The sequence below is a fragment of the Coffea arabica genome, chromosome 6e, assembly GCF_036785885.1.
Source record: "Coffea arabica cultivar ET-39 chromosome 6e, Coffea Arabica ET-39 HiFi, whole genome shotgun sequence".
In the NCBI taxonomy this organism is placed as follows: domain Eukaryota; kingdom Viridiplantae; phylum Streptophyta; class Magnoliopsida; order Gentianales; family Rubiaceae; genus Coffea; species Coffea arabica.
In genome coordinates, this window is record NC_092321.1 from 24,365,570 (window position 1) to 24,437,658 (window position 72,089).

Here is a 72,089-nt window from a genome sequence, read left to right on the forward strand (position 1 = left end):
ATTTGGCATCCTCAGATCCCACTCAAAATTTCATTCTTCATGTTAAGATTGTTGCTGGAGAGGCTACCTTTACCGGATAGGTTATGTAAACTTGGTTTACATTTACCATCAAAGTGTTTCTGCTGCGATTCCGCTTCTGAGGAGTCAATTGAACATTTATTTTCCAAAGGCCATATAGCTTCAACAGTTTGGAATTATTTTGGAGCTTCATGTGGATTGACTTTTCCTGGTTCTTCTTTACGCTCCCGTATAGTGGGTTGGTGGTTGCACTCATATGATTCAGAGATACAGCGATTCATTGGACGAATTCTTCCGAATATAGTATGTTGGCAAATTTGGAAAGCAAGAAATAAAGCATTATTTGAGGATGTCCACATGAGATCGCGCGCCATTTGTCTTGCCATTTCCTTGGAAATCCAGACCATTGTGGAAATTTATTTCAAACAGGTTTTCAAGGCTCATTCATTCTATCATTTGTACGATTGGCCATATTCATCTCACATTTATCTCACGTACAAACTTGTTTATTGGGAACCAAAGGAAACTGGTCGTTTTACACTAAATACAGATGGTTGTTCTAAGGGTAATCCAGGTTTGGGTGGAGGAGGTGGGGTTCTTCGGGATTCACATGGTATTCCTTTGATTGGTTTTTCGGCATATCTTGGAGAAACTACATGTCTAAGTGCAGAGGCCCGGGCTCTTCTTATTGGCATTCAAACATCCATACATAGGGGTTTTGAAAATCTCTATATTCAATCGGATTCTTTGGTATTAATTGGAATTCTTCAGAAACGTATACACTGCCCTTGGAAGATTCGACGAGAGATTAGGCAGATTTGGCAGTTCGTGGAAGATCCTGATCGTTTTTCACATTGTTATAGGGAAGCTAACACAGTCGCTGATGCATTGTCCAATGTGGGCGTCTCTCATCCAGAGCATCAACTCAAGTTATACGACTCATTCCATATGTTCCCAACTATGGCTCGTGGAGCAATTCGCCTCGACAGATTAGGGATGCCTTCAATTCGGAAAATTAAGCGTATGAAGGGCTGAGGATTAAGGAGAATTGGAGCTACTTTGCTTTTCAACAAAGCACCAAACATCTCTGGTTCATTTGCTGTCTTTATAGTTCAATCATGTACTTCAAAATGATGTTTCTCTGTGTGTAACAATTATTCTCATCAATAAAAGACTACAATTTAAAAAAAAAAAAAATGAACATCATCTGTAGGCCCAATTGAATCAAACAAAACTGACTACTAGTGAAATGAGAGCCTTCAGTCATAACCACGAATATCCCATCAATCTTCAACTGGTTCCTCTTATCTCACTGGAAAGGTCAAACAACAGAGATATCTTGGACAAAATTTCACGAAGCACTAACATCACAAATGAACGAATCCAAGTGCTCAATGAAGAAGTTTGAATGATTACTTGTTCACTGGATTCACAATTAGCACATCTAGACTATAAAGTAAGTAAACATATCAAATACTAATAAACAAGGATAAGGGAGTGATTTTCGAATTATAGAACTAATTAATAACATTAAGATATTTGCTTGAGTATTTGTTTTGTCCCCTTTAAGGCATCCTATGATTAAATTATAGCAATTGAAAGAACATAGGTACAAACAAAACTCATTACGTCAGTCAACCCAGCTATTAAAAGAAATTAAAAACTCCCACAAGCCTGCAGCATTTTTGTCTAAGAAAAGCCCATGACGTGTCTGCTTGAGAGCACAAACAGTTAATTGGCATTAAAGACGAATTACCATGGAGTAAAACTACACAGGTATGCAGAAAACGAACTTAGAGCACAATGGAAAAGGAAATTGCAAAATGCGTACCAAAGAGAGATCAAATTAAAGAAAAAGGCTAACATTCAATAGTCAGTCATTAAATACGTATTGTATAAACAATATCTCACCCTTAGTTCCACATGGGAAAGATAAGGTCTCTTCTCTGTTTCATGAGAAAATCGAACTTTTCCCTTTTTCTCTCCTAACTTCATCCATTCCTTATTAACATTGGGATGAATCCACATATCTTCCATGTCTTCTTTCGAAGTTCTGGAGTTTCAAGTTGTATTCAATGGACCTGCTGCCTCGTGTATAAACACACAAAATTTCTTTTTCAGCACAAATTGGAGTGAATTAATAAAAGATAGAATGAGATTCACAGTAGTCATATCATAAAATTCAAAATGCCAATTTGGTAAAAGTCAAACTAGTCAGGTTCAAGGATTGACCTAGAAAAATTGGATATAGGTTAGACTGATTAGGCACTATTTGCAAGGAATTCATACTAATAAAACACCAGAAAAGATATTTCATTCTAGAGAAAGTGCACTTCTTCTGTCTCCTTAACTAAGGTATCCAAATAGAATTACAGCTTTCTGTTTTGGTATAAAGACAAAATAGTTAAACCCAAAATGTTCAAGAAACTAAGATGAGATATTTCTAGGACAGAACAACTTAATCTAAGTCCTCCACTTGTTCTATCACTAAACCAACGACATAACCAGAATCATATTCCAACAGGGAGACTACATTTTTTCATAGATTAATCAGAAGATAACAAAATTTGAAATACAGTAAAAAAACAACGGAACATGTGTATCTACCAACTTATAAAGCAATGATCATAATACTTGCACATTAAAAAAAAATTACAAGTTCAGCTCAACTTATCACCTTCGAGTTAACAAGCAAACATACACTTATCAGCAACAGAGTCTTATGTGAGTATATATATTGACACAATTCGATTACCCACCCTAGATTGATTAAATTGACGACTATATGAGTTATTTCAAGCTACAGTAGAGCATAGCAGTAAACATTCATTGTTGCACAAAATCAAAAAATAATCTCCATGCCAAAAATAGCATCTTCATCAAGTAGCCAATAAAATGAGACTACTAGCTTCTAAAAAGAGATTTACCTTCTTTTATTATTGTCAAAGCTACAAATTAGTGTAGTATCAATATTAGAAAATGAGTTTCTTTTCACTAAATTTCTATTAGTGTATATATTATTGAGTAAATTAATATCAATACCAAAAGAAAGAAGGTTGACATTTTATCGAACAGGTTATGGACAACAAATCCTTAAAGCTGAACAGGGAGATTTAGCAAAAAACATTATATCAGATTCAACAAAAACATTGTATCAGATTCAAGTAGACAACCAAGAGGAATCAATTTAGGGCAGGAAGAAGTAAACGAGGTATATCATGGGGGTTAAAGAGAGTCCCGCACCCCTTTCACCTGGTCTTTTTGTCCTTGGAGTGGAGGTTCCTACTATAAGACTAGAAACTGGAAATCAAATTGCAAAAGCTGCAAGAACTGCATTAACTCAAGGACTCGGCTATCCAACACTCTTGTGGCTAGGCTGGTGGGAGATTGGGATCTTTGTAGAAAGGCAGGCTGTCCCTAATGCCCTCTATTGAATAAGGAGTAGTAGTACCCCAACCAAACAAGGGTTAGTTGTGCGGTAGCTGGAATCTGGCTTGCTGCCAAAGGGGTTGGATATCGATTGTTTCGCTGTCACCAACCTGATTGCTCGCTGCTAGATATGAATAGCCCTCAAGTCTTCATCCCCATTTCAGTTAGGGCAGATGGCTCCTGCGTGGGCTGTTGCTTTCGCATGGCTTGCTTGAAACTACCCAAGTTTGCCAAGGCACGATTGTGTGCACTTGAATTTAGGGCCTTAGCCTCCTGGCACTCCAACTTGCAACGACGAGGGAATTAAGATCTTCGGCAAAAGCCTCTTCCTTGGGGTCCCAAAAAGAGAGAGCCAAGAAGCGGTGGCACTTGAATTGCAGGTTCTGAAAACAGTGAAGGGTCTCTCGGGGAGAGGCCCAAGCATAATTACCGGTCTTAGCTCCTTCCTCCTCAGATGGACAGAGCCTCCTCTTTCCTTGGGAATTTCTTTTCTCTCTTTTTACTTTTTTCAAAGCTTTCGTGTGGTGGGTTTTGTCCCAGATCCTCTTTCTGCAGTCCATACCTTCAATAGGAAAGCAAGGGTAGTTTGATTGCGGAGAGATTCAACAGAAAAAACTTTGTGGGCAAAGGAAAATTTTGGCTGAGAGTTTTGAGAGATAGTTTGCCAAGAGAGAGTTTGTGAGAGAGATGAGAAGAATCAAAATTTCACTTGCCGGCAACATGAAAGATTTGAGATTTCACTAAGTGTTTTGGCAGGCAAAGGAATCCTCTACCAAAATCAAACGACATGGTTTTGTGTTTTAACTTTTTTGATGTGTCTCACATTTTCTCAAGTGTCATGATAGGGAGCCTAAAGATACATTATTATTTTTATATCAGATAAAATAAAAAAAATTAAAGTATATATTATTGAATTGATAACAAGTGTCATGATAGAAGTGTTATAATGACACAAACCAACAAGTGTCCTTATAAACGTGTCAGGAAAGGCCATTTTTGTTGTAGTGATAGTGCAAATGCGGTGTAATATCAAATAGAAATGACGCAGTAGGACTTGTCTCGCCAACCGGATTGATGTCTGTTTGATCGGATCCATCATACTTGTGATCAATATTGTTAGGGTCATCACCATCCGATTCTGGTTTTGAGTCAGGATCTACGACTATGCCCTTACTTTCGAGCATGGTCATTAGAGGGAACATCGGCGAACTTTCACTGGAGGGACACTAGCCACAAAACTGGTGCCACCCAACTACTTCTAGCTCGCTCATGCTTCCAACTTCCACGCACCTCCTCACAAATCAGCTCATCATGCATCATTCCTCCATACTTCCAATTGTAATATCTGACTATCACAAAAAATGGTTGGAGGAGTCACGCAGTCTAACTCAACTCTGTATCCACGTATGCCCCATAATGTTTGCTTAGCATTGATACCACTCTGGTCATGGCGGAATTGTGGCTCTATCTCCACATATATCATAATCTGCCTTTTGCAGTGATATCGCTTTCATATGATATATCATGTCAGTATCATTGTCATACACCAATGGCAACCCAGTAAAAGCACCTAAACCTACAGAATTCCTAAACCATAAATTCAACTTGAACGCATCCCAATCTGACCCCATGTAAGTGTACAGTCTATCCACCAATTTATCATAATCTATTAGGTCTTTCACTAATATTGTTTTGTTGCATCTCAGAGGGTCATATGCAAATGATTCTCTGTTTTCCACTATTTTTCATCTCCAACAAAACTGAATCACCAATGTGATGTTTGCTGACATTTTTTGGCCTAATCTAATGAATATTTTTTAGTTAGATGTTACAAATTTCTTTAGATTTTAATTATGTGCACATAATTATTCCAAACATTCACTATCGCACTTTTTGTTAAAGTAATCATTAATTTTGGAAATAATACACTATTCACGATATAATGCTAAATTAACTAAGTATAATCATGCATAACTACAAATAAATAAAATTAATTATTAACTACAACTAAAAAATTTTAATAGTTAATACATCAACTATTAAATTTTTTTTTATTAGCTGCACAACTAACTTAATTAACATAATCATAATTATCTATAAATAAAATAATTACTTATTAATTTAATAAAAAGGATACTTATTAACTACAAATAAAAAATTTTAACTAAATGCACAAAATTTAATTACTGACTACACATAAGAAATTGGTCCATAAACTAATAAACTACAAATATAAAAAGTAATTATTAATAACACATAATCATACATAAGTATATATGCTAACTAGACAACTAACTTCAATAACATTAGTATTATTATATATAATTAAAATGATTAGTGATTGATTTAATTGAAAGAATATTTATTAACTGCAAATAAAAATTGTTAACTAAATATGCAAATTACCCAAATACACAAAAATTAATTCTTACCTACGAAATATAAAAATTTATTATTCATAACATAATAGTATGCTGTAAATGTCAACTAAACTAATAACTTAATTAACATCATCATAATTATTTATGAATAAAATAATTACTAATTACTTTAATTAAATTAACTACAAATAACAGCAAAATTATTAACTAAATGCACAAATCAACCAAAGAAACTCACAGGACAGATAAAGAATTGTCTGTCCGACACAATTCGAAGAGCTATTTCTGACATAATCCACAAATGCCTCCACACACTAACGGACGGGAATGACTATGGACATAACCCACAAATTCCTCGAGAAGCTACCACCGACAAAGGTTTACAAATTGCATCTGCTAGAAATAGAAATAGGGATAAGGATGGAGAGAGAGAAATGGGATTATGGGGATGAGGAGAGAAATAGAGTTGGTGAGGAGCGAATGGATTGATTTGGTGGGTGTGTTGATCCAATAACTATTATATCCACTGATCAATGGCCATTTTTACAGCTAATGCGTCATTTTTATCGATGCATTTTAGCTGTTGATCAACGTTGATGAACGACGACAATGCATCACATGTTTGAAAAAAAAAACAATAAATAACCATTCATCCTTGTGCATATCAAACATTTTCTAGCCATTGATCCATGCTTTTTGGACGGTTGCTGTAAGAAAAATTTCTCTTCGCTGCATCCAAACCGGATGCAGCAACTATATGAATTTTAACAAAAAAAAAAAAAAAAAAACTTTTTTTCTAGTCATCAGCAATTGGGACATGAATAAAAAAATTTTCCACAACGCTCTAACACATAACAAAAAAATTAAAAGAAAATAATATTTGATGGTTGCCGTGTTTCAGACATGCGCGACCTTAAATGGAGAAGAGATTCCCACAGAACACCAAAATTGTGATGTTCTTTAAATTGAGCAAATATTGGTAGAAATTTCCCTCAAAAAATCTTGTATCATTATGGAGGGCACTCTTTGGGTTCTATGATATACATTTGTGATTACAAATTCAATTATGTCTTATACTTGGGCTACTTGTCTTCGTCAACATCCACTTGTACCATTAATGGATGTCAAACGAGGGTTACGTGTCTATTTACTACATACATGATTCTCCAATAAAATGAGTGTGTACATACATGGAATATAAAAGTGTAATAGAGTATTCAGATTCTAATTGACATATATTATCCTGCGTATTTAGACACTATTTAGAGTTAATTACAGAATTAGCATTTGATCCATTTCAAACAATGTTTCTGTGGCACTAGTTGGAGAAGCCCTTTTTTTATTATTTATTTTAATAAAGTGTGAACACTTTTTTGGTTTAAGATTTTTCTCTCTTGGATTTCCCAACAATGCCTTTATAAATAAAGGTTACCCATTAAATTTCTATAACTTTTCCTCCTCGGAAACTACCTTACTTTCTTCTCTCTTTTTTTTTTTTTTCCCTTTTTTACTATCAAATTTTGAGAAACAACACAGGAGCAGGGTATACCTCTCCATTTAGTAATTGTGTAAGTTAGAAGTTCAATTAATGATTAATTAAAAAAAAAATTTAACTAACAAAATGAACTTTGTTTTTGCTATCAATGAAAGTTGATCGCTTACATAAAAAAAAAAAATGAAGTTTTTTATGTCGTAGTTTAATGTCTCTAGTGACTTCGAGTGTACCAAATGACAAGAAATCGGTCTTTTTTTAATATCACAGAAAGAAAGAAAAGGTCAGTGTTTTGTTCCTCTTTACACATATGTCAGGTAACATATTGGTATGCCAAGAATTATGTCACGCTGCATTGGTTGAATTTCACAAATATGCCATAATCTTCCATGATCAAACAAATACAGAAATATATTTTTGATGTTATCTAAAGAAAGAGAATATGAATCTTTTATTCCTCTTTACACAAAGTTCAGGTCTTTACGCAAAGGACAGGTAATATAATGCTATTGCAAAAGATTCGTCTTACTAAGTGGATTGATCCTCATAATCTGCCATAGCATCCAGGATCAAACAAGTAGGCAAAAATATTTTTGTTTTTACCTAAATTTGGCCCTATTCCACAGGGTCGAGCTTTGTTTAGCAATCGTCTTGACGAGACAAGTAATTGCATTGCATCCAACAAACTAATGTTTTATGTGACTTTTGTTAAATTTGGCTTTGGTCAAACAATTCATTTCTTATTTTAAAATTTCTTCACGTGCTGAATAATTTGCACTAGAGGTGAACCATTTCATATTAAGCTCTTCCTAAATTTGACTTGGTTCAACTAGGCCAACTGTGGATCAAAGGTCGCTGTTCCTTTATGTTAATAGAATATCCACATTGATATTTCAAAAATTTTTAGGTAGATATATAAAATGATGTTGGATCATTCCACTCATTGTCAATTAATTTTGAAATAGAAGACCAATTTCTTTATTAAGGCATTAGAATGGGCCTTCAGTTTGTTTGTTATCCTTTTTGGAGTTTTCGCCTGTAATTCGGTTCTTTCTCTATTGGTTTAAACTCATTCACCAAGTCACGTTTGGTGGGGAGGGCGGACTTTTAGTAGACTATCCCATATTAATAATCCAAAGATTTCTAGCCATATATGATGTTGAGCCACTCTACTTATTATCAATTGATTTTCAGATGGAAGTCCAAATTCATTGTCACTTTATAAATTTAGCATTCTTAGTGCATCATTATGTGAAGGGTTAATTCTACTTTACGCCCTTCATATATTCTCAAATTTTTACTTCGATTTTTAAACTTTAAAATGAGACATTCACTACAAGAAAATTGGTCATCAGTGACAACTTTTCTCTGTGACGAAAAAAAGTTGTCACAAAAGTGGATCCTTTATTGACGACTTTCTAACTCGTCACAAACCTCTAATGGGAGCCAACTCATTTGTGACGACTTTTCTAAGTCATCACTAGTAAATTCCCGCCAAGTTTTAGCAAGAGCGCGGGAGTGTTTAGAACACACAATAGTGACGACATTAAGAACATCATCACTATTGCTTGGCCTATTTACGGACGACTTTTTGTTGTCGTCACTGATCACTAAAAAAAAAATTTATTAGTGACAACATTTTTTAGTGATGACAATAAGTCGTCACAAAAGGAGTTTCTTTAGTCGCGACACCTAAAGTTGTCATAATTGCATCAAAGCAACTAAATGTTTAGTGACGACCCGTTATTTTCGTCACAAACTACACTGCAAGAAATATGGTCATTAGTGACAACATTTTTTTGTGACGACAAAAGTCGTCACAAAACGTGGTTGTTTAGTGACGACAAGGAAAGTTGTCATAATTGCTCAAAGCAACTAAGTCTTCAGTGACGACCTTGAAAAAGTTGTCACTAAAATGATCTATATAGTGACAACTTCTAATATCGTCACTGTCACTCTACCGATTTGGATTTAGTGACAAGAATTAATCGTCACTGTTTAAAGTACTTATTTCTAAGTCACTTTCTGTAATTCTACTGTGCCACCCTAACTTTTGCGATTTAGCCCCAAATGTTGTAAAAAATTCCATTAATTCGATTATAATACCTTAACTTTTACAATTTAGCCCCATATGTAGTGCACCGATTTCTTTAATTCTATTATTACTCCCTAACTTTTGTAATTTAGCCCCATATGTAATTCACCAATTTTATTAATTCTACTATAGCACTCTAACTTTTGCAATTTAACCCCCATATGTAATACACCAATTTTATTATTTCTATTATGGCACCCTAGCTTTTACAATTTAGCCCCTATTTTTTTATTAGGAAATTGCGAATGGTATCTTGATAAACTATGCATAAATATTTTATAATTTTCTCAAACTTAAGTAATAATTTGTTATAAACTCTAAAGATATATCTTTCATTACAATAGTTATAAGGCAGGCATGTCTTTTTATCAATGGAATAAGAAATTTATGCCAAATTTATCCTTTGTACTACATGCCAAGTAGTATTAGCAAAGGAATAACAAAGTACTACAAAGTAATTAACAAAATAGCCTTTAGGGAGTGTAGTTTATGGGCAAATGAGCATTATCTATTTAAAGTACCAACTTTTTATGGGCATTTTACTCTCAAACATATAATTTATGATAAATTTATAAATGTTTGTAAGTAAAATTCAAAAAGTATTACACTGATTTCTTACAAAACGAAAACTGGCAGGTTATCTTTTCAACATAAATTAAATTTTTTTAAAAAAAGAAATGGCCCATAAAGTACCAACTCTTTGTGGGTTTCCTCCATTACATGAATAAATATTCTGCTATTTATGGGCATTTCACTCTGAATCATTTAATTTACGTTAAATACATAAATGTTTGTAAGTAAAATTCAAAAAGTGTTGCACTAATATTTTTATGAAAGGGAAACTGGTAGGTTTTGTATTTAACATAAATTAAATATGTGAAAGCAAAAAAAAAAAAAATTACCCATAAATCTATGTCTTGCAAATCTATACTAGTAAAATAGTTTCAAACAAAATTAAATATTAAAATAAACTGTAATTTATACACATTAAAATATCTGTAATTTATACACATTTTGCAACTACTGCTTTGTGTTTTCTCTGTAATGAATTTTTTAACTATTGAGAACTTAAGTTTTGTTTTGCAAATCTATACTAGTACAATAGTTTTAAACAAAATTAAACATTAAAATAAATGTTTGAAAAAGAACAAAAGTACATTTATCACTTGCAGTAATGTAACAAAAATTTCTCAACCATTATCAATATTTTCACAAAAGTATTAAAAACTAGCAATTGACAATATTAAAAACTAGCAATTTAATTAGTGACGACTTTTCTTGTCATTATAATCTTGAATAAATCAGTGATAACATTATGTCATCACTAAATTTTCTTTGATTTTGACTTAACAATAATGTCTTATTAATAGCATTTGATTATTTTTAATGAAAGTCTGTTATAACCATAGAATTTGACTTTCGTTATTTTCAATTAATGATGTACTTTAGTGCTGCAATTATAAAAAATTGCAGGGCTAAAATATTTGCAAATTATAAAAGTATATTTTCACTTATATGTAATTAACAAATTTTGCCACCTATATTGATGAAAATTTGTGTTTTTGTACTAAAAAATAAAGAATAATACTATAGCAATAAAATCTATGCTTCAAACCAAATTAAAAATAAAAAAAGCATGATGATTGGTCTCAAATGTTGGGAAAATGATTATTTTTATTGAAACTATGTTATAACCATATAATTTGAGTTTAATTATTTTCAATTACATGATGTTCTTTAGTACTGCAATTATAAGAAATTAGTATAAAATATTAGCAAATTATAAAAGTACATTTTCAATTATATGAAATTAACAAATTTTGCCACCTATGTTAATGAAAATTTTTACTTTTTTGCTAAAAAATAAAGAATAATACTATAGCATTAAAATCTATGGTTCAAACCATATTACAAATCCAGAAAAAAACATGATTTTTGGTATCAAATGGAGGGAAAATGAGTGAAGTCAAAATTTTGATCAAATCATAGTGGAAGTGCCGCGCAACAAAAACAATATCCAAAGCAAAGCAAAGACCAAAGCAGCGGAACACATTCTGAAAAGAAAAGCAACGGAACACTTGGTCTGAGTTAAAGCAACGGAACACTTGAGCAACACAAACTTTCACCGAGTTGAAACAAACAAGCTTCTGCACTGAGCACAAAACAGAGCTTCCGCACGGCACCTGATACCTTCACCCACACAACAAATCCGTTCTCTGGCTTCTCACTAGCATCACCATGGCTGTCCAGCATTAAAGGGCAAGGTTTTCATTGGAAAGGTTCGTTTTTCTCTCTCCTATACATTTTCCCCAATTTTTCCAAATCCCTAATATTCTACAATATTTTTTGCAAATTTCTGCCCAAAATCTTTTAGCTGTCGAGGAAGAAAAGGGGGACGTCGGCAGGGGAACGAAGGAAAAGACTAAAGTTTCATTTGGGGGCTGGTGATTGAGGAAGTGAAACCAGAAACAGAGAAAGGTCTTGGCCTAGAGGGGACACAAAGAAAATACAGAGCAACAGCCGCTCATCGGCCATCACAGCGCGCAATCTCCATAGCTGCCGTCACTCTGCTCTCATCCAATTTCCGCCGCCTTCAAGTTCCGCCACGGCACCTCCATTTCGTGCGCCGCCTAGCTGCCTGACGCATCTCCCCTTCCCGCACGGCCTTTCTCTCTCACTGTCACTCCTCGATTTCATGTTGCCACCCACCACTGGCGCCCAGCTCCAGCGCGGCTACCATGGCAGCTACAGCCGCCTGATCATTCGCACCTTCCTTCGACCATCACCATCGCCTGCAGACTTCGCCAAGCAAACGCTATAAGCCGTCTGCCTTCTTTGAATTTTAGTTTTCCATTTTTAGTATGAACATTGAAAAGTCTCAAAGCATGTTTGCCGTGCGTTTGTTCAGTGCCAACTTCATGTTGATTGCTAACGATTTTAGATTGTATGCTATTGTATGTTGTTTGGACTGAAATCTCTTGTGTTTTGACAAATTTTGGGGGGCTAATTACAGTCCCAATTGAGCAAAAATTGCTGGATCCTTCTATGCCCATGTACTGTTTGTTAAAATGCCCGAGTGAAGGTCTAAATAGAAGATTGATGCGTAATCTGCTTGGGGAAGACGATCGTTTGCTTAAATTTGCAATTCTGGTCATTCCATTTTCTTTTTTGTAATTTAGCCCCAGAGTTCCTGAACTAATTTTAGGATTCCCAGTTTTGGAGGATGAAGTATGAGAAGACTTGTATGCAAAACAAAGGTCTCGTTCTTTCTTTATCTTACATCTATTCATATTCAAATATTTATAACCCATTGATATGCACATAACACGCTCATAAAAATATAGCTGGTTAGATGCTCTGAATTTCATTAGCCATAATGTTGACCGTCTGCCTGATGCATTGGATTGTAAATATTGTGAAGTGAAAAAATTCTACTTAGAGACAGCGAACTTTTACTATTCTGATGGCAAGGTGGTGCTCAATGAAAATAAGCTGCCTGATTATTCGATTCAGTGACTGTCTGCCTGATTATTGTTTTTGCCTGTTAATGTGCTAGATTATCACTGTATAGGCAGAAACTCTGGTAAAACAAGATTACACATCTGATATTATGCCTGTTGATGTTACAACAAAAAAAGCTCTCATAATTTCTTGATATTATGTCTGTTGATAGTCAAACAACTATAGCTCATTGATCAGCATTGGCCTAATTTTCAATGATAAAAGAACACCTTTTTTTTACTAGCCATTGATGTCTATTTTCATTGTTTTTGTGCTATTATTTTTTCTATTTCATTTTCATAAATGAAATTTTTTTTATCTGTAAATTGGTTGGAAATGATTCAAATTAGTTCTCTCCAATTAAGCCAAAAAGTATATCAATTCGAAATGAGCCAAAAAACAAAGAGTTATTATCTGCCACGCCCTCCTCACGTAGCAAGTGACTAAAGATTTTTAGAATAACTATTATAGGATCTTCTTTAAACTAACTCAGTTCGCTAATTTGATAGGTACTATTTGATACTTTCAAAGCCATTTTTTAGCAAGGAAGGATTGGGAAGGAAGAAAAAAGGGAGATGGGAAAAAAAACCATTAACCACTAGGCTATCTATCAGATTGTTCTTCGCAGTTCATATCCTTCTTCTGTTCCTGCACTGTTTGTTAGTTTGATACTTGATGTTCATTTCATTTTCTTGAAATTAAATGAGTTCTTATTTTTTCCACTTGTTCTTGGGATGGTCACCACAATGTTTGAGCAAGCTCTTCAAACTCTTCAATCCCACGGTTGCTCGAGTAATTGTGGATTTCATCATGAGTGTGGAATTGCTTCATCCTGCAGTGTTTTAGTTTTTTTCTCTCAAAAACTATACATAAGAGTTTTACTTTTTCCAATAATATTTTTCGGTGCAAAAGGCTGTCTATGTACAATTTCCATCACCAAAGAATAAGCTGTAAAATTGGGAATAGTCATTGGAATAGATCTTGGAACTACCTATTCATGTGCTCATATTTACAAAAATGGTCATGTTGAAATCACAGCAAATGACCAAGGAATCGTATTAAGCCATCATGGATTGCATTTGCTGGTAGCGAAAGACTGATTCGATGTTAATGTTGAAAGAACTATCTTTGATGTCAAGAGACTTATTGGATGAAAGTAAGGCACACTCGTGTATTTATCATTTTTGCCGGAACATTTTGGTGTGTATACATATGCTCACTGAAGTCTTAACTGTTATATAACAGGATTGAGACTAATGAAGTTTAGACGTTCCTTGTAAGATTGTGAACAAGGATGGAAAACCTTATATCTAGGTGAAAATTAAGGATAGTAAGGTTAAAGTCTTCAGTCTTGAGGAAATTAGTGTAATGGTTTTAACTAAGATGAAAGAAGCAGCTGAAGCTTTCCTTGCAAAGAAAATTAAGGATGCTGTGGTAACTGTTCCCGGTATAGTTCAATTTCTAGAGTTACTCGTTGAATCATATTTTACTTCAATGATGCCCAGAGGCAGGCAACAAAGAATGCAGGTATTATTGCTGGGCTGAATGTTGCTAGGACTATCAATGAACCCAGAGCAGCAGCAGTTGCCTGTCTAACTACGAATTAAAAAAGTTTATCTAACTACACTAATTAACTGTTGATTTTGCAAAATATTGAACAATGATTAAAGCAACCAATTTCTTGTATAAGTTTTATTAGTTACATTTCTTATAAAAAGCTTTCATATGGTTCTAATTGCTCTGTTTTATTGTAGGCAAAGGCTTTCATCAAAGGATTATAGAATATTTCATCAAGTTGATTAACAAGAAACATGGAAAGAACATCAGCAACCACAATAGACCACTTGGAAAACTGAGGGAAGCTGAACGTGCCAAAAGAGATTTAAGCAGCCAGCAGCAAGTTAGGACTCATGCTTGATTTGACGAGTTGAACAATGACCTCTTTAGCAAAAACATGGGACTTGTCAAGAAGGCTATGGGGGATGCTGGTTTGGAGAACCACCAGATGCATGAAATTGTTCCTGTTAGTGGGGCTACCAGGATCCCAAAAGTCCAATAACTTCTCAAGGACTACTTTGATGGAAAGGAACCCAACAAGAGTGTAAAACCAGATGAAGCAGTGGCTTATGGGGGTGGTGTTCAAGGAGGTATTCTAAGCCGGAAAGGTGGTGATGAAAGCAAAGGTACTTTTTAAAATTTTTAATGGACATGTAAAACTTGATATTTTGCAAACTTAAGATGCAACTTGATTGTCTCAAGAAAGTTGAAACTGTTGGTATTGAAACTGTTGCTGTGGTAATGACCAAGTGATTGGTACTTGTGAATTTATTTTGCTGCTTCATAATTTATGAATTCATTCCTTGTGAACCCAGAACAAAAAAAAAATTTGCATGTGACCAAGTTGTAGCAATATCTTGCTACTTCCATTAACTGTTACTGCAGTAATGACCAAGTGATTGGTACTTGTGAATTTATTTCATTGTCATCTGAGTTGTTGTTACATGTTAATGGAATGTATTTGAACGTCAAAGGAGCCTCTTTCTTTTGAATCATCTATACTAAATTACTGCTGTATATGTAAATATCATGCTTTCCTTTTTCTTGTGAATCATCATTACTGCATTGGCTGTATCCTTTGTATTAGTACATGACTACTCTTTGAACTAATATATTTTTTACTAATACTCCTTTTCACTCCCAGCCCAAGTTCACGATACACACCACATCACTCTTTTCATCATCTAAAATATTAAAAATATTACAATAACAAATACAACCTTACTAACAGGTCTAAAGTTCCCACGCCTTGCGTGGGAAGCAATCACCTAGTTTTAATATATAAACAACCAAAAGCATAAACATTAAACAATAATTACTGTGGGAGTCCAATTTAATTGTTCAATAAGTTGAGCTATTTAAAGAAGAAGAAAGAAAATTAAAAAAAACTGTTTTAGAGAGCTCTTTAGTTGAGCTTATGCAGTGTTGTATTTGTATAGATTGGACTGTGATTTCTAACTTCTTGCTGGTGTTGTAATATGTGGGCCCAAATTATATGAGGTTCTTAATGAATTGTAATTTTTGTCTTAATAATCTAAGTCTCATTACTTGTTCTTTATTATTGTACTCCTCCCCTTACCTACTTCTTTTACTCTTTTATGACAGATAAATGCTATTCATACTAGCTTTTGGAAGATATCTATGGTTATGGTTGAAGAATGTTGAAGACAAAATTGCCTTTTGCTCATGGAGTGGTTCATTTAGATGTTCTTCAATTTCTTAAACTGTGATTGCTTTTGTAAATGTACCTTATGTACAAGTGATATTTTGGACAAATGTTATTTTTGTAGGCATTAGTTGGGCAATGTACACTTGAATTTGGCATTTGAGAATGCTATATTATTACCATGTAATCTAATGCAAATACTTTTGGTTATCAATCGTTTATGTTTATTTGTATGGTTTGTTCAAAATCAATGATTTAGCAATGATTACAGGCCAAATTATGACTATTAAGCTATTATGAAATTATCTAATGACAAAAAAAAGTTGTCACAAAATAGAAAATAAAAACTCCTTGTCACAACAGAGACTGTCACTAAATCTAAGTTACATTTGTGACGACAATTGTTGTCAGTAAAATAGTTATATACAATGGCTTTCGGTGCTTTTTAGTGACGACTTTAAGTAGAGCATTTTTGACAAAAGGTCAATTCGTCAATAAAACACTTCCAGATTGTCGTCACTAATGACAACTATTTAGTGACGACCAAATAGTTGTCACTAAATAGTTGTCATTAGTGACGACAATCTGGAAGTGTTTTATTGACGAATTGATCTTTTGTAAAAAATGCTCTACTTAAAGTCGTCACTAATGAGAACTATTTAGTGACGACATTTTAGGTCGTCACTGTTTACTTTTATCGATGGGGATTTAGTGACGACTTTGTGACGATCAAAAAGTCGTCAATAAAAGGTATTTGTGACGATATTTGTATGTTCTGTGATGACTTTGTGTTGTCACTGATGAACAATTTTCTTGTAGTGATTTTGGTCCTAAAAATATAAAATCTATCACATTTTAGTTTCTAAAATATAAAATCTATTCCATGTTAATCCTTCAATTGTAAAATCTATCGGACTTTAGTACTTGAGATATAAAGTTTCTCCTACTACTGAAGTACAAAATCTAACTTCTATCAATAATTTTATTTAAGTGGGACAAATTTTGTATTTGAAGGAGTAAAGTGTCTCATTTTAAAGTGTAGTAATCAAAGTGAAAATTTCGGTATAGTTAAAGGGAGTAAACTGAAATTGACCGTATGAAGTTAAATTTCATTTCAATGTATATTTAGTGGAAGTCGATTTTACTTTTCTCTTTCTGTTTTTCTTTAACTTGGTGGTTCAATTTTACCCTTTGTTGTATGGCCAAAAATGAAAAAGTACTGGCTACTTAGATGCATGAATAAAAAAAATAATGTAGGCATTAAATTATGAGTAAATTATTGGCATATATCGTTTGGAGAGGGGGGGGGGACCAAGAGATTGATCATTTATGCAGTCCCTCATGAGCTACCAACAAATAGCTAGATGAAGGATAATTTAGAATAGGAAAAAGGTTTCTAGAATCAGTACGATTCAGGGGATTTTTTTTTTTTTTTTTTTTTTAAGACAATGTACGATTCAAGGTTCAAAACACTTGAATCCATGTATACACAGCAAAAGGCCAACTATGCTTTGCTCGAAAACTCATGCAGCTCATCACCCATAAGATCAGTATCAGCAAAACATAGCAAAAGAGTCACACATGACACATTTATCATACTAAATTTCTTGTTTGCCCTCACTAGCAGTTTCCCAAGTGTTCAGCTGAAACAATTACTATTGACAATTAAAAAAAAAATAAGCAAACATTTCCAATATTTCCAAGGAAGGAAATTACGAAGTACTTTTCACCATAGACTATAATGGATCCCTCAAATACAATGAATTCAAGTCTCAAAAGAAAGATGAGCATCAGGACAAAGCATAGATAACCTGTGCTTTGGTAGTTAGCAAAGTCCTATCTCATTTACTCATGGCAACGCTCTGGATCCGGGGCCCCGCAAATTAAGGAATTTCCATTACAACTGAACTGGGACAATTATGCATCTGTTTATCGGCAGGAGGAGCTCACAAAATCAATTGAACATATCTTTTCATCTTGGGTACAACGTCAGGCTAACGCAAATATAACAAATACATAGGCAGAGCTAGAGAAAGAGACAGGAAAAAGGAAACAAAAGTTGAGAAAAGACAGTAGTTCTTGTACTAGAAAATGTTCCCTATCAAGAAAGCCATGTATGTTTGCCTTCTAATTGTTGGAATTCTGTGCTTGTACGGCATTAGAGCTTTATACGGTGGAAGTAAAAGGTTGATCACTCGTGCCTGGCACTAACACGCTCATGCATCCCAAATTTTTTGTAATAAATTGAATTTGGTTAACGGGTGTTAATTGTCACTCGTTAAGTGTGTTTACTTTTTCTAAGTAAATTTGAAAAAGTATTTAAATATAGGAGTGGTGTTAAAAGACAAACTAAACTACTCGATACTTGAGTCGAGTTTGACTCAATAAGAGTTCGTTCGAGTTTACTTTATTAATTAAATCAAATTTGAACAAGAATTTGTGTTTGATAAACTTTCAATTTAGGTTCGAACTTGGCTCAATTAGTATATAAGTAAAGTGTACATGTAAAAAGCTTAAACTATTCAAATTAGACTGGAGTTCGATTCAATGAAAGATCGTTCCATCTCAACTCGAGACGTAAACAAGTCAAATTTAAACAAAGTTTCAATCTCATCAAAATAATCAAACAAGTTTGAAAATTAGGGTGTTGAACTTGGTTAAATTCGTTTATACTCCTATGTAAGGGTATAACAAATGTGAGTTTGTACATTCACATGATAAATTAAATATAATTTAGATGTATTAATGAGTGCTCAGAGCAGCTATTAGAAAAATCTTGTATTATTATGAAGGTGAATATAGCAAAGAGTATATAAGTATAAATTGATTATATCTTTTTTTAAATGGATTTGGCACTCTTTGGATTCTGTGTTATACATTTGGGATTACCGTTAATAGATGTCAAAAGAGGGTCGTGTGTCTATTTACTACATTCATGATTTTGAAATAAAAATGAGGCTATGCGTACATGGAATAATAATAGTGCAACAGAGTATTCAAATTCTAATTAATCTGTATGTTGTATAAGCCACTAGCACTTTGGATTGGTGGTTACCACCAAGCATTTAAAGTTTTGATGATGTGATAGGTCAAGGGTTCAATCAATCCTTACCTCTTATCAATTTGTTACTATATGTGGTTTAGGTTATAGAAACAAAATTTAAGTGAGAATTAGCACTTGATCCATTTCAACCAATGTTTCCAGGGCACTAGTTATAGAAGCCCTTTTATTATTATTACTTTAATAAAGTACGAACACTTTTTTGGTTTAATATTTTTCTTTTTTGAATTTCCCAACAATGACTTTATAAGTAAAGGCTACCCATTAAATCCCTTTAACTTCCTGTCCTCCTTGGGAACTACCATTACTTTCCTCTTATGTTCCCCCCCCCCCCCCTCCTCTTTTTTACTATCAATTTTTTTAAAAACAACACACAAGCAGGGTATGCCTCTCCATTTAGTAATTGTGTAAGTTAAAAGTTCCATTAATGATTAATTAAAAAAGTTAACCAGAAAAATGAAGTTTTTTATGTCGTAGTTTAATATCTCTTTGTGACTTCGAATGTACCAAATGACAAGAAATAAATTATTTCACAGAAAGGAAGAAAAGGTCAATCTTTTGTTCCTCTTTACACATGTCAAGTAATGCATTGGTATATGAGAAGAATTTTGTCTTGCTTTACTGGTTGATATTCATAATGTGCCTTTATCTTCCATGATCAAACAAATACAGAAATATATTATTGATGTTAAAGAAAGAGAATATCAATCTTTTGTTCCTCTTTACACATGGGTCAGGTAATATAATGCTAGGCAAGAGATTTGTCTTGCTAAATTGGTTGATTTTCATAATCTGCCATATCTTCCGACTTCCATGATCAAACAAGAAGACAAAAATCCCTAGGTCAAGGGATCGAATCCCTTGGCCTGCATTCTTGTCCAGGATTTTTTGAAAATTTCACTCGCGGGTGTAAAAGCATCCGTTTGGTCCGGTAGCGATTTAGTCCCTTCCGAATTCTTCATTGACTCCTTTGGATCCATCATTCCCTTTGGTGTAGAGTTTATCATGTCCGAAAGGAAAAGTTACCTAATTTTGACTCCATTCGAAAGGGTCAGATTTGTTTAGCAATCTTCTTGACGAGACATGTAATTGCACTGCATCCAACAAACTAATGTTTTATGTGACTTTTGCTAAATTTGGCTTTGGTCAAACAATTCATTTCTTATTTTAATTTTCTTCACGTGCTGAATAATTGCACTAGATGATCAATTTCATATTGTAACTCTTCCTAAATTTGACTTGGTTCAGCAAAGGTCAACTATAGATCAAAGGTTGCTACTCCTTTATATATTTAGCATGATTAGTACATCATTATGGGAAGGGTTAATTCTACTTTACGTCCTTTGTATGTATCCGAAATTTTACTTTGACTTCTATTTTTTAAAATGAGATATTTTGATCCTAGAAATATAAAGTCTATCACACTTCAGTTTCTAAAATATGAATTTATTTCATGTTAGTCCTTCAATCATAAAATCTGTCACACATTACTAATGTGACATTAGTTCCTACAGTATAAAGATTCTCTTATTGTTTGAGTACAAAATTTTAGCAAAAATTATCAATTTAATCCCTAAGCTTTTTCACTTATACTAATTTAGTCCCTAAAAGTTTTTTTTTTAACGTGGAATTAGTCTTTCAAGTAAAACTTTTATGCCAATTAAGGACCTTTATGGGGGCACCACCACAAACATTATTTTCTTCAACCAAACATGCGACCATGTAGGGGCATTTTAAGTAGTTCATGTGAGGATCCATTTAATGGATGATACAAAATAAAAAAACACGATTAAAAGGGAAAAATTGGGAGAACAATTGAGTGAGAAATAGTGAAGCCAAATTAGGGCTATTATCTGGCGACTAAAATCTTCATCAATCGATGGGAATTAGATGATTGAAGATGAACTGAATTGCTTCGAATCTTTAAGGACAGAACAATTGGGTGAGGAAAAGCATGAGGAGGACAAATCCAAGGAAATAGCAGCGAACATTGCCAGTAAGCACAGAGACTTATGCTTTCATTTGAAGTTGATTTTCATAATGATGTGGTTAAATAAGTTGTTGCTTCTTCAATTACTATAGTAGGATTTGGATTTTTATGCATTATGTCCATGTCATGGGTTTAAGAATAGGGTTTTAGGAAGTGAGATGTAAGGTATTATATGGGGTTTATTGTAGTATTCGATTTTTCTTTAGTTTAGATGGTTAATTTGTTAGTGAAATTGAAATATGCTAGTGTTTCCATGCTCTGGAAAAAATGACAGAAAAATGGCTAATCATGTGGAGGATAATTAATATTTTTTATCTTTTTCTGGAAAAAAAAACAGGATAAGGGTTGGATTATTTTATGCTGAAAATTTATCATGGTGGTGCAGTATATTTTGGACCATCAGAAGAAAAGTATGTGAGGGGCAGTATGCAATCTTTTGAGGATGTCATTGTCGATGGTGTTAGAATGGAGATTCTCTATGCCTTCTGCAATTTGTTCGGATACACAGAAAATGTGAAATTATTTTGTAGAGTTTTGAGTGGAGAGGGTGAGTTCAAACTTCAAAAAAATAGATGGTGAGGATGATGTTGTAGACATGGCTTCCATAGGGAAACAAATTGGTGAATTTGAACTATACTTGGTACAAGAATGTAGTAAATTGGGCAGCTCTAATGTTGATATTGGTGAGTTGGTGTATCAAATGAATATACTTTTTATGTTGACATCACTTTCAATAACTTGATTACGTTTGAAGATATCACAGTACTAGTTGATTACTCAAGGAAGAAAATGGCTGTGAGGTTGATTATGATGCATAATCAGAATCTACAGAAGCTAAAAGTTTTAATGACAGTGATTATGATATGATTTTAAGAAATTCTGTTGTTGGTGGTGATAAGGAACTTGGAACTGCGATTGGAAAAGGGACAAAACAACTGCTGTAGGAGGGAAACAAGGCAGTAAAAATGATAACAAAAAACCAACAATAAGGCAAGCATCTAGACAAGATAATATTGATGTTAAACATGATGGTGATGATGACTTCAACCTGTGTTAAGAGAATATAAGTAGTCTTGTAAATAATAAATTAGTAAGGATATTTTTGTAAATAGTTTGTTAGGTTTGTACTATTATAAATACTAGTTGGTCACTCATAATATTGTGACTAAATGTTTTCCTCCCAAAATACTTATTCACATGGTATCATAGCAAAAGTCCAAGGAATAGGGTTAAACATCTAGCAAAAGTTTTGTTCACGCGATATTAGTCATCGCGTATCATTCACGTAATACTGTTTCACGCGCACTGTTCACATGATACTGTTCACGCGTACTGTTCAACGGTACTGTTCATCGCAAATTTTGACCGTTTTTTGGTTTTAAGCGCTATTCGCTATGGTTGAAAGTTTATCAAAAAGTATCGTGACGTCCACTAATATTATGCCAATGGTGATGTCTCAAATCATAAATTGGAAGTTAAATGACACTAATTATCAATAGTAATCAAAAGCTGTCAATATTTATCTGACAGGCTTAGGAAAGCAACGATATCTCACAGATGACTCTCCTACAGAGGATAACAAGAGACTAATGTGGATTCAAGAGGATGCCCAAATTCTTGGAGCACTATAAAATTCTATGGAGCCATGAATTGCATACATGTGTTCTCATTGTGAGACAACAAAAGAAGTTTGAGATTATGTCCGATTATTGTACTGCAGTAATCTTTCACCGATGTATGATATTTCTTTGGAGTATTTTCAGTTGCAACAAGATAACAAGACAGTAACTGAATATTTTGCTGATCTCAAGTGAATTTCAGAAGAATTAAATGTTGTATACCTACCTCAAATGATATTACAGTTATGCAAAGGCAAAGAGAACAAATGCTTGTGCTCAAATTCTTGGCTGGCCTTAAACCAGAATTTGAACCAATCAAATCTCAAATTTTAGTAGGTGAACAATTACCATCCTTTGCAGAGGCGTATGCTCGTATCTTACGCTCTGCATCTAAGGACAATGCACAGGGTGATGGTGCTCTAATTAATGACAAGTCTGCTTTAGTTGCTAACAACAATCGGATAGAGCAACTTAGTCCTGGACGTGAGCAACGTGGAGGAAGAAGTAGAGGAGGTCGTAGGGGTCGTGGAGGTCGAGGCACCCGTGAATGCACTCATTGTGGTTTGAAAAATCACACTCGTGATACTTGTTGGGATTTAGTTGGAAAACCTCATCGATTTGCTAATGTGGTTACCACTGATCAAACTGAATCAAGTTTTTCAGCACATAGGTCCCAAAAAACTTTTACTATATTCGAAGAAGATTATGTTAAATTCTTACAGTACCAAACTGCAAATCACGCATCTCTTCCATCCGCTTCTTTAGCACAAAAAGGTAATGTTATGGCTTGTCTCTCCACACCTCTAATTTTGACTCATGGATTATTGACTCCGGGGCTACTGATCATATGTTAGGTACTTCTAAAAATTTTTCTAATTTTCAAGAGTTTACTTCCTTTTCTCATGTTATTTTAGTTGATGGATCTACCACTAAAGTTAAAGGATTAGGCACTGTAGAAATTAACCCATATCTTCCACTGTCTTCTGCTCATTACGTACCCAATTTACCTTTTAATCTAATGTCTGTTAGTAAACTTATTAAATTTCTACAGTGTTCAGTTACTTTTTCTCCTGATTTTGTTGTCATTCAGGATTTGAAAATAAAGAGAACGATTGATGGAGGGCATGAGCATAATGGTTTTTATTTTCTCAACTCCAATGGTTAGATTGCATGTCCTGCTACTGTTTCTCCTCTTGAAATTCATTGTCGTTTGGGTCATCTATTTCTACAAAATTTGAAGAAGTTGGTTCCTACTTTGAGTCAGTTGTCTTCATTAGAATATGAGTCTTGTCAGTTAGAAAAGTATCATCGTATTTCTTTTGCTTTTCAAGTCAATAAACGGGTTTTTGAACCCTTTTTGTTAATTCATTCTGATGCTTGGGATTCTAGTCAAATCATTTCAAAGTTAGATTTTAAATATTTTGTAATCTTAGTTGATGATTTTCTAGAGTTACATGGCTTTATTTAATGAAAGATCGTTCAGAACTATATTCTATTTTTTGTGCATTTGTTACAGAAATAAAGAATCAATTTGGTGTGCCTATACATATATTTCGCAGTGATAATGCGAAAGAATATTTTTACACTCCTTTTGATACCTTTATGACTAAGTTCGATATTATTCATCAGTCCTCTTGTCTCCACACTCCACAACAGAATGGAGTTGCTGAAAGAAAAATTGGACATTTAATTGAAATTGCTTGAACACTTTTGTTGCACATGAATGTGGTCAAACAATTTTGGAGTGATGCAGTTCTAACTGCATGTTATTTAATTAATTGCATGTCATATAATATTCTTGGAGGCCAATTACCTCACTCTATTCTTTTTTTTTTATGAACCTGTGTTTAAATTACCTCATCGTATTTTTGGATGTGTGTTTTATTCATCAGCTTGCTTTTGGGGTAGATAAATTAGATCCTCGTGCTATTAAATGTATTTTCTTAGAATACGCACGAGTGTAAAAAGAGTATAGATGTTACAGTCAAATTTTAAATCGATTTTTTACTTGTGCTGATGTTACTTTCTTGGGTAAAATACCAAAAAACTTCATATGGTTTGACAAATATTCAATTTAACTTCCTATGGTTTGAAAACCTACATTATAACTCCCTGTGATTTTGACTAAATTGAAAATTAGACAAAAGCATCAAATCAAACGGTGTGTGTGAGAAATGTCACTATTGCCCCTACTATACATGATATGCTTCCATTCAATTTTCAATTTAATCGAAACCGTAGGGAGTCATATTATAATTTTTCAAATCAGAGAGAGTTAAATTGAACATTCAACAAATCATTGGGAATTCATTTATATAAGGGCAATATTGACATTTCGCATATAATCGTTAGATTGGATGCTTTCCATCCAATTTTCAACGCAGTTGAAACCACAAGGAATTATAGTGTAGGTTTTTAGACTAGAGGGAATTAAATTGAATATTTAGCAAATCACAAGGAGTTTTTGGGTATTTTACCCTACTTTCTTTGAATCCACTTCTTATTTTATGAAATAGGGTATGCCTTGTGAGTTAGACCAGTGTTTCTCTTTTCCCTCTCCTGTTTTACCAGTTCCTTCCTCTTTATTATCTGAGTTATCTAGTCCACCAGATTTCACAACTCGATTATCTCGTCCTAATTTTCTAGTTTACTCTTATCGTTTCATAGTTAAGAAAGCTCCTGATATGCCACACACTTCACCAATTAACTCTCAATTTTCAAATCCAGGTATGACGCCCTCCTATGAGTTAGATCTTCCTATTGCTTTACGTAAAGGTAAGAGGCATTATACTTCTCATCCTATTTCTAATTTTGTTTCTTATTCTCGTCTCTCTCTGTCATATTCTTTTTTTGTTACTTCACTTGATTCTGTCTCTATTCCTAAGTCTATTACCCATGCTCTCAATCATCCTGGTTGGGGATTAGCTATACAAGAAGAGATATCTGCTTTGGAGCAAAATGGTACTTGGGATCTTGTCCCTCTTCCTTCTGGTAAGCCTGTTACTGGTTGTAAATTGATGTACACTATAAAAGTGCAGCCTAATGATTCTATTGATAGATTGTAAACTCATCTGGTAGCTAAAGGATTTACTCAGGTGTATGAAATAGACTACTTAGAAACATTTTCTCCTGTTGCAAAGATTACCTCTGTTCATTTTCTTATCTCTTTGGCAGCAACCTATAATTGGCCATTGCATCAATTGGATGTGAAAAATGTATTTCTACATGGAGATTTGGAAGAAGAGATATATATGGAATAACCTCCTGATTTTGTTGTTCAAGAAGAGAATTCGCGATTGGTTTGTCGCCTGAAAAAATTCTTATATGGATTGAAACAGTCTCCTAGGATTTGATTTAGCCGATTTAGTAGTGTTATCATGGAGTTCGGTCTGACAAGATGTGAAGTAGATCACTCTGCATTTTATTGGCATTTTTATGCTAGTAAGATTTTATTAGTTGTTTATGTGGATGATATTGTGATTACAGATGATGATGTTGTGGGGATCCAGAAATTTAAATCCAATCTGCAGATAAACTTTCAGACAAAGGATTTAGGTCATTTATAATATTTTCTGGGTATTGAGGTAGCTCGGTCTAAATGTGGGATTTATTTATGTCAAAGGAAATATGTACTTGATATGCTCAGTGAAGTTGGGATGTTAGGTTGCCGACCTGTGGATACTCCTATGGATCCTAATGTGAAATTAGTAGGAGATTAAGGTGCATTACTAGATGATCCTAGGCAATATCAAAAACTTGTGGGTAAATTAAATTAGCTCATTGTAACGAGACCTGACATTTCGTTTGCAGTGACTGTCCTGAGTCAATTTCTTGAGACCCCTCGTACCAGTCATTAGGATGTTGTTATACGAATTCTCAGATATCTTAAGAGTGCTCCTGAAAAAGGATTACTGTATCAAAATCGTGGACACACTGATATTGAAGGATATAGTGGTGCAGATTGGGTTGGGTCTGCCTCCGATCGAAAATCGATCACAGGATATTGTGTATTTGTTGGTAGTAATTTAGTGTCGTGGAAAAGTAAGAAGCAAACAGTTGTCTCTAGATCAAGTGCAGAATCTGAATACCGTGCTATGGCTCACACTGTTTGTGAGTTGATTTGGTTGAAAAGCATGTTACTCGAAATTGGGTTTGAGCATAAACAGCCTATGAATTTAATGTGTGATAATCAGGTGGCTATTCATATTGCATCTAATCCAGTGTTTCATGAAAAGGCAAAACATATTGAAGTTGATTGTCATTTTATTCGAGAGAAATTGCTTGATGGAATCATCAAGACATCTCATATACCGTCTGTAGACCAATTGGCTGATTTGTTTACCAAAAGTTTAGGGATTCTAGGGTGAAATACATTTGTAACAAGTTGAGTGCTTATGATATATGTGCTCCAACTTGAGGGGAAGTGTTAAGAGAATATAAGTACTCTTGTAGACAATAAATTTATAAGGGTATTCTTGTAAATAGTTTGTTAGGTTTGTACTACTATAAATACTAGTTGGTCACTCATAATATTCTGACTAGATGTTTTCCTCCCAAAATACCTATTCACAACGTGTATGATGGAGATCAGATTCCAATGCATGAAGATTCATCTTCAACGCATTCTGCAAAGCTAAATAGTAGTTGCGAGTCCTTGAATGAAGATAGTTCAAGGAAAAGAAGCCAAGATATGTCAGGTTCAGGCCTGAAGTTGACATCGTGGAACAAAACATATTCAAGAGAGCTGTTCACTGTTGTGGAGTGAAATGGGGCGAAGAATTTGGATGGGGAGAGAATGACATTGGTAGAATGAGGGCAAAAGACAAGACTGAAAGTTGTAAGTGATTCATTTATGCTTCAAAAGATGCAGAAAGTGATGCCTTTGTTATAAGGACCATAGAACCACCTTGCCAATGTGGTAGGACCTTTTATCACAAACGAGACAATTCAGGCTTCTTGTGTAGACATCAAATGAACTTAAGAGGGTGAGTATTGTAGAGTTCAAGGAAAATGTGCATCTAGAGCTCAATCTCAATATCACAAAGGACCAGGCAAGTAAGACTTTCATGAAGGCCAAACTCTTGATGTATGGCAACTACAAACGTTAACACACAAGACTGTGGGACTATTGTGAAGAGCTGCTAGCTTGTAATCCTGGGTCAACAGTGCATATGGAGACATCTATTGATGATGTTAGTGGTAAGGAGAGATTTCAAAAATTGTATATATGCTTTGAAGCATTGAAAAAAAGATTTCAAGACTAGTTGTAAGAGTATAATTGGGGTGGATGGCTGCCATTTGAGGGGACCACACACGAGAGTTTTGGTAACATTAGTTGAAATTTTGCAAATGATTGCATCTACCCTTTTCATTTGCCATAGTGGAGGTAGAAAATAAGAGTCTGTGGAAGTGGGTCATAGATTTCTTGAAGTATGACTTGTTAATTTATGTTCAAAAGACTTGGACCTTCATTAGTGACAAGCAAAAGGTAATTTTCAGTAATATTTATTTGCTATTTCTTTTAGGACCTAGTAGGCCAAAGAAAGCAAGGAGAAGGAACCTGATAAACCTTGAAGAAACAATAATGGAGTTGCTAAGTTGTCAAGAGTAGGACTTACTCCACTAAGGTGCCCCAATTGTCATGGAAAAGGACATATAAAAGAAAATGTCCACTGATTATACCACCTGAGCAGCTAGCTAGTCATGGCAGTGGAAGGAGGCCTTCTTTCAACACCAACAAATGCAGCAACTGTCAAGGGTATCGTCACAATAAAAGGATATGTCCAGACAAGCATTCTAGAGAACAAAGCAGTGGAATTACAACTGACTCTAATCTTTCAAGAGCTAGTATATGTTTCTAAAGTTTAAATACTAGTTCTTATTTAATGTTCACTTCTTGTTAATACTGTTTTCTCATTTTTTTTAGTTGATCCAAATAATAAGAAGGCTGATGAACAACCTGCAGTTGGTGAACAACCTGTAGCGGGTGAACATCATAGTTGTGTAGGCTTTACAGTTGACAAACAAGCAATTGGCCATGAAGAAAATGGTTGGGTGAACATCATAGTTGTGCAGGCTTTACAGTTGACAAACAAGCAGTTGATCATGAAGAAAATGGTTGTTCACTACTTAATTGTAAAGTGCACTTCAATTTGTTTTTTTTTTAATACTAGACTAATTACATTTTCATTGCTTTGCTGTTTTAAGTGTAAGTCACCTACTTGAACCACCTATTGAAATAATTCATGTTGCACCTTCTACTCCTAAATTGCTGAACCAAAGATGAAGAGTGTCAAATGCTACTTTTGTCGAACTCCAAGGCATAACAAAAAATACAAAAAATTGCCTATTCAACAAGCACAATCTTGGAGAAGAAGGAAGTAAGCAATGGATGCTTATGGTCCATATGTTGAATTAGTTGGAAAAAAAACCAAGGACAAAATAGAAAGTGAGATTACAACGCGAACATCAACTTTAAATTTGTATAATTTCTTCATGACACTAATCAAGACGTGTTGGTTGTGCAAGCTCATAGACTCATACATAAACCAGATGGAGAAAATGAAATAGGAAGTGCAGACCATGAGTGAATATGAGGATAACAAGAAAATGCAATTAATTTGACTATTGTTGACCCCATGTTCTTCGACAATCTGTTTTTAACAATTTCCAAGATGACAGGAACTGATCAACTATTTTTAACCTTGCTTATTTATTATGGTTGAACATTTATTTTGGCTGAATGTTTTGTTGGTACTTGATATACATTAACTTGTAGTTGCCTTGTTCTTTTGGTACATTGTAATATATGCCCAAAGGACATGAATTTGACATTTTTTGTTAATTGCTGGAATGAGACAATTGTCAAGTACTGGGATATTTTTATGCCTGGAAAATACATTGACAATATGTATTTGTTATATTTGTGGTTATACATTGACAATATGTATTTTGTCAATATGTATACATTGAAAATATGTACTTGTTATAGTTGTGACAATCTTTTGTATTAGATTTCATGTTTAACTATAATACAACTTTGGATCTTGTTCTTCATGTTTAGTTAATGTTTATGCCTAGAGTATGGATGAACTTTCTATAACTTGTTAGTGATGTTTACTTGGTTATTTGATGATATTATTTTGAGAAAGTTATTTATCACTTTTATTTTTCTAATCATGATTAACCGGCCATTAATTGTGATAATCTTAAGGTGTTGAGTTTGCAATGAAAATTGAAATTAACACTAGTTCAAGGAAGTGATAAACCTAGGGAGTACACTCACGAGAGTAAATGTGCACCTATGTGGCTCTAGTGACTTGTTTCATGTAATTTCATAGAAGAAATGAACTTGTAGTTAATTCATAACCACGAGAGTAGGTATGGCTTAATTACAAGTATAATTGATTCACTATGAGAGTAAGTTTCACATACATTAGGAAATTACGCCATAACTAGCCAAGATAATAGCATTCACTTAATCGGTAATCTCATTTACAAGAGTAGTAAGTAATTCCATATCTCTAGGAGCTTTCTAATGTTATTTTCATTACTTTTATGTTTATGGTAGTCCAGATAATAAAGGAGTTCGAAAATCACCAGTAATTGAAAATCGTCCCCGTGGGTTCGATCCTTAATACCCTATACTCGCTCTCGACTCGTATACTTGCGAAAAATCGCATGTGAAGTATTTAAGATATTATAAATGTAAAACTTGATTGTGGATGAGCTAATTGTACATGTATACCCCACGCTCGTCAAGTATGAATCATGAGAGTCACAGAACATTGTCTCGGTTCATCTAGGAAGGAATTGAAGAATTTTCGTGGTGGCATGAGTAATGGGGATAAAAGGAAGACAGAGGACAAAGACAACGGTGATGGACCTGATGGTGTATATGCTGTGTTCTTTTGGCCTTACCTTGGGTTGCCAATTGATACTTTTTTCATTCTCCTACCCTCTTTTTCTTTATTTTTGTCCTTTCATAAGATGTTGTCTTTTTCTTAGATAGTATAAATAAGTAGAATATTAAAATACAAAAACATCTAAAGGGGCAGTGTAGGATTTTGACAAGCGCGGGGTATACATATACAATTGGTTCAACCACAGTCAAGTTTTATATTTATAACATCCTAAATACCCCACACACGATTTTTCTGCAAGTGTATAGGTCGAAAGCGAGTATAGGGTATTAAGGATCGAACCCACAGGAAAGATTTTCAATTACTGGTGGTTTTCGAACTCCTTTATTAGCTAGACTACCATAAACATAAAAGTAATGAAAATAACACTAGAAAACTCCTAAAGATAATGGAATTCCTTACTACTCTTGCAAATGAGATTACCGGTTAAGTGAATGCTATTATCTTGACTATTTATGGCGTAATTTCTTAATGTATGTGAAACCTACTCTCGTAATGAATCAACTATACTTGTAACTAAACCATATCTACTCTCGTGGTTATGAAATTAACTACATGTTCATTTCTTCTATGAAATTACATGAAACAAGTCGTTAAAGCCACATAGGTGCACCTCTATTTTCGTGAGTGGACTCCCAAGGTTTATCACTTTATTGAACTAGTTTTAAATTCCAGTTCTCATTGCAAAGTTAACACGTTTAAATAATCACAACTAATGGCTGGTTAATCATGATTAGAAAAGCAAAAGTGATATATAACTTGTTCAAAATAATATCATCAAATAACCAAGTGAACATCACAAACAAGATATAGAAAATTCATCCATAACTCTAAGCATAAACTTTAAGAAAACATGAAAACAAACACCACACTTATATTATAGTTAAACATGAAATCAAATATAAAAGAGAAAGTGATAGGAAAGAAGTCATCCTTGTCACATGAGTTTCAAACTCTCCATCTTTACTCTTCAATCTTCATTGAAATCTAATTACAAATACAAGAAGGAAAAACTACACTAACTACTCTATACTACCCTAACTAATTAACTAAGAAAATTCTAGTGAAAACTACATATTTCAATTTATATTAATATAATATATATAATATACATAATTGAAATATACATATGTAGTTGTTTTTGATATAATGTTTGGATATGATGTTTTTGGAGTTGTTTTGGAAATACACATTTACTGTAGCATTTGGAATGTGAAAAACAGTTTTTGATATAATGTTTTTGATATAATGTTTTTGGAGTTGTTTTGGAAATACACATTTACTGTAGCATTTGGAATGTGAAAAACAGTTTTTCAAAAACAGCCAAAAAAACAAGGGATCCAAACACACCCTACATTTTTGGTGAGTTTCTCTAGCCTTCCAAAGTTGTGTAAATGTCCTCCAAGGCTGCTTAGTTATAGAGGTTTCAAGAGCCAAATGAGTTGTTTCTAGTTGTCATTTTTTACTTTTGAAACTCTCATGAGTTGTCTTTCTAACTTTCCACACTTTTCTTGATCAGATACACCCGAAATTGATAGCTGGAATTAAGTTGGAAAAGTTGTGTGAAATTAGGGCAAGTTACAGAAAATAGAAGAGAATACGCGACCTCAGGAATACGCGACTTCAGGTCATGTATTGATAACTCGCGTTTTCATTTCTGTGCATTTGGCACTACTCCAATGCCTCAAGAATCATCCCATTTGGAGTTCTGAGGTCCAAGCAATGACCACAAAATGCTCGACTAGTCAGAGCTCTATTTCAGCTTTCGACCATGCATATGCACTTTGTATTTCGACTTTTTGACAAGGAAAATGACTAAACTGGATTTCGATGTCTTCATACCAAATGTAGATCTATCTCTTAGTTTCAAAATAGTTATGAATCACCTCAATCCAATCATTATAGTTCAAGATATAACCGAAATATCACAAGGTGTCAAAACTGTGAAACTTTTCTTCTTTTGTTCTTGATTGCATTTCCTCTTTTGTACTTCATGTCTTCTTTAAACTACTTCAAATCATCAATAATCATCTAATTATCTTCTCAATTCACTCCAATTGATGATTGAATAATTAAATCTACAAAAACATGAAGTTTTCACCATAAAAATCCATATAAATGCAATTTTTGATACTTAAACCACAAAATGCATATTTTCATGAGAATCCTAGTTAATTAGTTATAAAAGTAGTTAAAACACACCAAAACTAACTAATAAAACACACTAAAAATATGTAAAACATCTACTTATCAGATTTTTATATTACCATTTCACTGATTTAAATCAACAACTCATTAGTAAACTAACCGCAAGGAACAATTTGTTATGCAATGTTAAAGCCAAAGGGAATGATTGTTATTTTTCAAAGTTTAGGGAGTCTACTTGTAATTGACAAAACCACAAGGGAGGTAGATGTAATTTGACAGGTTGTCGAGTCTGTGCAATAATAATAATAATCCTAAGTGCCAACAAAGCAGTTTCATGTCAATTCTAGTACTGGAGTAGGGACTCTAGATGTGCAATGAGTTAGTTGATTCACCCTAGTTCCGAAGAGTTTGTTTAATTCGATATACCAGAATTTATTCACAAGAAATCTCTAATTTGTAATAGGGCAAGTAAGGTCGTATCCTCAGGGACTGGGAGAAATTCGTTCCTTTTCAAGTCAAGGATAAAAGGGGGTTTTGAGAATTAAAAGTTAATGACTTATCAACTAAATTAATTGACTGCTACAAATAATTAAGAGAGAGAAATAATGAGAAAACTCTAGCCAAGGATACACTTCAGAGATGATTCAAGTAACTGATCATTAATGCAATTATAATTCCAACATTCATTAATAAATAGGTTTTTAACTGCCGATACGATCTGACAGTCAGTCTCTCCTTACTGTTTCGATAGTCAAGGTACAACCATTGATTATTTTCCTAATTTAGGAATAACCCTAGGTACGATCATAGGATTTAATTTTCCAATTGCATTAAAAACTAGAGAAACCCTACTCTAATTAATAAACATGCTACGAGGGTTTATTTAAATTAGATTATACATTTCCCTGACATAAACCCAATTATGCCAGTTGCTACCGGGATAAGAGTAATCAAACAATTACGGATCCAACTACCCCCAATTAACAAATAGACTACGTGAATAGTTAAATATTATGCAACTATTCAATCATACACAATAGTCATAACCACTAACAGCAAAAAACATACAAATACCAATGAATGAAAGAAGCAATTAAAATAATTTAGATCTCACAGTTAGTGTTGAACCAAATCTTCAGTTGTCCCCTTGACTAGAAGTATGACATTAGTTCTCCATTAATGGAGAACAAGCCATGCAAAAATCTGTTCGAAGCTTTCCCGTTATTTCTCCCAAAATCGGCCAAAAGAAAAAAGTAAGTACAAGAGTACTATGCTCCTTTTTTTCTTTCGCCAAAAAAGATGATGAATGATGTCTGCCAAATTTCCCTCCTATGACTTCAAATTGATTGGTATCCTGATACCAATCAATTTCCTAAAAGAAAGTCCTATTACAAGTCAATTTCCTCAACTCTCCTTTTTGTTCAAAGTGGCCCCACCAGATTCCTAATTTGTAGCCAGCTAATTGATTCCCAATTGAAGGAGTCAATCTCAACATTTTAGGAAATTAGCCTTGATGCATTTTTGAAAACTTCTCACGTGCATTAAATCCCGAGAATCTGGACTTGAAGGTTGGAATTAGGCACGCTCTCGTGCAACCATTAGATGTTTTTCACTAGAAAATCTTCATTTAAGCACTTTTTATTCCCGCTCCTGAAATGAGCACAAAATACCAAATATAAGTAAAATCCGACATTTAAAACAATATTTGGTTAAAATCAAGGAAAAAATAATTATAAATTTAGCAAAAAATTATGACCTATCATAATTAACCTTTTTAAATAATATGTATTGCAAGAGCTACTCAAATGAAATTTACAAGAGTCTATTAATTTAAGGTAAGTAATTTTAGTTAGTTTCCGTGAACGAAAACAAAAATATGAGGGGCGAGAGAGAGAGAGAGATAATTTCTTTTTTGTTAATTATTGGTTATGAGATGTATGTATGTATTAATTGAAACATGCTATAGCAAAATAATATCCACGAATAATGGAATTAATTATGAAATTAACGTATATTTATTATTATCTTATGGAAGCTATGGGGGCAAATCTCCGTATAAAGAATTTTACCCTTCATTGTGTTGCATCTACCATTGTCATCAATTTACTACATGTTGTAGAATAGAGACATTGATAATAATTCTCTTTTAAATATTTTTGTCTAAGTTATCCACTAATGTGTATAATGACAGAAAATCCAAAGACTTTTTCTTTTTTTTTTGGTTATTTTTAGGTACCATATACATATACATATATAAATACGTACACACATGCATATGTGTGTGTGTGTGTGTTTATATGTATGTATGTACATGTGCATATATATATATATATGTATGTATTTGTTTACACACATGTACATATATCAGTGTCATAATTGAAATGTCAAAATAGCTACTTAAACTTATTTGGATAATCTTGTTAATTTTGGTAAGTAAATGAATGCAAGGTAGGTGAAGCTTGGATTTTTAAATTTAGCATCTTCTTTGAAGTTAAGTCTTAAACGAATGCCTATTTAGATGATACACCACAAAAGTAGACATAATGCAAGATAGGTATTTCATATTTGCCATCTTTTACATAATGAGCACTATCTTGAATATCTCACCAGTTTAAAACCATCCTTTAATATACCCCTCCATTATACCGGAAAGTCCTATATAAACTATAGATTTCTATTATTGAGAACAAAATTGACTTCAAAACCTTTATACTAATATATATTTTTATGGAATCAAAAATTCCCCATGAGAATGCTAATGCCCATGAGATTTACATCCAAAATTAGTTTAAATGTCTTAAAGCTAAGTCTGTTGTGTCCCAAGAGGTTATCTTGATGCGTAGGCGAATCTAGTAAGCAGTATCATGAAGTAAAACTAGAGGAGCAAGGAATCAAAGAGGAAACTCAAAAATTCAGCTGCAAGTTTTGTGAAAGAAAATTCTCCAACAACCAAGCATTAGGGCGTCATCAAAATCCCTACAAACTAGAGAGATCCAAAAAGAAAAATGCTCATAAGGCTATGTTTGGTCAAGAAGACTCACACTGTCAATTTCTCAATTCTGCTGCTGCTCTCAAGAACCCTTGTTATACAACCCTAAATATGTTTGTAGGACCCTTCGATTCTAATCAAGAATTGGCTAGACCTACAAATGCATCTTATCTATATGCTACACCTTCTATCAGGACCACAAACTGGAGTGCAAATGGTCCACAGATGCCATTTGGAATTGTTAGTTTTAATGGAGAGAATTTTCCAGCATCTACAAATATTTCATCTGCTGTTGACTCAAGATTTGTCTCTGAAGACCGAATTGGAAATGACGATAATAGTAGAAGCAAAGAACTAGACAAGCAGCAGCATGAGGACTGTGTGTTGGATTTGTCTCTCAAGCTGTAACAACAACCAAATACTGTGGTGTCCTTTGATTTTGATTTCACATGTTTTTGATACTGAAAATGTATTTGCTTTTTTAGTTTTTTAATGTCCAACTTTCAGTTGAGTTGAGTTTTTTTCACCTTATGTATTGTTTAGTTAAATCTCATTATCAATACTAGCCAGAATTGTCCTTTTTTTGGTTGTTTCCCATTTATTTTTGTTTATAACACAACTCATTAAATTTTTTTCATTCATTTCATGTTTTATTATGTATCTTTGTCCTTTTTCCTCCTTTAATTAATTTTGAGTTATTTAATCATGACAAAACACACAAAAAATATTTTGAAACCTGGCTTTGTGATGACCTAGAAAAAAATTAAATTAAAAAATATTTTTCTCACTTCCCAACCATTTGCATTTCTATTTAAATTATATTTTTATAGAATTTGCATTCATTTAGTGATTTATTTGTTAAGTGATATATGAGTTTCTCTTGCTTGCTTATTTTAACCTTCAAGCGATTAATTTCTTGAAAACTGTTGATTTGGTGACTTATTAGTGAATTTGGCCAAAACTCTAGAAGAATATAAGTTGAGATATTAGTGAAGTTAAGAAAGATTTTGGGAGTTAAAAGAAGGTTAGAAAAGCTAGGGGTTGATAGCAAGAAAGTTAAGTGGAAGACACTATTTGGACACTATTCAAAATTGACTTTAAAAACCTCTCTTGTGGCTTGTATATTAGCTCCAAAAACAACAAAAGACCTTCATTTTCTCCTCTTGGCTGGATGAAATTGAGAGAGGGAGACAGAGAGAGAGAGAGAAATTTCACTCTTCTTGAAATTTTTGAAGAGCCAAGCTTTCCTTCCACCAATCTACTTGCACTTTTGGAAGATCTTGAGAGGAAAATGCTACTAGGAGTTGATCTTCCCATCTTCTTGGGTTAATCTTGCTAGGGTTTGAAGTTTTGAAAAGGTAAGTGGCTAATCTACTTCATTTTTTTGCTTTTCAAGCAATTTTGGACTAGATCTTGGTAGATTTATGGTATTTATGGAAAACCTATGGTGGATTTGAAAGGTTTATGGAAATTTGGTACTAGATGCTTTAATGATCTTGGTATACTTAGATCTTGGTATTTGGCTAGAAATTGATGGATTCTTGTCTCTTGAGATCCTAGGATTAATGATTGATGAAACCCTTGAGGATTTGAGTGTGATTTATGGTGGATTCTTGTCTCTTGAGATCTTAGGGTTAATGATTGATGAAACACTTGAGGATTTGATTGTGATTTATGGTGATTGTTGGTGAAATTGAAGTATATATATGCTGAAATTTCTATTTAGATGGCCAATTATCATGGGCAAAATTTTAGCTTTATCTTCCTTGAATTTGTGGCTTGTTTGTACACTTGTGCTAGAAAAAATTTTAGGAAATTTGATGCTACTTGACTCTATGTATGTTGGGTCAAGTATGATGAAAAAAATTGTAAGAAAATGAAGTGGTGATGTGGGTTATCTTGTTGGAAAAAGTAAAGTTACAAAAGATGGAAAATATGGCCTATGTTGGCCAAATTTGTGAGTTAAAACTCTAGCTTTAATTTTCTATTTTAAAAACTATTTTGGGTGGAATTTAGTTCAAAAGGTTCTATTGGACTTTAATCTTAGTTTGTATAATGATTTTGGACCAAAATTTTGAAGTTAAAAAGGGGGGGAAGTAAGATTTCCTTCAAAGTTTAATGATTGACAACTTTATGGATTGATTTGACTTTGGATCCTTGTTTTAATGAAGTTTTGGTCGGTTTAGTTCAAGTAACTTTATTAAACTTTGATCCTTGTTTGTAAGATAATTTTGGGACAAAAGCTATGAATGTAAATAAGTGAAAAGTGGACTTTTGCTACGATTTGCCTGCTAGAAAACTTGTAGGAGTGGAATGCCTTGTTCAAACTTTTAAAATGCTTTTGCCCTAATGGAAAGTTGTATTTTTACCTGAATTGTCGATTTGAAAGCTTGAATGGGTTGAAGTGTCTAGGACACTAAAGTGGTCAATGTGAAAAACAAAGTTTTCTTGCTTAAGTGAATTGAATTGGTGAACACTAAAAGTTCACTTATATGGTGTATTTGTCTGTCAGGGTTGCAAATTGAACGTGTAGGCGATTTTTCTGTAGACGCTTAAGTTCTATTTGGTGAGTATTCGAAGTGCATGGTAACCTATATAAATGCTTGATATGTTAATGAACTTGAGAAATGATATGACTAAAAACTGTCATTCTTTTGAACTTGTTGATGAACGGGCGAGTGTGTACTTTATCACAGTCGACCCTACTGAATTGTTATTGCTATAAGTGAATGTGATATGATATTAATGATATGTTGGGGTCCCAAAACCCAACGGCTAGTTATTCCAAGTTGAGCTGGCAAGGGTTTGGTAACTCGATTAGCGAACCTTGGGTAGTGCATATGTGTTGGATCCATACTGTTCCGAGTATACTTGAGTAATACCAATCATTGAAATTTTGTTAGTGTGTGGGCCCGGTAAGGGGTGAAAGGTGGACGGAGTGGTGTGAAGTGGAAATTCTACATGGACATGAAAGTTGACGGAGTGTCAACTACTTGAATTACTGATTGATCGAGTGGTTTGCTTGTGCTCAGTATCCTTACCGATTTACATATCGATTTTTATTGATGTGCTTATATGATACCTCTTGTTTATGTTTCTTGTTGGCTTAAATATGTGAATTAACTGCTTTCTTAAATTGCATGTCTTTCTTAGACCTCACTTGGCTCATACCTTTCCTTTTGTTTTTCTTAACAGGGTTAGTTTGTGATTTGGGGATTAGCACTTAGCTTTTGTTTTAGTTAGACTAAGTGATTAGGGTGCTACATTATTTTGAATGTGAATTGTAAGGTTAAACCCTCTTTTGTATTTTAAGTTGTTTCGACAGAAAACTGTATGTATTAGTTGTACTTAGCGTATTTTGTGGTAAAATTAGATATTGGATTTGATTTTGTGGTTGTTAACTAATCCTGGCGAGAGTTGGATAAGCGGCCCACTGATACCTTAGGGTACGCCCTTGGGGGAGATAGGGTCGTCACAGGCTTGGACTGGTCAATTGCCAATTGAACCATCGATTTGCCAGGTTTAGGATCTGGTAGGCCTCAAAAATCGATTAGGGTAAAATCCAATCAATATTGTGTCAAACAGGAAAATTTGTTTAGTTTAACCATTAAACTATTGAATCAAAAATGGTTTTGAGTGAGCTGACCATTCATTCCCCACTTTAATTAAGCCAAAAATTTTAAATTTGGTCAATTAATCACATTAAATTACATTCCAAATTTTAAAAAAAAATTGGTCGTTTTAGAGAACCATTCTTTAAACAATGATCTTAGTTTATAGGTTAAATATTTGAAACTTTTATGATTCAAGGGTCCAAAACACTTATTTTAGCATCTCGTGGTGAATTGATTTGAAGAGTATGATACCCAAGAGTTATTGTAAATCTCCCCCAGATTTAAACATTAACCTTTTTTTTTCTTTTTTCCTCTCTAGAGGATCAACAATAGTTCTCCACTTACCCATTTTGATAACTCAAGTGACCTATCGGTTATAGATAAAGCATCTTACAAATTAGGCTTGAGCATTACCAATTACGAGTGCATAATTGTCTTCAAACAATAATAACTCTTGCCTTATTCTGCTTCTCTTTGTCTCTCTTCCACAATTACATCTTAACTATTATCTAACATTTACAACCTATAGAGTACACTTAATTTTTTAACTTTTTGATGCATATAATCTCTTTGTCATTGCCTTCTATTCTTTTCATACCTATCTTATAAATTGCTATTCATATAATTTAGGAGCATTGAAAGTGTAAGGCATAGAGACAACCTAAGAGGGCGGGTGATTATAAACAAGTATTCAACAAATAATGATATAAGCATATATCAATTAAACCAATTATGCAAAAAAACAACAAAATAATTAAAAAGCAAAGTAAAGATAAAGACAACAAAATAAATAAAAAGCAAAGTAAAGATAAAAAGACAAGATATTCAAACTAATTTATAGTGGTTTGACCACCCTCAGTGTCTAAGTCCACTCCCAAGCTTCTCTAAGCCTTGGTATTTCTCCACTAAATGTCTCTTCAATGTGGGTTAGACAATAACCTTTCTTGTACACAAATGAGGATCACCCTTGCTCACACTTAGTCTCTCTACTCTAGTTGAGTCAAAGGTTTTATGCTCCACACCCTTCCTTTGTTACAATTGCTATCTCTCCATAGTCACACTTGAAGAACACTTAACACTTGCAATCTCAAATCTCAATATTACGATGAGTTTCTTAGCTAAACTAGTTTCTCTATGAATTAGGACAATAACAAGCCAAAAATTACTTCATATGGATGTACCTGGGCTATATATAAGTGAAAGAAGGGCTGAAAATGGAGCTTCAATGGTCAGAAAACTAGTTGTTAAAAAATAGAGCTCAAATAGGGGTTTGTACAGTTGATTGGGATGTAGCTTCCTTGGTTTGGATGTCTAATAGTCCATTGCTACAATAGCCGCTGCAATCAAGTCGGCCAACTTGCAACTCAAATATCTCAACTAAGGACTTCGATTCAATTCTTATGCAAAACACAAAAGTTATAGCCAAATGAGTTAGCTTTCCAATGGATTAAGAAGAAAGTTATTTAGAGATCTAGAGAAGTTCTAACCAAATTACCCCTAACTGGTTAGAACATTGCGTCAAATCATAGCCACAGAAAAATACTCCTGAAATTTGGGTTTTCACATAAGAAAACATGAGAACTGGACTTTGATGGCCACTTTTTTTTTTTTTTTTGGCTAACCCCTTATACGGGGAGGGACGCCACCCCTATTATTATTGAAGGCCAGAAAGCAAGATTACAAAGACTTTAATGACAAACAGCTCGAATACGAATAACGGGAGTATGTGCTCTATCTAAGCCTAAGGCCCCCCTTGCCAATCGTGGCAACTCTAACTGTGATGTATACAAGACAGTACTCTCAGATTGCGCCCCCACCTTGGCTAAGGCGTCCGCCACCTAATTTGCCTCGCGATAACAGTGCTCCACTGTCCATTCCAACCCCTGGGTTGCCACTAATGCATCTAGCTCCGATCGAATTAACCACGGACACCTCGATTTTTTCTCCAGTAAGTTGACTAGCACCAGAGAGTCCACCTCTACCCGAATCCGCACGAACCCCCGAAGAAGGCATTGCTGCACACCAAACAACAGAGACTTGATCTCCGCTTGGATACATTTCAGCTCCCCAAACGAAGTAGAAAATCCAAACAGCAACGCACCAGATGAATCTCTGAGCACACCACCCCCGCCACTAATGCCCGGGTTGCCTAACGAGCACCCATCCATATTCAGCTTAAGTTCCCCTTGAGCTGGAAACTCCCAACAAACCAGTTTATGGGAGTATCGAGGCCTCCATCCAGAGATATTGGAGTAGACTGCCAACCAGGAGCCAAACCCAGTAGACTGCCCTGCATACTCCCTACCAAATAACCCCACGACATCCGCCAGGATACGGTCACAAATGGTCTGTCACCGCAGGAACTGCCCTTCAAAAATTGCAAGATTTCGCGTCAACCAGATATGCCAGCAGATTATGCTAGGCAACACTGTGCGTAATGACTCCATACGAGAGTGACATCTAGGCTGGCACCACCAACCAGCCAGTCGTGAACGCACCCCTATCCCTCTGTATCTCACGCCTGTGCCATTCCCAAAGAATGTCCACAGGAATTGAGCTAATTCTCCTTCCGCGAAGACATGCTCCAAAGATTCAAACTGCGAGGGCGAACAACAAAAACACTTGGATGGGCCAGACACATGTAATCTTCCTAGCGACGACGCCAACGGCAACTGATCCCGCAACAATCGTACCATGAAGAAAGATATCTTGATTGGTACCAAAGGATACCAAACCCTATCAAACATGAATGAGGAAGGAGTCTGTCTACCAAGTATCGTGTAGGAGGAAGCAATAGAAAAATCCCCTGACTCTGTCAAAGCCCACACCACACAATCATCCGCAGATCCCACTGGGGCCAATTTGGTAACAATCTCTGAAACTATGTCATCAGGGACCCATTGCCGCAACAACTGTTGATTCCACCTCCCATTCACCATAAAATCCCTTACTAAATGATCCAAGACACTTTGTAGGCGTTGACATAGAGGACCAGAGCCCAGCCAATTGCCAAACCAGAAATTACACTGACCAGACCGCACCACCCACCAAAGATTTTGCTCTGCCACCTCACGAACTTGAAGCAAGCGACTCCACATATATGAGCTGCCCTGCACCGCCCCTACCATGCATGGATGACTCTGCCGGCAGTACTTGGCCCACATGAATGTCGACCATAAGCAGTCACTTGTCCGAAAGCGCCACCATAATTTGAACGAGAACACTGACTGGACCTCCAGTAACGACCGAACACCAACCCCTCTTGTGACGAGTCGGCACACAAGTCTAGCCACTTGATCCAATGGTGTCGGAGGCCACCCTCCCGCTCCCCCCAAAGAAAATTTGCCATGGCCCGTTCAGCCAAGGCGAGGACTCCCTTCGGAGGGCATGAAGCCGCCAGCAAGTGAATCGAGACTGCAGAAAGAACATGCTTAATGAGTATGAGACGACCCCCATTGGATAGAAACCTGGATCTCCAAGATGAGATTTTATTAATGATTGACTGAACCAACTCCATGAAATACGGACACTTCCGACGCCCCGTAAAAAGCGTGCAGCCCAAGTAATGCACGGGAAACGGTTTAAGCCCAAACCCAGTAATCCGTCGAACCCTCGCCACACATTGACTAGGCAACTTAGTATGCACCAAGAAACCGCACTTCTGAACATTAATCTCCTGCCCTGATATTGCTTCATAGCTCCTAATCGTCTGCATGACACATCGCAGTGAGGAGGACGAAGCACTAGAAAAAACCAAGACGCCATCTGCATAGCTGAGATGAGTGATCCTAGAGCATCCTCGCGGAACTGAAAAGCACTTAAACTCCCGATACTCTATTAACTTGTTTAAAGAGCGGGACAGCACCTCCGCGCCGACAATAAATAACCCTGGGGATAGCGGATCCCCTTGACGAAGCTCTCGTGTGTACTTAAAGAAACCCACACTGGACCCGTTGACCAGAACTGAGAACCAAACATTCGACAGCAATCTCCAAATCCTGTCAATCTATTGCTCCCCAAATCCAAATTTTCTCAAAACGGAAGTCAAAAATATCCAGGAGACACGGTCGTAAGCCTTCGACATATCCAACTATAAAGCAACATCGGCATTTCTGGAAGACCTCCCCATATTAGAGAGCAACTCCTGTGTGAGCAAAAAATTATCCGATATAAGCCGCCACCGAACAAACCCACTCTGCTGTGGGGAGATGATCTTAGGAAGCACTTGGGCCCAACGATCCGCCAAAATTCACGAAATTAACTTGTTAACGAAGTTACACAAACTAATTGGTCGGAATTGCGAAAAGTCCTGAGGATGCTCAATCTTAGGGAGTGCTTTCTCTTAGTTTTGCAATGTTTTAAGAATCATTTCAATTTGATAGTTGTAGCTCATATTATAGTCAACATACTGAAATGTATTATCTCAACCACTCTCATTCTTCATTGTTTCTTGATTGCATTTCATTTCTTTAATCTTTTGCAGTTCATGTTTCTTGGAATCAATTTCAAATCATCAAAAATCATTTCACCTCACTCTAAATGATGATTTCCACGAGCCTTATGCTTGAATTTACTTGATCAAATGAACATCTTTGTTTCATTGAAACATTGAAGCTTTGTTCTTCTCCTTTTTAACTTCATTTGTTTGCTAGAACACTTGAACAAGCATAAGAAGGAACTATAGTAATTTTCTCCTTGATAACTTATTAATGTATTTGCTCAAAAAGGAAGAACTATAGTAAAATGGACATAGGCACTGAGGGTGATTGAACCACTATAAATTGATTTGAGTATCTTGTCCCTTTATCTTTACTTTGCTTATTTATTTATTTTGTTGTTTTTTGCATGATTGGTTGATTGAGTTTAATTGTTATATGCTTATATCATTATTTGTTCAATACTTATTTGAAAGAATTTTTGTTATTCTTGGTTTTGATGATCACAAAGGACTTTGAAATGTTTATCTAACTCTCTTCAAATATAAGTGTTTTTTGCCTATCAAAGAATCAGGTACGAATATGTCAAGAAATGAAAATCAACCAAAAGAAGAAGCAAAAACAGGACACTCATGTCGGATGTCCGAAGGAATCGGTCGGACGTCCGAAGGAATCGGTCGGACGTCCGAAAGGATGAAGAACATCAAGAAGGAAATTCTGTCGGACGATCGTGAGGAAGCATCGGACGTCCGGATGGATCGGACGTACTCTTCGGACATACAGTGATCGTGTCGGACGTCCTAAAAATTCCACAAAGTGTTGATGACTCTCTGCCAAGACTCTGTCGGACGCTCGTAAGGAAGCATCGGACGTCCTGAAGGATCGGACGCATGCTTCGGACGTACATCAATCTCATCGGACGTCCTAAAAATTCCACGAAAATTTGATAACTCTCTGGACAATGTTCGGACACAGAAGCTCAGACGATAAAATCCCATCGGACGATAGGATCGGACGATGACTAAGCCGCCGGACGTCCGACAGCCCCAACGGCTAGCTGACTCTTCATCTGCCTTCTATCCGTTGAAAGTATTAATGAAGCCCATTTTTGGTTCCCTTTAAATACAAACGATTCTGATTCAGATGAGGACTTTTGCACACTTTGTCTACAAGATCTCAAGAGATATTTTAGCTTGAAAATAGTCTCCAAAGCAAGATTTGTTCTCCAAGTGGTGTGAATTTCTTGTGAGCATTTCTTTTGTGATTGAAAGTTTCTTTAGTGTATAGCTTTGTTGAGGGTTATCTGAGTGATTGTAAAACTTCTTAGCTTGACTAAGTGAGGCTTAGGGCAAGGAGGAAGTGCTCCCTCCATTGTACATCTAGTTGATCATCTTTCATCAAAGAGAAGTTGCTCAACCTAGTGATTGGTCTTCAAGTTTGAGGAAAGCTTGGTAGACAATCGGTTTGATATTCTATCTTATTCTTTTTGTTTAATAAAATTCTCATTGCTTATCTATACTTGTTTTTCGAATCAATATTGCTCTCGTCTTCTAATCTACTTGATTGATCATTACTAGAAAAAAAGATAATTTTTTATTAAGCAAAAAATTGCATAAATTTGATTGAGATTTTAATCAACCTAATTCACCCCCCCCTCTTAGGTTGTCTTTGGACCTTACAATTGGTATCAGAGTTTGGTCTCTTAGAGATTAAGCTCAAACGGCTTGGAGTAAAGATGACAACCAGTCATGCTATGTTTGTTGAGGGGCAATCTGTTACTAGGCCTCCCATGTTCAGTGGCTCCAATTATGTTAGCTGGAAAGAAAGGATGATTATCTTTTTGCAATCTATTGATATTGAGCTATGGTTTATTGTGAGTGAAGGACCGCATGAAGCTAACTTTCTTGATGCAAATACAGGGTTGCTTCGGCCAAAAAGAAGAGCTGAAATGAATGCTCAAGATAGGACTAATCTCACATTGAATGCCAAAGCCATGAATGTTCTTTATAGTGCCTTAGATTCAAATGAATCAATTAGAGTAAAAGGTTGTAAATCGACCAAAGAAATGTGGGATAAGCTAAGAGAAATCCATGAGGGTGGTGACAACGTGAGAGAACAGAAAAAGGCTATCTTGGTCACAAAGTATGAATCATTTAAAATTGAACCTCTTGAGGATATTGACAAAATGTATTACAGGTTCAATGACTTGATCAAAGATCTCGAGGTGTTGGGCAAAGAGTACACCTTGGGAGAGAAGAACAGGAAAATTCTCAATGCATTGGGCAAAGAATGGAAAAATAAAGTGACTGCAATAGAGGAGGCTAAGGATTTAAATTATGTGCCTATTGAATCTCTCATTAACTCACTAACCTCTTATGAGTTGAAACTGAAATCTAAAGTGCAGGAGGAAGAGGATGCTAGAGCAAAGAGAAATATTGCTCTAAAGACTACTCAAAGTGAAGATGATCCAGCTCACTTGGCTGATGAAAACTCGGATGGTGATGATAATGATCTTGCTCTCATCACAAGAGGCTTCAAGAGAATCTTGAATAAAAGGAAGTTTAGAAAGGGAGGACCTAGCAATCAATTTCAAAATTATTCATCAAATGCAAGGAACAAAGGAAAATAAGAATTCAACAAGAAGCTAGTGGACAAATGCTATGAATGTGGACAGCCTGGACACTATGCAAACGAATGCCCTATGAAGAAAATAAAAGATGGGAAAGCTGATCGAAAGCCAAGATTCAACAACTTCCAAATTACTTGGAATGAATGCAACTCTGAAGGGGAAGTTGAAGAAGAGGAAGAATCAGCTCAAATGGCCTTCATGGCTATTGGAGATAATGAGGTAACTTCCATACACTCTCAATCTGAAAGTGATGATGAAGAAGATGATGATCTTGAATCCTTTGTTGAAAAACTGCATAATGTCTTGAAGGAATCTTATGATAAAAACAAGCAGCTAAAACAGAAAATTACTTTTCTCATTCATGAAAATACAAGTCTTCTTCAACAAAATAAACAACTAAAGACTGACAATAATTGTCTTGTAAGAGCCGGATTTAATGTTCAAAATGAGCTTGATAGAAAGACAAATATTTGTAAAATGCTGAAGGAAAGACATGGTGATTTGAAGAAAAGAATGGACAACTTGGATGAGACTTTGAAAGCAAGAAAATAAGATTTTCTCAAAAAGAACATGTCATCTACCTTTCTTACTGCTCATCAAAGAACATTAGCACGCAACAAAAATGTACATGGTTTCACAACATATAGAAGAAATGGATTGAGATATGTCAAACCAGTACATGTTAAGGACTCTTCCATTATGTGTGATTTTTGTTGTCAAAAAGGGCATTTGAAAGGAGATTGCTATGTGAAAAGAAATCTGAACAAAGGGATGAAATGCATATGGTTAGTGAGATACAATGCTAACTATTGTGGACCCAAAAATTAAAAAGGGTACCAAACATTTTCTCTTTTCAGGAAAAAGGCTCAAACAAGTCCAAATGGTTTATTGATAGCAGCTGCTCAAGGCATATGACCGGTGATCCCTCTTTGTTCATAAAGCTAAAATCAAAATCAAGTGGAAAGGTGACATTCGGTGATGATGTGAAAGCTAAGACAATTGGAATAGGTGATGTTGGTAAGGATGGTGAAACTTTTGTTCATAATGTGCTCTTAGTTGATAATTTAGGTTATAACTTGCTTAGTGTTAGTCAATTGTGTGATAAAGACTTGAATGTGTTGTTTAAAAAGTATGAATGCATTGTGCTTGATTCCAAATATAATATTGTGTTCAAAGGTAAGAGGTTTAACGACATATATATTGTGGTTCTTGATAAAATTGATTCTTCTAGCTTCAAATGTCTTAAAGCTTCAAATGAAGATCCTTGGTTGTGGCATAGGAGACTTTGTCATTTTAACATGGATTTACTAAAAGAAATTTCGAAAAAGGAGCTGGTTAGAGGTTTGCCAAAAATCTGTTTTGAAAAGGATAAAATTTGTGATGCATGTCAATTTGGAAAGCAAACAAAAGTTTCTTTTAAACCAAAGAAGTGTGTTTCAACTTCTAAACCTTTAGAACTCTTGCATCTTGACTTATTTGGTCCTACTCAAATCACTAGCTTGGGAGGTAAGAAATACTGCTTTGTGATTGTGGATGATTATTCTAGATATACTTGGGTGATATTTCTTGCTCATAAGGATGATGCCTTCAAGAATTTCACTTCATTGTTTGCTAAAGTGCAAAATCTGCTTGGCTTAAAAATTGTTAGGATTAGTAGTGATAATGGAACAGAATTCAAGTATTGTGGTTTTCCAGATTTCTGTGATCATAATGGCATAACACATGAGTTTTCAATTGCAAGAACTCCACAACAAAATGGTGTTGTAGAAAGGAAAAATAGGACACTACAAGAGGCTGCTAGAACTATGTTAAGTGAATGTAGTTTGCCAAAATACCTTTGGGCTGAAGCGGTAAACACTGCATGTTATGTGATGAACAGAATCCTTTTGAGACCCATTTTGAATAAGACATCTTATGAACTGATTTTTGATAAGAAACCTACGGTTGGATATTTCAAAGTCTTTGGTTGTAAATGTTTTATTTTAAATTTAAAGGAACATCTTGTAAGTTTGAGAAAAAATCTGATGAAGGAATATTTTTGGGTTATTGTGAGAACAAAAGAGGATATAGAGTCTTTAATAGAAGGACTCTTGTGATAGAAGAAGCCATTCACATAACATTTGATGAAACTAATGATGATAATTCCAAAAGGTCGTATGAGGATGATGATGTAGGTGTTCGTGAAGGAATGGAAAAGCTGAAAATTGGTGATGAAGGAATTTCTAAACCAGCAGCAATGGAAATGATGGATGAAGCTCATAATGATCAAGAAAAGGGTGATGAAGATGAGAATGATGATTCAGTTAAAGACCTTCCCAATGCTTGGAAATTCAGCCAAAATCATCCAAGAGAGCTTATAATTGGTGATCCATCCGAAAAGGTAAAGACTCGTTCTTCATCTAGAAAATTGATAGACAATTTTGCTTTAGTTTCTCTTTTTGAACCCAAAAATATCAATGATGCTTTAAAGGATGATAACTGGATTTTGACTATGCAAGAGGAACTTAATCAATTTGAGAGAAATAAGGTTTGGACACTTGTTGATAGACCTCAAAATCAACCCATCATTGGCACAAAGTGGATATTTAGAAATAAATTGGATGATAAAGGTGTTGTTGTAAGAAATAAAGCCAGATTAGTTGCTAAAGGATATGCACAAGAAGAAGGAATTGATTTTGATGAAACATTTGCTCCCGTAGCGAGATTAGAATCTATTAGAATGCTTCTTGCTTTTGCTTGTTTCAAAGGTTTCAAATTGTTTCAAATGGATGTTAAAAGTGCCTTCTTAAACGGTTTTATTGATCAAGAAGTATATGTGGATCAACCCCCCGGTTTTGAAAATACAAAATTTCCAAGTCATATGTTTAAACTATCTAAAGCATTATATGGTTTAAAACAGGCTCCAAGAGCTTGGTATGAAAGATTAAGTGGTTTCTTGATTGAAAATGGTTTCAAAAGAGGTATTGTGGACACCACACTGTTTACTAAACAAGTGTTAAATGACCTTCTTATTGTGCAAATATATGTTGATGATATTATTTTTGGTGCTACTAATGAGTATCTATGCAAGGATTTTTCCACCACTATGCAAAGTGAATTTGAAATGAGTATGATGGGAGAATTAAATTTCTTCCTTGGACTTCAAATACATCAAGCCCTTGAGGGAATTTTTATAAATCAAGCAAAATATACCAAGGAATTGCTGAAAAAGTTTGGCATGGAGGACTCAAAGCAAGTTGGAACTCCAATGTGCACTTCTACAAAACATGACAAAGATGAAGAAGGTAATCATGTGGATGAAAAGCACTATAGAGGTATGATCGGAAGCTTACTCTATTTAACCGCAAGTAGACCTGATATTATGTTTGTTGTTTGCTTGTGTGCTAGATTTCAATCTTGTCCAAAAGAATCACATTTGAATGCTATTAAAAGGATTTTTAGGTATTTGAAAGGTACATTAGACTATGGTCTTTGGTATGCTAGATCTAGTGAGTTTGCACTATATGGATATTCGGATGCTGATTTTGGAGGTTGTCGTGTAAATAGAAAGAGTACTAGTGGAACTTGTCACTTTCTTGGTAATTGCTTAGTCTCTTGGTTTAGCAAGAAACAAAATGCAATCTCCTTGTCTACAACCGAAGCGGAATATATTGCCGCTAGTGCATGTTGTGCTCAACTTTTATGGATGAAGCATACCTTGAATGATTTTGGATTATCATATGACTGCATGCCTATATTCTGTGATAATACTAGTGCTATCAATTTGACCAAAAATCCAATTCAACATTCTAGGACAAAGCATATAGATATAAAGCATCACTTTATTCGCGATCTTGTTCAAAAAGGTGAAGTATGTGTAAAATATGTTTGTTCTAAAGATCAATTTGCTGATATTTTTACAAAAGCTTTGCCATTAGATCAGTTCATTCATCTAAGATCAAAATTAGGGATAATCAAAAAATCATCTTAAAATTTTTCAAAGCCTTCGGACGTCCGAAAGAAGATGAACGGACGTCCGATAATGTTCTTCAGCTATTTTTTCCAGAAAACACCTGTTCGGACGAAGATGTCGGACGCACGACTTCGTTCGGCCGTCCGACAGTGCAACGGTACACTTTTTAAAGTAACTTTCTTCCTCATTTGCTTCAAACTCTTCTTCTTCTATTTTCTCTCGGACGAAAACTCTCTCGTCTCTCACTCTCAAATTCATACCATTCTGAAGCTCTCATTCCCAAATTGACTCAACCAAAACTTTTCCTGATCGATTGCGACTCATTTCTCCTGATCATTTCACCGAATCGCATAACATTTCGCAAATTCCCAAATGTCCCTCAAAACCCTACTTTCTCATAACCGCTCTGTCAAATCTTGTTCAAGGCCTTTTTGTCCCAAAATTTCTGTGCGATTCACTTCCCTACTACTGTGTGCATCATTTGCATCCTTCATTCCACACATTTCACACAATGGTGAATCTAAGAGGAGGAAAGGTTACTGCCGGACGCAAGCATCCACTCAGGGATGAGGATGAGGATCTTCCTACGGTCAAACGTTCATCCAAACGCTTCAAGAGAGGAGCCGTAAAGGGTCAAATGTCACGGCCTACTCCACAACCCACCTCTCAGCCTGAATCTGGACAGGGAACCTCTGCTCAACCGCCTCCAAAATCAGCCACACTCCCTACATTCTTTGATGATGCTGCAAAAGACAAACACTCCTGGATATCCCAGAAAGGTGTCATCCCTCAACGAACTGTAAACTCTTCTGAATTTCGCCACATAGGTTTAGAATCCATTCTGAGTCTATTTGCTTTCCAGAAATGGTCACATCTCATTTCCATGCCCAATGTCTATTATCCTGAAATGCTGCATCAATTTTTTGCCAATCTTAGGAAAGGCACTGACCAAACTGAGATCATGTCCAGGGTTAATGGGATAGACTTAGTCTTTGATTCTGAAACTGTGAATTCCATTTTAAATACTACCATTGAACGTGGATGCAAGGATAAAATTGCAAATTTCTTTTCCTATGAAGAGCACCCTACTGCTGATAATCATTTTGATGGGGCTAACATGTTGACTTATTTTAAAAGAAGTTTTTCCTCCCCTGCTAATGCTAAACTGAATGATCTTGCTCCTGTGAATCTAATTGCCTTTTCAATCATTTCAAACCTGCTTGTACCCACTGATGGCCATAGAACTGATGCAAACAAAATGGAGTTGTATCTCTTTTATTGTTTTCGAGAAAAAATTCATATTGATTTTGGTTTTGTCATGTGCAAGTTTTTACTTCGCTATGCCACTGATTTTCGTAAAAAATTATCTTATGGAAAGTTTCTTCAAAAGATTTTTGAGTTTTACAAAGTTTCAATTCTAGGTGTTTGTCCCAAAGAAGCATCTTTTTATGCCTTTACCAAAGGATATTTTGAAAGGAAAATTCTTATTTTTAAAGATAATCTGTGGGCTTATAAGGGGGCATCATCTAGTGAACAAAGGTCTAAGACTGCACATGATCCTTCATCTGTTTCACTCACTCCCATTCATCCCAGGAAGTCTGCCACTAAAGCAACTTCCTCCTCCAATGATGAAGTGATTGAGCTCCTTCGTGAACTCAAATAGCATGTTCTTCTTCTAGAACATGGTCTAATGCTCACCATGTCCTCTGAGCAACAAACAGCCTTCCTAGACAAAAAGAACCTTCTTTTTCCCCCACCTGTGGTTGAGGAAGTTTCCCATGACAAAGAGCCACACCCCACTGATCCAAGCTCATCAATTCCAGACCCTGGTTCATCAACTCCTGTGACTCCTCATAGCCCTTCCACATCAGATAAAGGCAAGGCACCAGTTAAAGAGGCTGCTGAAAATGATGAAGAAACTGAAGAGGAGGACCTCTCCCAATATCAGCTCTCTCGAAGAACACCTGGATCCACATAGTTCACCATTTAGGACATTTACATTTTGTTTGTCTATTTCATGTGTTTGTGGTGTTCAACAATGGATATGTAGATGAATTCAACATTTGGTTATGATTATGTTTATGTTTCTTTTGGTACTGTTTGATAGATGTTTAAGTATTTTGAATGATGATTGTGTGGATGTAATGAATTTTTTGGTTTGCATTGATGAATGTGTTTGTGGATGAGATGGATGTGATTGATTGCCCTTTTGTGATGACAAAAAGGGGGAGAGGACTGGATTGATTGATGATTGATGATATTGGATTGATTGATTGATGATTTGATTAAATTTGGATTGGCTGATGGATTGAATTGGTAAAATGTTGGATGTTGGCTGCTTAATTGTCATATTTTGGATAATTATTTAATTCGGTTGGGCAGCCAAGTGAGGGGGAGTTTTTCAAAATTTTTTATGATTCACTAAGTAAGGGGGAGTTCTTGTCTATTGAGAAAAGGGGAGTTTTTATTGCAATCATCAAATCTCATTTCAAACCTTTGTTTTGTCATCATCAAAAAGGAGGAAAATGTTATTCTTGGTTTTGATGATCACAAAGGACTTTGAAATGTTTATCTAACTCTCTTCAAATATAAGTGTTTTTTGCCTATCAAAGAATCAGGTACGAATATGTCAAGAAATGAAAATCAACCGAAAGAAGAAGCAAAAACAGGACACTCATGTCGGACGTCCGAAGGAATCGGTCGGACGTCCGAAAGGATGAAGAACATCAAGAAGGAAATTCTGTCGGACGATCGTGAGGAAGCATCGGACGTCCGGATGGATCGGACGTACTCTTCGGACGCACAGTGATCGTGTCGGACGTCCTAAAAATTCCACAAAGTGTTGATGACTCTCTGCCAAGACTCTGTCGGACGCTCGTAAGGAAGCATCGGACGTCCTGAAGGATCGGACGCATGCTTCGGACGTACATCAATCTCATCGGACGTCCTAAAAATTCCACGAAGATTTGATAACTCTCTGGACAACGTTCGGACACAGAAGCTCGGACGATAAAATCCCATCGGACGTCCGAACAACAACTTGACTGATTTTCGAACGATAGGATCGGACGATGACTAAGCCGTCGGACGTCCGACAGCCCCAACGGCTAGCTGACTCTTCATCTGCCTTCTATCCGTTGGAAGTATTAATAAAGCCCATTTTTGGTTCCCTTTAAATACAAATGATTCTGATTCAGATGAGGACTTTTGCACACTTTGTCTACAAGATCTCAAGAGATATTTTAGCTTGAAAATAGTCTCCAAAGCAAGATTTGTTCTCCAAGTGGTGTGAATTTCTTGTGAGCATTTCTTTTGTGATTGAAAGTTTCTTTAGTGTAGCTTTGTTGAGGGTTATCTGAGTGATTGTAAAACTTCTTAGTTTGACTAAGTGAGGCTTAGGGCAAGGAGGAAGTGCTCCCTCCATTGTACATCTAGTTGATCATCTTTCATCAAAGAGAAGTTGCTCAACCTAGTGATTGGTCTTCAAGTTTGAGGAAAGCTTGGTAGACAATCGGTTTGATATTCTATCTTATTCTTTTTGTTTAATAAAATTCTCATTGCTTATCTATACTTGTTTTTCGAATCAATATTGCTCTCTTCTTCTAATCTACTTGATTGATCATTACTAGAAAAGAAGGTAAATTTTTATTAAGCAAAAAATTGCATAAATTTGATTAAAATTTTAATCAACCTAATTCACCCCCCCTCTTAGGTTGTCTTTGGGCCTTACAATTTTTTATTTGGGTAAAGTTATTTTTGAACTTGGAAAAATTGTAAACAACCTAATTCACCCCCCTTTGAGATTGTCTTTGGGCCCTACGAAAAGTGTAAAAAATTAAATGGTAAGGAATATTGCTATCTACAATTCTTTGACCTTTTATTTATAAAAATGAATTTTGTGTGTCAATTAAGTAATACTTAAAAGATTAGAATGATGATGAAGTAATTATTCTCTACATCATAAACAAAGTTCTACAATTATTGGCACATTAGTTATTAATAATATTTATGATGCGAATTGATAATGGTTAGTGTGACGCCCCACTTCTCCCAAGGGCGAACCCAAGGGTATTCGCGGGACGCCTGCCCAACTCTCACCAGGACTCGGTACAAATTTAATTCAAACTTAAAATCTAATGCTAACAATAAAAATTGGAAAAAAAGTACGAAGTCATTTCCATACGTAAATATTCAAACTTACAATTAGTTTTCTCAAAATATGCAACTTCTAAAAGTTGCCTAAACAATTACATTCAAAATTCTAATCAAATGAGCCATCAAGTAAGCTTCTTCATAATTCTTTCCATTTCAACTCCTGTTAAGGAAAACAAATCTAACGGGGTGAGCGGATGCTCGTGAGGCCAAGAAAACATGCAAGACACGTAGTTCAATAACAATAACTCTTACACAATAATGGAAGCTATAACATTCAAATAGTTCATAATTTATAATAAACACACTTGAGTAGGGTGCAGGAGCTCTCAGGAGTTAATTTTTCAATTGATTTGCCCCAGGTTCAATTCAATGCATTCTTGTGACGACACCCCGTCACCCGGGTAAGTAATTAAATTCGCAGCACTTCACTTATTCCATTTATGTTTCTGAGACGACTCGAGAGGTACCTCCCACCAAATCGGTGTGGTACTTGCTATCGTTCAGAGGTTTAGGGTACTGAGACGATTCGAGAGGTACCTCCCACCCGAACCGGTGTGGTACTTACTATCGTTCAGTTTATAGATCTGAGACGATTCGAGAGGTACCTCCCACCCAATTGGTGTGGTACTTACTATCGTTCAGAGGTCGATGAGACATCGCTCCAATCGACTTCGAATGCTTTAGGGTTCTGAGACGATTCGAGAGGTACCTCCCACCCGAACCGGTGTGGTACTTACTATCGTTCAGTTTATAGATCTGAGACGATTCGAGAGGTACCTCCCACCCAATTGGTGTGGTACTTACTATCGTTCAGAGGTCGATGAGACATCGCTCCAATCGACTTATGCAGCCATAGCATAATTAATCATTTCACGTCATTCAAGCATTTGATACATTCAAGCATTCATTTCATTTCCATCAAGTCATGTAATTCAAGCACGAGTCATTTATTTCAAATGAGAACGAGTGCGATAAATTACACACTCGGCTCTATTTTCAAATCTCAAGTCATTGATAACAAGTAAGCACGTATCAAGTTCTCAGGATTTCAATTATTCCTGCACGTAATATCCATGTACAATTACCAATCCTATTCATTCAAGTAATAAGTATCACGTAGTTACACGGGAAAGAGGACGAGGGAGATAAAGTACACCCTTATCTCGACAAGTTTACGTATCATGTATAACATTCATACAATTAATATCTCAATCACATAAGCATTTAACATACACTTGACACTCACCAATATAAGTAATGAGAAAGAAAAGGCACTTGAAGTTCAAGCGTCCACCGTGGGATCCTCTTGAGGGTCCTCGTACGAGCCTGAGTAATTAATAATGAATAATCACTTATAAACCCCAATTATTACGAAAGATTGCACACTTGTGCGATCTCAGAAAATTTCACGAAAATGAACCTTAATTATTCATAAATCGAGGCTAAAAAGTGGGTTTTAAAACACAAACGAAATCTGATTTCCATCTTTAAAATCGAGTGTAAAACGATCAAGTGATATTAAAGGAAAAGAGAGAGTTTGGAAAAACTCCACTTCCTTTAAGTTATGAATTTTCAGATTTGGTGCACTTACTTTGAAAAATCGTATCTCACTCTCTATATGTCCAAAATTGGAAAAATTGATACCGTTGGAAACATCTTTCGAAGTAATAAAAGTTCTTAGAAGACAATTTTCCACGAATCTAAGTGAAAAGTACTCAAAAATAAGCTTGAAATCACTGTTCCAGAATGTTCAGGATTGAGCTGGGGTTGGTTTTTCGCTAACTTTGGAAATTCGGCAGAATTCACTCGTTGCAAACCAGCCCTTGAAATTTATAACTCAATTAGAGGTGAAAGTAAGGTTTATGACAGAACAAGCGGATTAGAGAATCGGAGTTTCGAGCACCGAGATACAGTAGCTCAAAGTTGGGGAAAATTCGAGACTGTTGAACAAATTCCAGATTTGGGTTTCCGACTTTGGATCTTTAGTTAAGTGTCGAAACGGACTTGGATTGGTGCCAAATTTTGTATTATAGTACTCCTATATGAATGGTATCTCTCTATCAAATTTCGTGGAAAAATACCTTCGGGAAGGTGGTTAACCAATCAACCAAAGTTTTGAAATTACTAAGGCAAAACTGCCTTTAGCTCCATTTCTCTCCGTTTCCAAACATTCGGCTAAGGAAAACCTCCAAACATGGTTCATCTGTGCAAGAAAAGTCTAAGGAACATACATGGTACATTTGGTAGGTGTTTAGCACCAAGAAATTCATTTAGTAAGACCACAACAAGTCTCACATCAAATCTGTCCAAATCCAAGGGTTTTCAAGAACAAGGCAGTCACCGTATTTTGATCATGACTCACTCAATTTAACTCGGAATTGAGCATGGTTGATAGTGTTGGAAAATAAATTTATAGGGCTATAATTTCTCGGAAGAAATCGTTTTAAAATTCAGTACACAACTAGCTCGAAATCGAGTTTCAAATCACAGCTTCTGTATTTCATTCCAGCAGAACAGAGAAACAGAACAGCTGAGTTCAAAAGAGTGGTGCGGCTCACACACATGGAATCAGAATGTGAATTTTATACCGTTGGAAAGGTGGGAATGTGTAGTTTCAAATGCCACTGACGGCACTTGATTTTGACGTCGGAGTACGGAGTTATGGACGAAATACGAACACTGGTCTGAGCATTACGGGAACAGTTTCCAGATTACTAGCTTTGGAAATAAATTCATTTGACCAACCAAAACTCAGTATTTTTCAATGAAAATTTTTATACAACTACTACAACATGTAAACAACACAATCAAGCCATTAAATCCTCAAATTTTTGCATTAAAGTGGCCGAACAAAGCAGGGGCAAAATGGTCAGATTTGGCCTTTGCACCCATCATGAGTTTCCATCAATTTTCCACCAATAATCCACTAGTTTAAGCACTAATCCAACATTATAAACATCATCAAGCATGAAATCAGCCTCCAAGACAGGGGTGGGAGTTCATAGAGCCCACATTCTACTTTTTCCAACAACAACATCAACCCATATGAAAATAAAAGCTTAAAGGTATACTAGAACTTCCAAAAATCGAAATTAGAAAGCTTGATCTTTACTTACTTGGTTTGATGTTCCAAAGCAGAATTTTCAGCCCTCTCTTGTACAAGAAAAACTGTGGAAAGTGGCTTCTTTTCTTAGCTAGATGAACTCTCCAAGTGTTAGGCAAAGTGGTGTTCAATTTTGGTGTGAAATGGTTGAGATTTGGTGCAAGAAATGAAGTAGAATTTGGAGAGCTTTGGTGTTGTTTTGTGAAGCTTGATGGCCGGCTGTTTTTGGAGCAAGGAAAAGAAGAGATGTGCTGATGATAAGCTTCCGTGAGAAGCTTTAGAATTTGGCCAAAAGTTGCTTCAAAAGTCAACTAGGAATAGTGCACGTACGCGCGCGTTTTGTGCTCGTTTTCTCTCGGGTTTGTTTCACTTGTGCACTAAACATCTAATGCACTTATATTCATACTATTATTATTCACTCTTAATGGTCAAAAAAATAAAGGCCTTAAGTCCCTTAATTGATCGCGCGCGTAAAAACGCGTACTTCCAATTTTGCGCGATAACGCTTAACTTTCAAGAAATTCTTATAACGATTGTATTACTAACTAATACTTGAGCACTTAAACATAAAAATACCTAATTTTGAGACTAATGTACAAGTTTCCAATTTTCCAAACTTATTGTATTCTCGAATCAATTATTTACTCCAATTGCATATTCACTATTTTCACTTAACGGGTTTCGAGAAATTAATTTTTTAAACGAGCCATTCTAAAAATATAATTAAGTCATAGATCAATGTAATTAGGTCTCAAGAGACTAGAAAATAATATTCGGGGCAAACAGGTAATTAAATATTTTAATAAACTCGTAACAAAAGTTTAAAAATAAATAAATTTTTGCGAGTCCTCATGACTTTTTCTTAATTTACTATTGATCATTCTTATTTTTTCAAAATTAATACACTCTCAATTCAAATATAGTCTCAAAAAATGTGTACTCGTTGTTCCGAACTAAATGAGTTTTTGAAAATTAATTTTCTAACAAAACGCTTTAAAAACATAAGAGAGGCATTTTTCTATATAAATGAATTTTAAATAGTCGAATTAATTAATTAACTAAGCCAGTAAAATAAAATAAAATAAGAAAATTTTCGGGTCCTCACAGTTAGCCCAACAGTTGAACTAATGACCCTTGAGCCAATCAATTTTCTAAATCAATGAATCGTTTTGCATTCAATATTTCATATATAAAAACCTCCATAATTGCTTGTTGTAGGAACAGTTTATGTTAATGATTTACTTTGTATGGTGCGTTTCTGCTAACTTTGTTATATTGTTATTGACGAATCTTTCATTACTTTACTGCATAATCTGATTTGATTTTGTAGTCCAAGTAATCAAAATACAAGAAGATCAAAGCAAATTTTTCTAACATGTACATCATCTTCCACAGTTGCAGGTTGACTTATAATGAGATAGGTTTAACTTTTCTACCCTCAAACTTTAGAGAAATTAAGACGGCCTATAAAACAAAAACTAAAACAAAGATTCAAAAAGCAAAACTAAATTAAGAAACTAAAGAATTCAAGACTTTCAAGAAAAAAAATTGATCTCTTAAAAGACTCAATAACAAAAATAACAGAGAAAGGTTGCCACTATTAAATTCGGGCTATAATAATAAGACCTTTAAAATACAACCAATCAAAAGTCAATGCATATATCATGCAATCCTAATTGCAAGTTAGGAGTTCAAACCCTGGCACCTTTAATTAAATCTAGAAGATGCATTCCTCTTGTTTTAGAGTTGATTTTTTATTAGCATGTATTTTGCCGATTTTTAGTTAGATTTTAGGGTAAGTTTTTAATGTGTTTTAAGTTAAAATGGAAGAATTGAATTACTTTATAAGCTACTTTTCATACAAGTAGTGTTTCTTAACCAAAATATGCAAAAGTGTTGGTTAATATGCAAATTTGTGTTATTTTTGTAGGTTTTGGTATCCTTTGAATTGATTCAAGTCAAGAAGAGTTTGACAGCTTTGACACACCTTTATATTTTAGTCATATCTTGAGTTACAAGTATTGGATTGAGATGATTTTTTATCCATTTTGAAGCTAAGAAACATCTCTATAATTCTTATGAAGATATCAAAATCCAACTTATTGATTTTCCTAGTCAAAAGGCCAAAATACAGTCGGGAAAATTTCTGTCAAAACCTGAAATAGAGCATCAACCATTCAGGGGTATTTTGGTCATTTATCAGACTACAGAGATCTAAATGAGATGATTCTTGATGCATTGGAAAGCTAACTCAAAGAGCTACAACTTTGAAGTCCAAGAGCTAATTTGGCTTCCATCATCAAGAAAATTTCAGTTGAAGTTGGTTCAAAAATAGAGCAAAGTTGAGATTTGAGCAGAAAGTGCAAAACTGAAGAACATGAAGAACCACGAGGCAATCCACGAGGTATCCCTGAGAAGCTTTTGCAAGTTGATTCTGAAACTTGCACTCATTTTACACTACTTTGTGGACTAAAATGTGGATGGAACCAGCTAAACTTGAGTTGAAAAAGTGAAGAACAACTTATGACCACATTACGAGCATATTTTCTCATCAAAAAACATCTATAAATACCCTTTGTGTCTCATTTATTTGACCATCTTTTATAATTTGTTAGCATCTTGTAGCACCTTGTAGTAAGAAGTAGAATAGAGTAGAAGTATAGGTAGGCCTAGTTTCATATTGAGAGTTTCTTTCTTAGACTAAGAGCTTTGAGAGAAAGGTGAAAACACTCTTGTACGAACTTATTTGAGAGATCAATTTGTGAAGAAATTCAAGGATTCAACCTTTAAAACATTGAATAAGAATTCTTCTTCCTAAACTTTGTCTCTTGTTTTTATTTGTCATACTTTATTACAAGTTTGATTCGTGCTTAAATGTTCTTAATATGATGTCTAACTAAACTTTTTCATATCCTAGGGTGAAGATGAACTTATTATAGTTTTGACTTGAAGTAGTTAGGGAATGATTATGTTGTTTCATGATTTTTTAGTTTGAGAACTTGTTCTTATACTTTATAGTTGTTTGGCCATCAATTATGAATGATTTGATAATTATTGAGCAATGAAAGTTGCCTTCAAATAGATCTAAGTTCTTAAACATTAGCCTTATTCTCACGAAAGTAGTGAATAATGATTGATTGGATTCATACAATCACTTCATTGAACTTATTTAACTTGTTTCTTACTTGTTCTCTATGAACATAGGTGAAGGATACATGGTTCTAAGAGTTAAAGAAATTGATGAAAGCAATTGTTAGAGGAATTAGCCAAGGTGGTTTTTCTTAAGAATGTCCATTGGCAAAAGTGAGGACATCCATTTGGAAGTTGTTCTATGAGAATTCATGGAAACATAAGTATAATTACCTTAATTAACTTCTAATCTTGACATAACAAGGGATTCTAAACCCTAATATCTCCTCACTTAATCTTTAAGTAATTTTATTTAATTTGTTTTACTTTTATTTACTTTCTTGCAATATACCACCTATATGGTTGGTTTTACCACCTAATGGCCAGTTTTATATTTATTACTTATGTCATATAGCCAGTTGTATCGCCTAAGCTAACATTTTCTATGGCTGGTTGTACTGCCTAGTGAACTTTCTTTGTTTTTAATTTCTTCACTTTGATTATCTAGATAATAAAGTAAGTAATTAAATTCAAGTGATTGCCTAAGTCCCTGTAGGATCGATACCTATTATCTATATACTCAAGAAACGAACCGTGCATTTGTGAAAATATGGTAATAAGGTTTTAAAATTTGTAGTGAGTGGAAAGACCCTATCAATTTTCTCTCCCTCGAGCTCCCTTGGTTTAGCTTGATTCTCAGTTAGTATAAGTTAGTATTGGAGTAATGTAAATGTTGGTCATTAACATAGGGAAAACAAAAAGACTATGCAAAGTTACTTTGATATGAGATTTTGAATCATTCATGGTCATAACCATATAAAAAGTTAACTTGACAAGAGAATCTAAATTGTAAAATTGAGTGAACGATTATATTAAAGGTAATGTTACGATTAAAATAAACTGACAAGTAGCAAAAACAAATTTTTTTGAACCAGTAATGCCTATCATAAAATGTCACTACCTATAAAAAGAAGCATAGCATTAACAACTATTGAACTCTATAAAGTCATCACCTGACGTCATGCTTGCTATATATGTAAAATACCTCTAAATTCAAGATTAGTAGAATTGAAATAAAATGCCTTATTCATGAGGATTAGTATCAAACTGATATTTAAAAACCACTTGCTAATGCTATTGCCAACGGAAAAAACGTTGATTGATTTGTTGCAATGATAGCTGATAAGTGACTAATTTACGTAATAATTGTATGACATTTTATATTATTTTTAGTCACTTTGGTTATATTATTGGAAGAATATGAATCATTTTGGCTATAATTGGTGAAAAATGCTTTTAAGTGATTAAATGAGGTTTTTATCACTTTTTACTTGGATTTTGTGTATTTTGACAGTTTTGACACATTTTCGTATTTCGGCTATAACTTGAGTTACAATGATCGGATTGGGATGATTCTTGAACCCATTTGAAGATAAGAGATAGATCTACAACTTTGGTGAAGACATCTAAATCCAGTTTGAAGGTTTTCCAGGTCAAAATGCCGAATTACAATAGCAAATTTCTACTGGTCGAAACTGGAACAGGGCAATGAGCAGGCAAGGGTATTTCAGTCATATCTCAGCCTACACAGATCCAAATGAGGTGATTCTTGATGCATTAGAAAGATAACTCAAAAAGCTACAACTTTCGTGTTTTAGACATGAGCTGGTTCAGCCTCTAACATCAAGAAAATATTGGTTGAAGTTGGGCCAAAAACAGAGCAAGTGATCCACACTCGGATCCACTATTCATCCGAACCCTCGGTTGTTTCTGGGTTAGTGGATCCGAGCTCGGATCCATACGGATCCGAGGTACTGTAGCAGCTCGGATCACTGGTCAGAAAAGGCTGCTCTGTACGCGTAAAACTCAATTTCACCTCCACCAACTCACATTGGATGCTAGACATGTGAGAAACATTCCCAGCTGTAAAAGGGAGATGTAATCCTCATTTCTTGACCACCTTTCATCATTAAATAGCCAAATGCATTGCAAAAATAGGAGATTGGAGAGATGGGAGTTCATAGCAGAAAATAGAGAGAGACATACGGGAGAAGCTGGAAGTTGCAGAAATGTAGCTCTTTCATCTCCTTAGTGTTAGTTTAGCTTAGTATAGAGTAGTGTAGCTTTTCCATTCTTGTTTATTATCTAGATTAGGATGAAGATGGAGGATGAAGAAGGCAAGGAAGAAAGCTCATGTGACAAGGGTTGTATTCCTTCCAAACTCTTTATCTTTTGTATTTGATTCCAAGTTTAGTTAATATACAAGTTCTGAATTTTGTGTTCATTATGTGTTTCTAAAGTTTATACCTTGGGTTTGGTTGAACTTTCTATAATTGTTAGTGTTTATTATTTGGTTATTTGACTGCTATGATTTGAGCAAGTTATTTAGCACTTTAGCTCTTGAAATCATGATTAATCTGGTACCATTAATTGTGATTATCTAAGGTGTTGTTTCTGCAATGAAAATTGAGATTTAACACTAGTTCAAGAAGTGCTAAACATAGGGAGTACACTCACGAAAGTAGAGGTGCACTTATGTGGTTTTTAGTGATTCATTTCATGTAATTTCATTGAAGAAATGAACTTGTAGCTAATTTCATAACTATGAAAATAGGTATGGATTAGTTATGAGTATAATTGATTCACTACGAAAGTAGGATTCAAATGCATAAGGAAATTACACCATAATTAGCCTAGATGTAGTATTCAATGATCCAAATATAGCACTTGCATGAGTAGTTAGGGATACCACAACCCAAGGAGCTTTCATTTGTTATTTTGTATAATTTGAGTAGGTAAAATTTGTTATAATTCATTGATAGTCTAAATAATAGAGAAGCTTTAGTAGTACCGGTAATTGCAATCTTCCTTGTGGGATCGACCCTTAATACCCTATACTCGCTCACGATTCGTATACTTGCGATAAATCGCGTGTGGGGTGTTTAGGAGTTTATAAATGTAAAACTTGATTAGGATGAGCTTAATTGTATATGTATACTCCGCGCACGTCAAGTTTTTGGCGCCGTTGCCGGGGAAGATTTGGCAATATCGGTGTGAAGAGTAACTTTATTAGTTTAGACATTTTATTAGTTATTGTGTGAATGTTATTTTCTGTCATTTTAGTATTTTCTGTGTGTATGCATTTTATCACCTATTCTTCTTACTAATTTTGCTCTTAAGTTGTTTAAAAGCAATTTTAGGTGATGAGAAGGGTAGGACAATTTGGAGGACAATGCTTGAGAAATGGAAGATTGGTAATGGATGGTTACCAAGTGCAAAGCTCCTTTAATAGAGGTAACCAAGAATTTACTGAATGTATGTCTTTTGAAGATGGTTTAAGGTGCTTAAAGGCAAAATTTGATGTAATTAAGTTACAAGTTCAAATGGACACCATGATGCATGAAATTGAGCAGAGAAGGAATGTTAATACTTTTAATTCTTATCATGTGATTTGTGACTTGTGTGGAGATTATCATGCTACTAACACATGCATGCAAGCACAAAATGTGGATTATTATGATGAATTAGAGCATTACAATCCCTGTTTTGATCGATATAGTGCTAATGCTTATGGTTGGGATAATCAATGTGTATATAGTGATTCTCCATATTCTTATGATTACCAACCTGAAAGTGTCCAATATGAATCAAAACCATCTTGGGAGTTGGCAATTGAAATGGTAGCTAATGATTCTAAGCCATCTTGGGAGTTAGCTATAGAAAAGTTAGCTAATGTGACTTCCGACCGTTTTGATAGGATTGAGGAAAGGATAGATGAATTGGCTTCTCACTTTGGTAGAATACATGAGCAATTGAATGCATTGTGTGAAGTTATTTCCTCTAATAATGTGCAAAATGATCCTAGCATGAATGATGGGAATGTTGTATGTGAAAATGGGTTGCATTTTGATGAAAATGATGAATCTCAATTGTGTTTCAATGAGCAAATGTCCATTTCACATGATAATATCTTTGGAACTAACTTTGAGCCTCAAGAGGTGAGTTTTAATGACTCATTTTTCACCCCTCTTGAGGAGTGCAGTGAAAGTATAGGTTCTAAAGGTATTCCTGCCCAAGATACTCTTATGACATTTCCTTTGGTAAGTTCTCAAGTGGTGCATATTCAAGGTAATATCTATGAAACACTTGGAATATGTAAGTCACTTCCATCTCTCACATCATTAGATCATGTGGCTTTTTCTATTAAGTCACCTTACAATGATCCACCAAGGCCTAAAATGGTGGATTATTCGTTAACTAAACCTCCTTGAAAAATGAGGAGAAATAGTCAAGCTATTGACTTTAAAGAAGCGCTTATTGGGAGGCAACCCAATGCTTGTTTAAGTTGGTGTTACTTTGGAGTGATTTTATGTTTAAAGTATGAGTTTGAGTTATTTTGTTATTTTTTCATTTGTAGGTTTTGGAAAAAGATGCAAAAGTGACCAAATGAGGTGAAAAAGGCGAAGTTTGATCAAAGATCTCAATACCTCAAATTCAGTAATTATGGTTTTTGATGCATTAAAGAGGTTTAGAATGCATGTTTAGATCATTTTACATGTGTGTGAATGGTTTATTTTGACATAGAAATGATCTAGGGTGTATTTTGAAGAATTGAGGTCAAACTGAAAATTGCAAAAATTCTGCAATAAGTGCAGATTCAATGGATCCAAGGCCTCGGATCCATATGGATCCAAGGCCTCGGATCCACTTCTGCAATCAGAGAAAAACTTCGAGCTTCTTGATCCGAGCTCGGATCCGTATGGATCCAAGGCCTCGGATCCACTTCTGCAATCAGAAAAAATTCGAGCTTCTTGATCCGAGCTCACTTATCATGATCCGACCTCGGATCCTTTCAAAAACGACCTCGGATCCTTTTAAAAACGAAGGCTTGGATCACTTTTAAACTCCACTTTTCTTCATGTTGGCTTGTTTTTTTTAGTTGTTCGATTAATGTTTTTGTGTGTTTTGTAGGTGGCAATGGCAAGAGTTCATGCAAATGATCTCAATTGCAAAGGGTGCAATAAGTGAACTTCCATTCTTTCTCAAATACGGTTGGAAATTCATCACTTGGACATGGATTCGGATTGCGCAAGTCATAAGGGGAGTATTTTCTTTTACTCTTTCTTTATTTTCCTTTTCTCACATTGAGGACAATGTGAAGTTTAAGTGTGGGGGAGGAAATATGTGAACTTGCATTCTAATGCTATGTGATGATATTTTGTGGATTTAAATGCTTAGAAATATTGGAATTGTGTTTGAATTATTTGCCATGTGGATAATTTGCTTGAAATTGGGTTTGTTGGCAGGAAGTTTTCATCCATTTATAAGGAGAAACTCTGTAAAAATTTTTCTAAAATCTTTTCCAATATTTCAATATGGCCCAAAAGTTCTTCAAATTTTTGCATTTTCATTCAAAAAGGGCAAAGTATTCCAACCTTAAGTGTTTTATTCTTCCAATTGTTGAAACTTTATGTGTATTTTGGAAGGTTTAGTCCTCATTTAACTTGGAAATAGTTATTATGCAATTAGAATTTTTACATTTTAGAAAGTATATTTGGTAAAGTGAGGAAAATTATGCCTATAATTTTACATGTTTAATGAGATTTCTTCTCTTTATTTAATTTTGCAAGTAAGTGATTGATATAGTCGATAAAGGTTATACTCCTCCTTTGATTATTTTTATATATTTTTCTATGAGGGAAAAATAAATAAATAAATAAATAAATAAAAAAGAAAAGAAAGTAAATAAAAATTGTTCTACTCCAATGATTCTCGTACCCAGTAACCGGGGGTTGGCATCTAAAAATGTCGATTTTCGCGTAAAAAGGTATTTGAATTAAGAGTATGCATAGCAACTTGAATAAGTGAAATGTTGAGTAACCGAGGATCTTCACCTAAAAGTGTCGATTTTCGCGTAAAAAGGCATTTTCACTATTTAAGTAAAATTAGTATGAATAAATCCCTCTTAGATGTAAAATTTTGAGAAAAGGATGATTATAGGAGGAGGAAGGCTATAAATCGACTATGTGGGTTGCTTATTTGTGAAATTAGGTTAGGGTAAGAGATTAAGTTTAACTTGTTGAATTTAGGGTATAATTATCTTTCCTTTACTTGATATTATGAGTATTTAGTGTAAATTGAATAATTATATAATAATTATTTTCCAAGTCTTGAGGAATTAAATTGGACAAAGTGCATATATTGTTTCACCTCTTGAATCATTGCATTTGATTATGTGTGAATTGCTTGAGGACAAGCAATGATTTAAGTGTGGGGGAGTTTGATAAGTGACTAATTTACGTAATAATTGTATGACATTTTATATTATTTTTAGTCACTTTGGTTATATTATTGGAAGAATATGAATCATTTTGGCTATAATTGGTGAAAAATGCTTTTAAGTGATTAAATGAGGTTTTTATCACTTTTTACTTGGATTTTGTGTATTTTGACAGTTTTGACACATTTTCGTATTTCGGCTATAACTTGAGTTACAATGATCGGATTGGGATGATTCTTGAACCCATTTGAAGATAAGAGATAGATCTACAACTTTGGTGAAGACATCTAAATCCAGTTTGAAGGTTTTCCAGGTCAAAATGCCGAATTACAATAGCAAATTTCTACTGGTCGAAACTGGAACAGGGCAATGAGCAGGCAAGGGTATTTCAGTCATATCTCAGCCTACACAGATCCAAATGAGGTGATTCTTGATGCATTAGAAAGATAACTCAAAAAGCTACAACTTTCGTGTTTTAGACATGAGCTGGTTCAGCCTCTAACATCAAGAAAAGATTGGTTGAAGTTGGGCCAAAAACAGAGCAAGTGATCCACACTCGGATCCACTATTCATCCGAACCCTCGGTTGTTTCTGGGTTAGTGGATCCGAGCTCGGATCCATACGGATCCGAGGTACTGTAGCAGCTCGGATCACTGGTCAGAAAAGGCTGCTCTGTACGCGTAAAACTCAATTTCACCTCCACCAACTCACATTGGATGCTAGACATGTGAGAAACATTCCCAGCTGTAAAAGGGAGATGTAATCCTCATTTCTTGACCACCTTTCATCATTAAATAGCCAAATGCATTGCAAAAATAGGAGATTGGAGAGATGGGAGTTCATAGCAGAAAATAGAGAGAGACATACGGGAGAAGCTGGAAGTTGCAGAAATGTAGCTCTTTCATCTCCTTAGTGTTAGTTTAGCTTAGTATAGAGTAGTGTAGCTTTTCCATTCTTGTTTATTATCTAGATTAGGATGAAGATGGAGGATGAAGAAGGCAAGGAAGAAAGCTCATGTGACAAGGGTTGTATTCCTTCCAAACTCTTTATCTTTTGTATTTGATTCCAAGTTTAGTTAATATACAAGTTCTGAATTTTGTGTTCATTATGTGTTTCTAAAGTTTATACCTTGGGTTTGGTTGAACTTTCTATAATTGTTAGTGTTTATTATTTGGTTATTTGACTGCTATGATTTGAGCAAGTTATTTAGCACTTTAGCTCTTGAAATCATGATTAATCTGGTACCATTAATTGTGATTATCTAAGGTGTTGTTTCTGCAATGAAAATTGAGATTTAACACTAGTTCAAGAAGTGCTAAACATAGGGAGTACACTCACGAAAGTAGAGGTGCACTTATGTGGTTTTTAGTGATTCATTTCATGTAATTTCATTGAAGAAATGAACTTGTAGCTAATTTCATAACTATGAAAATAGGTATGGATTAGTTATGAGTATAATTGATTCACTACGAAAGTAGGATTCAAATGCATAAGGAAATTACACCATAATTAGCCTAGATGTAGTATTCAATGATCCAAATATAGCACTTGCATGAGTAGTTAGGGATACCACAACCCAAGGAGCTTTCATTTGTTATTTTGTATAATTTGAGTAGGTAAAATTTGTTATAATTCATTGATAGTCTAAATAATAGAGAAGCTTTAGTAGTACCGGTAATTGCAATCTTCCTTGTGGGATCGACCCTTAATACCCTATACTCGCTCACGATTCGTATACTTGCGATAAATCGCGTGTGGGGTGTTTAGGAGTTTATAAATGTAAAACTTGATTAGGATGAGCTTAATTGTATATGTATACTCCGCGCACGTCAAGTTTTTGGCGCCGTTGCCGGGGAAGATTTGGCAATATCGGTGTGAAGAGTAACTTTATTAGTTTAGACATTTTATTAGTTATTGTGTGAATGTTATTTTCTGTCATTTTAGTATTTTCTGTGTGTATGCATTTTATCACCTATTCTTCTTACTAATTTTGCTCTTAAGTTGTTTAAAAGCAATTTTAGGTGATGAGAAGGGTAGGACAATTTGGAGGACAATGCTTGAGAAATGGAAGATTGGTAATGGATGGTTACCAAGTGCAAAGCTCCTTTAATAGAGGTAACCAAGAATTTACTGAATGTATGTCTTTTGAAGATGGTTTAAGGTGCTTAAAGGCAAAATTTGATGTAATTAAGTTACAAGTTCAAATGGACACCATGATGCATGAAATTGAGCAGAGAAGGAATGTTAATACTTTTAATTCTTATCATGTGATTTGTGACTTGTGTGGAGATTATCATGCTACTAACACATGCATGCAAGCACAAAATGTGGATTATTATGATGAATTAGAGCATTACAATCCCTGTTTTGATCGATATAGTGCTAATGCTTATGGTTGGGATAATCAATGTGTATATAGTGATTCTCCATATTCTTATGATTACCAACCTGAAAGTGTCCAATATGAATCAAAACCATCTTGGGAGTTGGCAATTGAAATGGTAGCTAATGATTCTAAGCCATCTTGGGAGTTAGCTATAGAAAAATTAGCTAATGTGACTTCCGACCGTTTTGATAGGATTGAGGAAAGGATAGATGAATTGGCTTCTCACTTTGGTAGAATACATGAGCAATTGAATGCATTGTGTGAAGTTATTTCCTCTAATAATGTGCAAAATGATCCTAGCATGAATGATGGGAATGTTGTATGTGAAAATGGGTTGCATTTTGATGAAAATGATGAATCTCAATTGTGTTTCAATGAGCAAATGTCCATTTCACATGATAATATCTTTGGAACTAACTTTGAGCCTCAAGAGGTGAGTTTTAATGACTCATTTTTCACCCCTCTTGAGGAGTGCAGTGAAAGTATAGGTTCTAAAGGTATTCCTGCCCAAGATACTCTTATGACATTTCCTTTGGTAAGTTCTCAAGTGGTGCATATTCAAGGTAATATCTATGAAACACTTGGAATATGTAAGTCACTTCCATCTCTCACATCATTAGATCATGTGGCTTTTTCTATTAAGTCACCTTACAATGATCCACCAAGGCCTAAAATGGTGGATTATTCGTTAACTAAACCTCCTTGAAAAATGAGGAGAAATAGTCAAGCTATTGACTTTAAAGAAGCGCTTATTGGGAGGCAACCCAATGCTTGTTTAAGTTGGTGTTACTTTGGAGTGATTTTATGTTTAAAGTATGAGTTTGAGTTATTTTGTTATTTTTTCATTTGTAGGTTTTGGAAAAAGATGCAAAAGTGACCAAATGAGGTGAAAAAGGCGAAGTTTGATCAAAGATCTCAATACCTCAAATTCAGTAATTATGGTTTTTGATGCATTAAAGAGGTTTAGAATGCATGTTTAGATCATTTTACATGTGTGTGAATGGTTTATTTTGACATAGAAATGATCTAGGGTGTATTTTGAAGAATTGAGGTCAAACTGAAAATTGCAAAAATTCTGCAATAAGTGCAGATTCAATGGATCCAAGGCCTCGGATCCATATGGATCCAAGGCCTCGGATCCACTTCTGCAATCAGAGAAAAACTTCGAGCTTCTTGATCCGAGCTCGGATCCGTATGGATCCAAGACCTCGGATCCACTTCTGCAATCAGAAAAAATTCGAGCTTCTTGATCCGAGCTCACTTATCATGATCCGACCTCGGATCCTTTCAAAAACGACCTCGGATCCTTTTAAAAACGAAGGCTTGGATCACTTTTGAACTCCACTTTTCTTCATGTTGGCTTGTTTTTTTTAGTTGTTCGATTAATGTTTTTGTGTGTTTTGTAGGTGGCAATGGCAAGAGTTCATGCAAATGATCTCAATTGCAAAGGGTGCAATAAGTGAACTTCCATTCTTTCTCAAATACGGTTGGAAATTCATCACTTGGACATGGATTCGGATTGCGCAAGTCATAAGGGGAGTATTTTCTTTTACTCTTTCTTTATTTTCCTTTTCTCACATTGAGGACAATGTGAAGTTTAAGTGTGGGGGAGGAAATATGTGAACTTGCATTCTAATGCTATGTGATGATATTTTGTGGATTTAAATGCTTAGAAATATTGGAATTGTGTTTGAATTATTTGCCATGTGGATAATTTGCTTGAAATTGGGTTTGTTGGCAGGAAGTTTTCATCCATTTATAAGGAGAAACTCTGTAAAAATTTTTCTAAAATCTTTTCCAATATTTCAATATGGCCCAAAAGTTCTTCAAATTTTTGCATTTTCATTCAAAAAGGGCAAAGTATTCCAACCTTAAGTGTTTTATTCTTCCAATTGTTGAAACTTTATGTGTATTTTGGAAGGTTTAGTCCTCATTTAACTTGGAAATAGTTATTATGCAATTAGAATTTTTACATTTTAGAAAGTATATTTGGTAAAGTGAGGAAAATTATGCCTATAATTTTACATGTTTAATGAGATTTCTTCTCTTTATTTAATTTTGCAAGTAAGTGATTGATATAGTCGATAAAGGTTATACTCCTCCTTTGATTATTTTTATATATTTTTCTATGAGGGAAAAATAAATAAATAAATAAATAAATAAAAAAGAAAAGAAAGTAAATAAAAATTGTTCTACTCCAATGATTCTCGTACCCAGTAACCGGGGGTTGGCATCTAAAAATGTCGATTTTCGCGTAAAAAGGTATTTGAATTAAGAGTATGCATAGCAACTTGAATAAGTGAAATGTTGAGTAACCGAGGATCTTCACCTAAAAGTGTCGATTTTCGCGTAAAAAGGCATTTTCACTATTTAAGTAAAATTAGTATGAATAAATCCCTCTTAGATGTAAAATTTTGAGAAAAGGATGATTATAGGAGGAGGAAGGCTATAAATCGACTATGTGGGTTGCTTATTTGTGAAATTAGGTTAGGGTAAGAGATTAAGTTTAACTTGTTGAATTTAGGGTATAATTATCT

The 72,089-nt window shown here is 34.8% G+C and overlaps 2 long non-coding RNA genes across 2 annotated transcripts; both read left to right on the top strand.

Moving 5' to 3' along the window:
• The first annotated feature begins 11,525 nt into the window (after positions 1-11,525).
• Positions 11,526-12,322, top strand: LOC140010057 (uncharacterized). Its single transcript, XR_011817319.1, has 2 exons — positions 11,526-11,694; positions 11,790-12,322. It is a non-coding gene; the product is annotated as an uncharacterized lncRNA (long non-coding RNA).
• Positions 12,323-13,222: 900 nt separating this feature from the next.
• On the top strand, positions 13,223-16,353 carry LOC140010028 (uncharacterized). The gene is made up of 2 exons (XR_011817285.1): positions 13,223-15,099; positions 16,079-16,353. It is a non-coding gene; the product is annotated as an uncharacterized lncRNA (long non-coding RNA).
• Positions 16,354-72,089: the final 55,736 nt, after the last annotated feature.